The 70,014-nt window shown below is 38.6% G+C and overlaps 1 protein-coding gene across 1 annotated transcript; it reads right to left on the reverse strand.

The window, feature by feature from the left end:
- Positions 1–20,757: 20,757 nt before the first annotated feature.
- On the reverse strand, positions 20,758–60,085 carry LOC118854750 (UPF0462 protein C4orf33 homolog). The gene is given in 7 exon segments (XM_036765015.1): positions 20,758–20,845; positions 22,543–22,738; positions 39,229–39,281; positions 45,513–45,575; positions 55,031–55,200; positions 59,017–59,074; positions 60,063–60,085. Coding segments are annotated over 7 exon segments (651 nt in total).
- Between the last annotated feature and the right edge of the window lie 9,929 nt (positions 60,086–70,014).

Here is a 70,014-nt window from a genome sequence, read left to right on the forward strand (position 1 = left end):
GTGTCAGAGGCAGGATTTAAACCCTGGTCTTTCTGGATAGAAGTCCAGCACTCTATCCACGACAGCACAGTGCCTTAAGCCTACAGCATCCAGTATTCCCAGGAGGTCTCCCAAATAAATATTTACCAAGATGAGCCCCTGAAAATCAAACAAAATAAAATACACTCACTCACCAGTCTATGATGAAGAGGTAGCCCTTCTCCTCTCCAAGGCCAATCCCTCTACAGGTGCCCTTGATCTCATGTTTTCCTGTCTTCTATAGGAAATTACTCCATCATCCTCTATTTTTCATGAGTTTTCAATCCCTCCCTCTTTATTTTCTTTTCTATGAAATGCCAAAATCTTCCTCATTGTTGAAAAAAAACCCTTCACTTCAGCTGCTATATCTCTTCTCCCTTTCAAAGTAAAGTTCCTAGAAAACCTTTCTATACCTTCTGTATCAACTTTCTTCTCAAATAGTTCCAATTGTGCTGATCTGTGTTCTGTGTCAATATAGTGTTTGCTGCCTGACTACTCCAGGAGAAATGCCAAGAGCAGAAGAGAGGTCTGTACACAATGTGTATAGATATGACCCAAGCCTTTGATAGTCAGCCATGAGGGCTTCTGGAAAATTAAGTCAAAATTTGATTGCCCAGAGAAGTTCATCAGTACCGTACATCAATTTCACTCCAGCATGCTTGCCTGGGTTCTGGATAATGGACGATACTCTCATCCTTTCCCAGTTACCACTGCAGTGAAACAAAACCGTACGCTTGCTCCCATGCTTTTTAGCATGATGTTTTCAGCCATATTGTCAAATGCCCTCAATGAAGAAGAACACAAGATCAAGGTCACCTACCACACTAATGGTCAATTTTTCAACTTGAAAAGGCTACAAGCCAGGACCAAAGTCATGATTTTTTGTTTGTGTGCACTCAATGCAGCCTCTGAAACTGAGATGCAACCAAGTATGGATCATTTCTCTGCTGCTTGCGCTAGTTTTGGCCTAACAATTAACACCAAGAATACACAGGTACTCCATCAGCCAGCACGACAACACCCATACATGGAACCATTGGTTACAGCAAATGGAGAAATTTTGAATGCTTTGGATAAGTTCACTTACCTTGGCAGTATACTTTTTGGGATGTACACATTGCTAATGAGGCTGATGCTAGCTTCAGTGTTTGGGAGGCTCTGAAGGAAAGTGCGGGAGAGAATAGCTTTAGACTGACTACCAAACTGAAGGTCTACAGAGCCATTATGCAGTCCTCTTTGTTGTATACCTGTGAAACATTGACAGTATACCAACACCATGCCAGGAAATTGAATCACTTTCATTTGAATTATCTTAGGAAGATTCCAAGGATCACTTGGCAAGATAAGATACCAGACACTGAGGTCCTTTCTCAAACTAAACTGCCAAGCATACAAACTCTACAGCATAAAGATAATAATGAAATCCATATGAACTAGGTTATCCAGGTATATTTTTATATATGAGAAAACTTCGGTGGGTTCCTTATGTTATAACCGCCATTTTACAAATGGGGATATTGAAGATCTTTGTGAGAAGCAAAGTGGTTTACCCAGGGTAACACAACTAGTAAGCATCAAAGTTGGGATCTGAAACCGATCTGCCTGGGTCTAAATCAAATTCTCTATCTATGTCACCATTCTACCCTTGTGAAGACCATCTCCAGTAGTCCTGCTCTATATCTTGCCACTGGACCCAGATGGTTCCAGTGACTTTGCACAGCCCTCCCTCACTTAAATGCAATTCACTTGCATATCATAGCATCCTCTCCCTGATGACATGGTCCTCTTCAAGAATGAAGGACAAACAACAGCTACCACTGTGCTAGTACATTTAGTGCCCAACACCATGTTAAAAATTGACACCCTCTCCCCACAATATCAAATTGATCCCAGATGACATAATCCAAATTGTTTATGTTTGAATAATATCTTTGAGAGTCCCAGCTGACATAATCCAAATTGGTTATGTTTGAATAATATATTTGAGAGTCCCTGCACCTTTGACTGAGTTTTCTTGTAATTGCTTGTGCTAAGCAAGCTTTTAAAATAACTATATTTATTATCTAAAGTAAACCTTTGAAATAAATTCTAAACCTCTCACTAAGAAAGGCAAATAGGCAACAGTGCCTGGTGCAATCATTAAGGGTAGACAGCTCAGTCAGTTTAGTACTAATCACTTTTCTCCTCTCTTGTTAAGAGCAGGTGGAAGAAGAGGTAGTTAAAACCCTGGAAACATAGCAAGTCATTACTATTAGGTCAGACCTAATTAATTCAATTAATTATTTTTCTTTAATTTCCTTCTTCCTTCCCTTCTCCTTTTCTCTTTTCTTCCTTTTTTCTCTCCATACCTTCTTCTTATTTCTTCCTTTTTTCTTTCTTTTCATTCTAATACAAAAGGAGACTTTAACCTCCTCCATTTCTAGCCTGGACCAGTTCATGCCTCCTTAGGCAAACTGATGGCTCCTTCACTCCCCAGGGCTTAACATTTTAATTCAAATTAATTTGGACATCTATTCAACTTAGCCCACTACAACTCAGAACTCCTGAACTCAAGAGAACTGACAACCTCAGTCTCCTCAGCAATAGTCATGTGCCACCACACCCAGCAAGCTTTATCCTTTTAAAATTAGTCAAATGACCATGATTAAGTCTCTTCCTTCTCTGATCCTCACCTTATTCACCTACAAAATAGGAGTGAAAATTCTTGCACTATTTACCTTTACACAGTTGTTGTGATAGGACCAGAAAGTGTTTCATTAACCTCAAGTACTAAAGAAAGGTGAGTTATAAATCTTTCCCTGATTCCATCCTCTCCTGACATGTTAATACATTATCTCTCCTCACATTTAATTATTACTTATCTATGTATAAATTTTATCCCTCAGAAGAATGTGAACTCTTGAGTGTAGGAATTTTTTTTTGTCTTTCTGTCCTCAACACATGACACAGCTACCATACTTATTCAATGGGTTGAGAGGGAGAGAGTGGTTTGGACCTGTGATATAAATGCTCTATAGTACTCCTGGTATGAAAACTCCCTCCATGTGGCTGTATTGATTTGTTTTACAAGACTGTCCATGTTTGCTGCAAAGAAGGGCCTCCTTCTTTGCAGAAGGTAGGGGTAGAGAGGAGAGAAGAAATAGTAGCGGGTAGTCAGAAAGATGCAAAAAAATCAATAAATATTTTAAATGCACAGAAAAGAAAAACAAAATGATTTACAGATGAGGACACAAATAGAGCTAGAGCAATTTCATTACTACCTTGTTAAATTTGATATATAATCCTCTTTCTTGTTCATCTTGGTATATTGAACTGTTTATGTTTGTTGATGATCATTAAGCTTGCAATAAAAAAGAAAAACAAAAAAGAAACACCCTCTATTTGTGCAGATATATGTCCACAACTTGACTACAACTGATAGTCTTAGAATTGCCTGGTTCACTGTGAAGCTAAGTGAGTCATTCAGGATCACACAGTTAAACTGCGCCAGAGGCAGCCTATGAAGGCCAGTCTTCTATTTACTATTCTACACCGCCTTATATATAGGAGGTATTGAATAAACACTCATTGATGAATTGAATTAAATTAAATGATATGATACAGGAGAATCTTTTCTGGATGCTTATGAATATTCATTTATATTCCTTGTACAATGGCACTGCCACATTGTGGAAAGTGGATGTTCTCCCATATATATCCATCTAGCATCGCATCTCCCCAAAATACAAGTTGTTGCTGTTTGTCCTTTGTTTTAGAAGAGGACCAATGACATCAAAAGGATGATGTTTTGATTTGTGAGTGAATCGGATTTAAGCTACGCCGAGTTGTCAGCCTCATTCTCTCCTTGGAATTCAGCGGCAAGACATAAGTCAAGACGACTTCCCCTTCCCCCCCAAACAAAATATTAAGTGCCTCTTGGCCTAGCCCTAAAGTTGAAATAATAATTATTATTCATAATTTTTTTAGCATTTTAAATGCACAGAAAAGAAAAACAAAATGATTTACAGATCATAATAATAATAATAAAGTGCTTTTCTAAAAAATAAATAAAAATAACAACAAGAAAAACCCTGTGATGGAAACAGTATAAGTATTATTAGCTCCATTTTACAGCTGATCACACTGCCCAGGTTCAAACTCAGATCTTGACTTGAAATCCAGCACTCTTTGGACTATAGTAGGTTGCCCTGTGGCTAATTTATGGGAGGGAATACCTGGCAACTACATGTGATCATATCCACATTAATGAAATCATAGATCTATTGGAGTTTCAACAGCTGCATCTCATAGTGGCCAATAAAAAATCAGGTAGGAGGAATGAGTTTAGCCTATGCTTTGTTGAGAAGACAGTGTTATGGATCAATTTCACCATCTACCTTATTAACTGAAATAACTTGAAATGCACAAGAGTTAGGTAAATCACCCTAGCAAATTAGGAATGGAGCCCATTTGCATACCAGCTGCCACTGGTTAACTTGGCCTGATGGTCTCTTCTGCTTTCTCCCGAAGAAGATAACTCTGGGTAGAAAGACTTGGGAAGAAAAGTTTCCTCCAGGCAGTTCCTGGATCACAACCATGAAAGTGATCAACTAGAACAGAGAAAATTAAAAAGTTTAAGGATTAAAGAGTAAGTTAATTTCAGGGAGAATGAATATGGTGAATAATAAAAACTTTAAAATTGAAAATGGTTTTCCAGTGAGGGAGAAGCGTTTGAATGACGATGGAACACTCAGCCCAGTTCCTGTTGTAAGATAAATGATAGTTTCCAGGATTAGCCAATTTCCATATCTGTAGTTATTTTCGGGTTGTCATTGTTAGACAAAGTTGACTTATCCACTCCACAGCCCACTGACTTTTTTCCCCCTTTTTCCTCCAGTCCAGTTTTTTTTTTTTTTTTTGCTACAAAACTATCACTGGAGAGTTACACATTTTATATCATAAGGCTAAGATTATATGAGCTACATAGACCAAAGACTAAATGAAAATATACTGGCCAAGGTTATCAGGGCACTGGAGAGATGAGCAGTTGCTAAACAATGAAACAGTTATTTGGATTCTTATCTCTCCTCAAGGAAAGTCAAACTTCTTCACTAATACCTTGGGAGAATTGGAGAGTTTGTCGATAAACTGGCAAATGCCTCAGCCGAAATGTTTCTTCTCACACCTTAACTAAGTTTCGTGAGTTCAAGTACGATTAAATTTAGGATTATTTGGATCATAGATTTAGAGAAAGAAGAAACCTTAGGCACCACATTCTCACCGAATTTCAGAGCTAGAAGAGGTCTCAGTGGCCTTCAGTTTCAATCCATACCTGAACGAGAATCTCTTCTACAATACACTCACTAGTATGTCGGTCAACTTTAGCTTAAAGACCTGCATTGATAGACAACCTACTACCTCCCAAGGTAACCCTTTTGGATAGCTCCAATTGCTAGGAAGTTTTTCCTTAATGCAAGTCTAAATCTGTCTCTTTGTGGTCTTCATCCAGTGCTCCTAGCTCTGCCCCCTGGAGTGGAGCAGAACAAATCTAGTCCCTATTCCATATAAGAGCTCTTCAGTCCCCTCTTCAGTCTTCTCATCTCCAGGTTAAATATCATCAAAACATCCAACACAACACCCGTGTTTTGAGAGATGCAGAAACTGAGAGGCCCAGAAAGGTTGAGAGACTTACTCCAGGAAGTAAGTAGCAGGGTCAAGATTTGAATCCAGATCTTCTTATTCCAGACACCAGACTTCTTTCCATTATATTATACTGCTTCTTTAACTTGCCCAGTCGCATAACTAATAATTTTCTGAGGCCAGATTTGAACTTAGGAAGATGAGTCTTTCTGACTCTAGGCCTGGTGCTCTTTCAACTGCACCACCTAGCCCCAAGGTCTCCAACTGCATTCAGGGCCATCTCCAGATAGCCTGATCTATGTCTTGCCACTGGACCAGGATGGCTCTGGGGGAGAGAGTGAGGCTGGTGACTTTGCACAGCCCTGCCTCACTTAAATCCAATTCACTTGCAAGTCAAGAAATTACCTTCCTGATGTCATTGGTCCTCTTTGAGAACAAAGGACAAAAAACAACTGCTTTTTTAATAGTCTAGACTTTAAAATATTTCAAGATTTAGAAAGTTCAAAAACTTTCAAATGACCACATACCCGTCCCTCTGAGTCAAAATTGATCAATTCTCCAGCATGAAGTAATAAGAAAGACCCATTTAACTTTAATACCTCTCCGTGGAATGCACTGCTCTATAAGGGCATGAGTTCCCTGCCAATGACGATGATCAAGCCAAGAATAAAAGAGCATTTGTTCAGGGATATTGTAGAAGGAATTCAGGTTTCCAGTCTAGTATTGGACTAGATGACCTCTCAAATCCTTTCTACGTGTCAAGTTCTATTATTCTATGACCTTAGAAATCATTGAGTCCAAGAGGCTATGACGCTACGGGAGGTATGTTTTTTTTGGAGGAGATATAAAATCAACATTCTGTATTTATGAGGAGTAATTTGTTGTTATTCTCTTATTCAAATATAGGCTAAAATTGATCTCTGTCACTCCCCTATCAATCAACTCCAATAGATTCCTATAGTCTCTAGGATAAAAAATAAACGCTGTTTGGATTCTAAAGCCATTTACAGCCTTTCTCTAACCTTACTTTCTAACCTTATTGGACATTACTCCCCCTCCAATCTGGACAAATTGGCTTACTCTCTATTCTCCACACAACACCCCATCTTTTATTTCCCTTTCTTTTTTTGAGGCAATCAGGGTTAAGTGACTTGTCCAGTGTCACACAGCTAGTAAGTGTCAAATGTCTGAGACCAGACTTGAATTCACGTCCTCCTGACTCCAGTTGTACTACAAATTGTTTCACCTTCCTGTCAACCAAGTCTCTTGGATCTATCCAAACTAGGTGATTCCATAACTGAATAACTCCCCCTATACACAATAGGAAAGAATATGAACTAGCATTCTCAGGTTTTATCTCAAGCTTAGGAGGTAGCATGATGGAAAGAGAAAAGCATGCAATTACCAAGCATGGGATAGTCACTGGCTAAGGTAGGTGGATTGCTCGAGTTTGGGAGTTCTGAGCTGAAATAAACCGTCAGATATTTTTACTAATTCTGCCATCAATATGGCAAACCACAAAGAGCTGCTGCAGCAGTGTTGTTCACTAGACTGCCTAAAGAGGGCAAACTCACCCTGGTTGGAAAAATAGAGCATGTGTGGGATCTGGCCTGTGAGTGATGCTGTCCGGGCAAGATAGAGAGAATCAGTTTTCCCAAAACAAAAACAAGATGAAACACAACAAAAAAGCTGGAGTTGGAGTCAAAGGACATGGATTCAGTTCTTGGTTTTGTCACTTCAAATCCATGGACCTTACTTTGTTTCATTTGTAAAATAAGGAGGTTACACTAGATGACCTCTAAGGTCGCTTACAGTTCTTAATACAATCCTAATGTCTGAGCTCCTAGATTCAGTGGTATAATTTGCCTGTGGATGGTGTAATTTCCACTGATTGTATCATTTTGTGAATAGATTCTATTACCTTTTAGAGACAGTCACATAGAACCATGAAATCAGTGTCGTGAAGGAAAGATAAGATCTCAGGGGTCCTCTAGCAAAATCTCTATTTAGTCATGAATCCCTTCCACAATATCCCTAACAAAGCTTCTGCTTTGAACAAGCTCAAGGAATGATAGGGAATTTGCTCCCTCATGAGGCAACTCAAAGATTACACCCCAATTCATTGGCATTACTGATATTGATATAGTAAACAGGTCTCCAGCCCTGCTGTGTGGAGACAATGCTGAGACAGGAATTCACCTCCTTATAGCAACTGATTTTAACAGTTTTCAAAAAACATGATCCAAATTCTGTGTTCCTTTCATGAATTTCTACCACCAATACTCATTCTGACTGGTGGTCACACACTGTCAGCCCTTGCCTTTCCCCTGAATATTCCTTAAATAATACATCCTATAACTCCAGTGAACTGTTTATGTTAGCTTTATTGATGCAATCTCCTTTCTGTGTGCTTGTTGAGGATAACATTAGCAAAGACTTTGTGACAAAGTGATTACCAATGGATAAATGTTGCCCATCTTTAAGTTTAAGAGAAAATAAAAGACTACAAGTTTATCAAGCCAAGTTTACTATTCTTCTTAATTTATGCAAAATAATCACCATCAGTATAATTTTCAAACCAGCTCCTGCCTTTCCTCCCCTTTCAGATAGCATCTTTCCTAACAAGGGAGCATAGTCTGGTGAGGTAGTGAGTTAGACTATGAAATGAAAGCACAAAGTTACTCTTAGAAATCCGCACATCCAACTTTATAGACCTAGACAAAATAATAGTAAAATTCATTTGGAGGAGCAATAGTTCTTGACTCTCAAGGGAAATTTTTTTTAAGTAGGAATGAAGAGGAAATAGATCTCAAATTGTACTAGAAAGAAGTAATCATCAAACTAGTTACCACTGCTTAAAAATGGAAAAATAGGTCAGTGGAACAGATTAGACGAGGAAAAATTAAAAACGAAAACAAGTAAACTCAACAACCTCTCCTGGATCTATTTTCCAGGTCAGTGGTTTTTCCAAGGAGATATTTCACATTGCCTTCCATTTTTTCATTCCTCTGGTTCTGTTTTATAATATCCTGATTTCTCATAAAGTCACTAGCTTCCACTTGCTCCAATCTCATTTTTAAAGTAGTATTTTCTTCAGTGGTCTTTTGGACCTCCTTTTCCATTTGGCTAATTCTGCCTTTCAAGGCATTCTTCTCCTCATTGGCTTTTTGGAGCTCTTTTGCCATTTGAGTTAGTCTGTTTTTTAAGGTGTTGTTTTCTTCAGTGTATTTTTCAGTATTTTGGGGGGTCTCCTTTAGCAAGTCATTGACTTGTTTTTCATGGTTTTCTCGCATCCTTCTCATTTCTCTTCTCAATTTTTCCTCTACTTCTCTAACTTGCTTTTCCAAATCCTTTTTGAGTTCTTCTATGGCCTGGGGCCAGTTCATGTTTTTCTTGGAGGCTTTGGTTGTAGGCTCTATGACTTTGTTGTCTTCTTTAGGCTGTATGTTTTGGTCTTCTTTGTCACCAAAGAAAGAATCCAAAGTCTGAGACTGAATCTGGGCGCGTTTTCGCTGCCTGGCCATATTCCCAACCAACTAACTTGACCCTTGAGTTTTTCAGTGGGGTATGACTGCTTGTAGACTAACGAGTTCTATGTTCTACGTTTGGGGGGGAGGTGCCAGCTCTGTCAGAGCCGCACTCCTCCTTCCCCAAGGACCCCCAGTCCAGACTGGGCTTAGATCTTCAGCAGGCTGTTGCACTCCTGCTCTGATCCGCCACTTAATTCCTCCCACCAGGTGGGCCTGGAGCTGGAAGTAACAACAGCTGTAGCTGCCCCACCTCCGCTGCCCCCGGGGCTGGAAGCGGAACCACAAACTCCTTCCACTCCCGCAGCTTTTCCCACTAACCTTCTCCGCAGTCTTTGGTGTTTGTGGGTCGAGGGGTCTGGTAACTGCTGCAGCTCACATATTCAGGGCGCTAGGGCCCCCTCCGCCCGGCTTCTGGTCTGGATTGTCCACGCCGCTCAGGCTGGGCTCTGCTCCACTCCGTTCCCAGCTCCCAGCTCCCAGCTCCGTGTGGGATAGACCTCACCCAGAGACCATCCAGGCTGTCCTGGGCTGGAGCCCTGCTTCCCTCTGCTGTTCTGTGGGTTCTGCCATTCTAGAATTGGTTCAGAGCCATTTTTATAGGTTTTTGGAGGGACTCGGGTACGGAGCTCACTCTAGTCCGTGCTTACCAGCCGCCATCTTGGCTCCGCCCCCGCTAAACTCAACAACCTAATGTTCCATAAACCTGAGAACACAAGTTATTTGAGAAGAACTCCTAGAAAGCACATTGGCAGAAATTAGATTTAGACCAACAGCTTAAACCATATACCCAAATAAGCTCAAAATACATATATGCCCTAAATATTAAAGGTTCTACCATAATACAATTAGAAGTGAACCAGATCCTTCATGGTTATAATTCTGGAAAACCTTTGATATAATTTTATTTGCACTGTCTCCAAAGAACTAAAATTTTGAAGGGTAGTAAAGACCTGTATATTAGGCATGCATGAGCTGTAATATATTACTAAGAATCCATTAGATTATGAACTCTTTGAGGGCAGGGATTATCTTTTGCCTCTTTTTGCATGTCTAGCACTGAGCATAATGCTTGTATTTAATAAATGTTTACTGACTAATGAAGAACTTCTAGAAGTGGTTCCAAAAAAAATCAACAGTAACATAGATGATTAGCAAAGGAGGTGGTGTTCTTATGTAGTAGGATCAAAGAACAATAAATGTGGACAGCCTATTTGGTACATTAGTATCTTTGTTAAAGAGCTATAAGAAAATTCCCCAGCTTGAGGGGTAGATTCTTGCGGCAAAATTTCAGGAGGATGAAGACAAAATCATACTAAGGAGAAAATGATATCAGAAGAAAAACTTTTTTCTATAGCAATTACAGTAAACATAGTGATACTCCTTAAGAGTTTTCAGGAATTATAAACAATTTATCAAAGAGGGGAAGTATTTCCATTTCAAAAAAGGCAGCATTGGTGGTGGCCCCTATTGACTATGCCAGAGAGATCATGGAGCTCACAGAGGAAGAAAGTGTTTTAACCTTTATTCCAGGAGACAGAAGATGATACAGTAGTACTGCATATGACTGAATAAAGCACTCACATTGATGAAATAACATCCATTAAAAGATCCAATTATTTTTTATTATTCATGTTACTAATTTATCATTATCTTTATTAATAGTAGTAGGATGACCAAAATTACGTTTTAAAAGATTGCTACCTTTGGCGGACTGATGAGATAATATTTGTAAAGTGCTTAGCACAGTGCCTGGCACATAGTAGGCCCTTAACAAATGCTTGTTCCCTTCTTTCCCCCAGACATCAAAATATCCTTGAAGAACTCACCAAATAAACTGCATTAAAATGAGCCACTGTGACAGATTAAAATGTTGCCTACAATTGCCCATTCATAACATTGATTCAAAAAACTTTAAGAACATTTTAAAAAGATTTTGCCATATTAAATACATATAATTTTCATGTGGCATAGAATGAAAAGCTTTCAAAATACAGCAAAGAAATAGAAGGAATCAAAATCATCTAGGAAACCAGATGAGGCACATATCCTACCTATCATCCTCCCTGTTACTAGAGTTGTCCAAAAGATGCTTTCGGTAAGCCTTCAGAAGATACACTTACATCCTAATACTTTTATTCAAACACAAAATATATTTATTTTATCCACCTGCGTAGTAGTCTGCAGAAAATTAAATATGAAAGAATAATAGCAAGATAGTGACTTGTGCCAGGATAATTTCTAGCTGAACTCAAATAATATGAGAACAAAAACTTTTTTCTATAGCAACTATAGTAAACATAGTGATACCCCTTAACAGTTTTCAGGAATTATAAACAATTTATCAAAGAGAGGGGGTATTTCCATTTCAAAAAAGGCAGCAATGATGGCAGCCCCTATTGACTATGCCAGAGAGATCATGGAGCTCACAGAGGAAGAAAGTGTTTTAACCTTTATTCCAGGAGATAGAAGATGATGCAGTATTCTATTATCCCAAATGACAAGTGATTTATTGGAATAGTTTCTTTTCCTCCAAACTGTTTTAAACTATTATTTTTTTTCTGCAATTGCACTGATTCTTCACCTTATTGCACGTACCAGGCTCTGAGTGCTTGAATGCTAATTTTTTTTTAAAAAGTCTTAGCTCTAGAAAGCTTCCTTTTAGTGGCATAGCAAAAAAACTTAGCTTAACCCTAGTATGTGTTCAGGGCAGCTTTTATTTAAGGTACCTTTCTTACCCAGCTTTGTTTGCATTGCCAGTGGTTGGCACACATAAGTGCTTAATAAATGCTAGTTGACTAATTGACTGACCCAGCACTGAACACAAACCAATTAAGAAGACTCAAGGGAGTAATTTCTCCCCTCACCGCCCCTAGCAATTTTCTAAAATCCCTGCTTGAAGAAACCATCGTAAACATGATATCATGGATTTAGAATGAGAAAGGACTTTAAAACTTCATCTAAATCAAACTAATCATGTAATAGATGAGAAAACAAATACTCAAGTTAGAAAAGTCACAAAGGATCTTAAAATTATTGATTTGGAGCGGGAAGGTACCTTTAAAGACCTCATCTAGTTTAATCCCTTCATTTAATAGATAAGGAAACTGAGGTCCCATGGACTAAGTACCATGCTAAGGGTCATTCAAATATAGTTACCCTTTCATTTGGGGGGTGGGTAGGGGTGCCACTGCCATCTGGAAAATCCATGTAAAAAGTGCTGGCCTTCCCTTCATACCAGAAGTCTGATTTTTCTCTTTTTCTTTTATGGGGTATTTACAGTACCTTACTGTAAAATTTGGGCTAAGTATTTGGTCATAGGCTATATATAGGTCAATGTTAAGTAAAAATTTTGTATGAAAAAGAACTTTTCCTGTGTTGTCTGCCGGCCTTCATGTGTCATCTGTGGCTTCTGCAAAACTTCAAGAAAAGTCTCATTTAATTTCTTATGTCAACCCACAATATATCAAAACCACAATGTAGAAAATCTCAATGTCAAGGGGGTAACTATAGAGAAAAAAGAGCCAAGATTTAAACCAAGGCCATTTTTAAATCAAGAGAATAAGATTTCATGGTGGGTAGAACCTAGATTTGGAGTTAAAAAGACCAGAGTTCAAATCTAGCCTTACTAGGTTTATGACCCTGGGCAAGTCACTTAACCTCTGTCCACCTCAGTTTCTTTATATACAAAATGAGGATAATAACAGCACCTACCTCTCCAGCTTGTTGTAAGGATCATGAAATGAAATAATATTTATAAAGTACTTTGCAAACCTTGAAGCTCCATATAATTAGCTAACTTTATTATTAAATCCAGCATTCTTCCCAATATACCATTATGCATCCCTGATTCCCAGCCTCCCAAATGGGAGTCCATGTGGCAAAGATATAACTCAGTATCCCTATTTGTAAAAAAGAAAGTTGGTTGAATAACATGACCTCCAAGGACCCTTCCTGCTCTAAAGCTAAGCTCCTATTCCAGCTTCAAGCTTAAGGGGAAAATTCTTTTATTTGAAAACAACCCTCTGCCTGGAATGGAAGTCAGTTTGGTGGGGCTGTGGTGATTACGGATTTACCATTTTTCAGGCTTATAGATAGAAGCCTGTAAAGTATGTGAGGCTGTTCATTACATCAGAGTCTACCATAAAACCATACAAAGGGTGGCTTTGCTAAAGGTTCGGAGATGAGGATAAAACGTTTCCTCAAAATGTTCTTCTCCACTGGAAAGATGACAGCCTCATACTTTAGGTTACCCTTGGAATGGTAGGTTCTGATTAAACTTTCAGATAGTAGCTCAGTGGGTACAGGGTCCAAAGTGCTGAGTCAGCGCTTTCCAACTTTGATACCTGCTTGGAAAATTGCTCAGATTCCAGTGGCTAATGAGCCATTGTTACCTGTACTCTGGAGATGTACAAATTAAGTTCTGGAAGACAAAAGCTTGCCCCTCTAGGAAGTCTCCCTTGATCAATCCTCCTTTATACTCCTGTTGCAGATTAAAATAAGGGCAATATATGTGGAATGAAGGAGGCCTCCAGGGGACAGCAAGCTGCGAAAGGGAGCAGTGTGGTTACATACCTACCATGTGATGGGGGAAATACAATGTATTGATATCCAAGTTTTATATTAGGAATCAGGAGAGCTAGGTGTTACTAACTCACTGTGTGGTCTGGACTAACTCACTTAACCTATCTCATCTTAAAACATGAGCAGGTTGAAGTAGATAATCTCCAAAATACATTAAGGCTAGAAAATTATGACTCTAAAGTTAGCTAGTTTACAAACATAAGTATCCAGCTATCTGGATTGTAGGTTTTTTTGGTCTAAACCAAATGGATCAAATGAGATTACGTAGATAAAGCATTTTTAAAACTTTGTCACTATATAAATGTTAACTGTTATTAAATTACAGAAAGGATTGCATATGTTATCTCATAATTATGAATATCTCTAGATCCTGTTTGGATAACTCTGTTACTGACTCTAGATAAAATTACTATTAATAGCAATTGTAATAGCTAGCATTTTGATGACATTATGTGCCAAGCACTGTACTAAAAATGTTTTGTAATTATCTTATTTGATCCTCACAACAACCCTGGGAGGTCATTGCTATTATTATTCCTGGTTTATAAATAAGAAAATTGAGGCAAACAGAAGTCAAGTGACTTGTCCAGGGTCACTCAGTTGATAAGTATCTGAAGCTGGATTTGAATTCAGGTCTTCCTAACACCAGGCCTGGTACTCCGGCCTCTTCACTTCACTACCTTGACTAAATACTAAATTCTACTATTATGCCCACTTGAAAATAGTATCTCACAGAATTACTGAGTCAAAAGGGACCTCAGAAGCTACCCAGTCTGAAAATCCCCATATAGCCTTAATCTGATGCATCTTATACCAGATTCTTCTAAGGCATAAGTGACTATATATCACGGTATAAAAATTTACAATATACATCCATTGACCTTAATAATTTGGTTTTTCATTGTATATTTTTTGTTTGTTTGTTTGTTTTTTGTTTTTTTGGCAGGGCAATTGGAGTTAAGTGACTTGCCCAGGGTCACACAGCTAGTAATGTGTCAAGTGTCTGAGGCTGGATTTGAACTCAGGTCCTCCTGACTCCAGGGCCAGTGCTCTACTCACTGCACCACCTAGCTGCCCCTTCATTGTATATTTTGCCCAAGACTCATCACATAAGCCATTTCTCACCAAGAGAAAGCACAGCATCACCAGAGTTTGAGCATGGGCTTCAGTCCATGATGAAAGATAATAAATAGGATAATAAATGCCACCAAAACATCTACTGGCAGTAACAAACAGGAACTCCTATCATATGGCCTGTCTTCAGGGAACCTATAGTTTATGGGGGTTCAAGCATGGGAGAGAATATGACATGTATTCAAATGTGTATAATATAAGGACAAGTGTGACAGAGGAAAGGAGAGCCAGGTAAAGTGCTCTTGGCAAATCTGAAAAGTGAGAGAACACTTTCAACTGGGGAACAGTCATGGAAGGCTTCATAGAGGAAGTGGTTACACATTCTGAATCTTAAAGAAAGACATGGGCCATATGCATTTGATTTATTGCATGTGGCTCCTAGCTAACTCTGTGCTACTGAGAGTGCTTGGACACAGATTGTCCTAAAAGTCTTGGTACAGTTTTATGTTACTGTAATGGTAATATAAATTTTAAGATCTTTCCCACACATTAATAGGCCCATGTGACCTGCTTATGTCACAGGAAGCCTAAGTCACAGGTGGTGGGAAGATCTTGCTGAAGGAGAGGAACAGGAAAGGGTAGAGCAGGAAATTCTCAGAGCAATTGGAACTGAGGGAGAGAGCAGAAGCAAGCATGCTACATGTGCTGTGAGTGTGTTTGTGGGAAGGCCCCAGCAGGGGGGCTGAAAGATATGGGATGGCAAGGCTCCATGCTGTAATATTGTGTTTTAAGTTCCTTCCTGTTATGATAAAGTAGGCTTACTGGTGCGGGGAGCTGGTTGCTACTTTGATGAATTGGACTTATTGGCTTCGGGATTTGGTTCTCTGGTGTCTGAATAAATGTTTTACTTCTTCTACCTTCTATATGGAGAGTCTCTCATATTTTGTGATTTACATAAGCATACTCACAGTTGTCATCTATGTTGTATTTATTGTCTTAATGATGTAGTTGCTAAGGCTAAACTGCACTGAGACTTTTTTGCTACCTTGTATAAACTGTCTGATGACATTATCATGAAGCACTCTACTTTTCCTCAGTCACCATAGCATAGATGCTACAAAAATGGAGCATTATAAAGTGGTTATGCGGCCAGAAAACCTGAGATTCAGTCTTATCGCTCTGAACAAATCACTTAATAATAATAGTTATTTAAATAGTGCTTACTCTGTACCAAGCACTTTATAATTACCATTTCATTTGATCCTCACAATAATCCTATGAGGTAGGTGTTATTATTATCCCCATTTTACAGATGAGGAAACTAAGGCAAACAGTGGTTAAGGAATTCACCCAGAGTCACACAGTCAGTAAATCTCTGAAGCTGGATTTGAATTCAGATCTTCCTAACTCCAAGCCTAGTGCTCTACCCACAGCACCACCTAGATGCTTAAGTGCATCTATACTTTTGTCTTCTATAAAATGGCCTACATGTAAAATACACATAAGGCTGTTGTAAGGAAAATGCTTTGAAAATGATAAATGAGTTATCATTATGAAAAGAGCTGCCATTATGAAATTTGACCAAGATCAGCCCTTCCTAAGTGAACCAGAAATATTCTTGAGGTCTCTTAAAGATGAATCCCCTCCCAGAAACCTGCCAAATTATTATTACTGTTTCAATGCATGGAACCATAGATTTAGAGCTAGAAGATCTAGCCCAACTATCTCCTTTTTTTAGATAAAGAAACTGAGACCTGGGAAGGTAAAGAAATGTGCCCAAGGTCTTGCAGTTAGTACATGTCACAAGTGGATTTTGAACCCAAGTCCTCAGACTCTTCTTTACTCCTCAATGCTCAAAGAATGTTACTGTATAATAATGTCATAATATGTGCACCCGATACACCAAAACAAGCACTAAACTTGAAGTCAGAAACTGTTGTTGTTGTTGAGTCATGTCAGACTCTTCGTGACTCCATTTGAGGTTTTCTTAGCAAGGATACATTTCTTTTGCCAATTCATTTTACAGATGAGGAAACTGAGGCAACAGAGTCAACAGGGTCACAGCTAGTAAGTGTCTGAGGCCAGATTTGAACTCTGGAATATGAGTCTACCACCTAGCTGCCCATGAAGTCAGAAGACCTGAGTTCAAATACCAGCTCTGTCATTTAGTACCAACATGGCCACGGGCTTCAGTTTTGTCATTTGTAAAATGAAGGGCTTAGACTAGACATTCTTCCGAATCTAGAATGTAAGCTCCTGGAAGACAGGGACTTTTTTTACTTTTGTCTTCATACCCCTCTGTCTGGTACGGTGTCCCGGGCACACAATAGTACTTAATAAATGATGATTAACTGATAAATAGTTCTACTTCCCAATTTATCTTCAGAAAACCATCATGAGGACTTGTGAAATTTATCTTTTGGAATGTCTTTCAGTTCTTTCCCCAGCCTTTGGTAGGGATGCCCCCCCCACCATTGGTTGCTTTCAAAGGACAGCCTTGAGTTCAGAAGCAGCTGTGGGGGTAGACAGATGCTGTACCCAGCCTTCTTCCTGCCAAGTTTGGTGTGTTCACCAGTTCCACAAGTCCAATTCACAGCCATCAAATAAAGCGAACATTTGTAGTCTTAACGATCAAGAAAGGAGCAGGCCATTCAAAGTAAAAACCCTGCCTGCATTTAGGCATGTTTAAAAAATCCCAGGAATATTGTAATGAGCCTGTGCTTAGGAGAGAGCATTGTGCAAGTTAATGTAAGTAATGAACCTTTCATGTGAAATGATGTAGTGTCACAACTCATTTGCATCCCACTTAAAGTGTAATTAAGTTTCCCTGACAGCATGGCTTATGGCTGAAAGAACAGACCTGGCTGCTAAATTAATCCAGAGTCCCTCAGTTAATAACTCTCTGCAAAGAAAACTTTACACACACTTTCACTTAAAGTTCCCAAGACCTCGTTTAAGGTGGGCCAGTCATATGGTGAGAGTAAGAGATAACAGATGGCTACCTAGCCTCATTGAAGTACTGGTATTTGCAAATATTAAAAGAACTAAGCAGAGTGGTAACTGAAGGGCATCTGGGGTTTTGCCCCAGGCTCACAAATTTAAAGGGGACTGAATTTAGAAAGTGCTGTATTTAGAGCATAATGAATATAAAATTTTGCCTCAGAAACTGACTAGCTATGTGACTCTGGGCAAATCACACAACCTCGATTTGCCTCAGTTTCCTCATCTGTAAAATGGGGATAATAGGGTTGTTGTAAAGCTCAAATGAGATATTTGTAAAGCACTCTGTAAACCTTAAAGTGCTATAAAAGTGCAAGTTATTATTATAAGGCACACTGACAACACTTACAGACTTTTAGAATCTAACACTTAGCTAACAAGAAAAATTGTCTAAAATTGGAAGCTACCAGATGGCTGAGTTGGATGGTCCCTACTCCAATGCCATCCTGCTCCTAATCTCTGCTACAGCTTCCCCAATAGCAACTTTACACAAGTGTCCTGGGGTCTCGGTCTTTCCCCACACTGCCACACTGGAATATGAAGTTGTGTCCTACCTATCCTCCCCCACCTCAACTGCATGTGTTTCTTGCCGCTAGACACCCCCAGACCAGTCCGTGGTTCTTGCCCCAGGTTAAAAATATCCTAATTATGGCTCTCCCTAGAAAATGGCTTAGGGGGTTATGTATAGGATACGTGAGAACTGAAAAAGATCACGAACGAAGAATCATACTGGATGTGGATAGGGCGTGATCTGCTCTAAGGCTAGGATCACATCAGTGTGCTGACAGATGCATCCAAGTCTTACTGTATGATGAGAAAAATAAAGCTCTCCCAAGTCATCCTCAGTTTCCCAAGATGGCCCCACTCCCTACACCAGGCAGGTTTCCTCCCCTGAAAGTTTCCACATCAACTCTGTGACTGTGGCAAGATAGGTTATAAAAACAAAACAAAATAAATTATATGACCTCAATGCATTTGCATTTTCCTGGGTAGAAACCACAGGTAAACTGGTAAGTAAATAGCAAGAAGTCTGAGGGGGGAAAACACAATAAGGGGATCAGGAAAAGTTAGGGATTAAAGAAGAAGTGAGAAGAGAACATCTTTTTCTTAGTTATATCCCCAGCACTTAGCATAGTTCCTATCACATAGTAGGTACTTAAGAAGTGTTTATCACATCATATCGTATACTTACAGATCTGGAAGTCTTTTGCAAAGAGATGAAAACAGAATCCATGGGAGCTGATAAACTGACTGAGACCAAGGGTAGAGAGAAAAGAGGGCTCGGGGCAGAGCCTCAGGCAACCTCTACACTTAGGAGGGGCAAGGTGATGATCCAGTAAAGGAGATGATAGGAAAAAGTGGTCAGACTGGAAGAAGGAAAACTAAACCTGAGTGAGGAGAAAGCACCCAGGAGGCGGGGACAGTCAGCAACAAAGTCAAAAGCTTGCAAAGAGGTCAAGAAAGTTGAGAACTGAGCGGGGCAAAGATATTCTATTTAATAATCTAGAGATCTTTAATAACCTTGGAGAAAGAAAATATTAAGGATCCCTAAATTGTAAATTCTAAGTTTCAGCTGAGTGGAGAAGTCCAAAGACCAAAGTTTGCAAGTGATTGGGGAGTGTAAAGAAATTAGTAGAGTCAACGAGCACAGATAGCTTTTTCTAGGAATTAGCTGACAGAAAAGAGAGATAAGTTGAGATTTCCTATTTAAAATAGTAGGCACTGCTAACAAGGTGCTAGCTAGGCCATGGATGTCTGGTCCAAGATAGTCTTCACAGGATGAGAAAGGCCTGATAGTCTTCTCTGCATAGTCCTCTGCTCTGTACCTCTCTGTACCATCACCATCCCTGTTGGAATACTGGCAAGACCTTGACACCCAACTCTCCCTTTTCACTCTGATTTTAAGCAAGGCTTGGATCAAGGTGGAGGTGGCAAAGGGTTAGAACCATCTGTCAAAATGTGGAGGCTGAGCAGGAACAAGAGCTAAGGCTTGCCCACCAACCCAATCTGGTAGCCTAACCCAGGCCAAACATAAATTCAGGAACTATATAAACAAAATTATTTAAAAAAAAACCTTTTTATACAAATAAAATCAGATTTAAATGATTGGAGAAATATTAATTGTCCATGGGTAGGTGGGACCCCCCACTGTAATTGTGTAGAATGTCAGAAGGAAGCATCCACAAGTGCCACCTACTATGTCCAAGCATTCATCTTCTGTTCCCTCTTCCCTCTTGCTCTTAAGGACACCCTGATGTAGGAGGAAAGAGTTCAGACTTGAGCAAGAGATAATGTGATGAGTCCAATTCATATAGGATTTCTTTCCTCCTGCCTCCCCCCACCTCAAACTAAAAAGCAGAGTGCTCACCAATTAGAGTCCTCTGATCCAAGTTCTTCATCCTCTATCATAATTACCAACAGTCAAGACTCTGCTAGAATAAGCAGCTCCATACTTCTCCACCCGCCCCCAGCCCCTTCCCTCTAACTAGATTTAAAAATTAGAACTCCCTGCCATTCACTCCCTAGCTCGAACCCTTCCAACTGGGAGGGGTGTACCTAGGTTATTGAAGTCACTAAGGCACAGAGAAAGTGAAGTTCTCTGGCAGAAGGGTGGAGCTATCCTCTCTGGAGTCTGCACTCTAGCAGTCTCCCTATGGCACCCTTTAAAATTTTCTACCCGGCCTAGGGCAAAGCCCGCCTTGGTTAAAATAGTGAGTTTTATTGATGCTCAGTGTTAAGTTTTTTAAGACCCCTTCGTATAGATGTTTTATTTCCCATACATTGTGACATTACTGGCAGCAGTAACAGACTAAGATTTCCCTTTTCCATGATACAACCAAAGGGCAAAGGGATGAGTTGAATTGGGATCTGCTCCATGGCTTTCTCTGGGCTCTTTGAAACAATTGCTGTGAGTCAAAACAGAAGCTGAACAAAGCTAGGGCCACAGCTTTGAACGGGGCTGCTCCCAATTGTCTCCCATCACCCACTTCAGATGGAAGGGTTTGAAATGCTCCAGGAGATGGCTTCAGGGTTTAAAAAAAAAAAGGAGGAAGAAAGAAAGAAAAAGATTTAGTTTTTAAGTATTTGACCCAAGATTCTATGTATTTATTAAAGATGAATAAATTTTGAAGGAACAGACAGTTTTCTGAATGATTTAAGCCTCACCTAGTACTGACTCTATCTTAAACTATGAAATGCACTGGTCAATTCTATTCCATTCCATTCAATCCAACATTTATCAAGCGGCTACTGTGTGCGACATTCTATGTTACACACTGAAGATACAAAGACAAATAAAAGTGCCCCTGCCTTCAAGAAGCTTACTTATTTCCCCAAGAAATGAAGTGTAGTTAGGTTAAAAAAAATAAGGCAATTTGAGGAGGGTAAGAATATTATCCCTGGAAGGGATCAAGGAAGGCTTCATGAAGAAGTTGGCACCTTAATAGAGCAGTGAAGGGAGATAAGAGAAGTGGAGGTAAAGAGAAGCAGCACTCCAGATGCAGCATATAGTCTGTGCTCTAAACCCTGAAGGTTTACATACATAATTATGGAAACAGTTTTTTCTCTTTCAGCAAGGTTTTCTATTGCTTATATAGAAAATACCACCATGCTCTACAAGGAGTGTCATTGAGCCCCTAGGTGCTTCCCTAGATAAGAGTGCCCCACACCCCACTCCTGTCAATCAATAAGTATTTATTAAGCACCTACTACTTGCCAGCCCCTGTACTAGCTAACCATTGAGGACACAAGTACAAATAAAAGGTGGAGTGAGAGAGAGGGCACTAGCATTCGGGGTAATTAGGAAAGGTTTCGTCCTAGTACATCAAATTGCCTCAAGCTAAGGTACCCTGTGAATTTCTCAATTGTTAAGGTAAGTGGTAAAATGTGTGAAAATTTCATTGTGAATTTATTAGGCTGCTTTTTTGGTGTTAAGATTAGGAGATGACAGGATAAGACAAAATATATTTTTAGGGTATCTTAATCCTATTTTCTTAAAAGTTTAAAAAATTGTAAAATAGCCTGTAAAAAAAATAAAAAACTGTAAAATAAAAAATTGTAAAATTAAAATAACAATTAAAAAATTGTAAAATAACCTGTAAAAAAATTTTAAATTGTAAAATTAAGATAACAATTAAAAAATTGTAGAAATAACCTGTAAAATAATATACTCAACATGTTTGCCATAAACTATAATATGAGTTCACGTTTCTGTGCTACTTAATGGAGTGTTCGACACATAACAGGCCCTTAGATGTTTAATTAATTAATATAACTTTTTTCTTTTCAACAGCCTTGTGAAATAATAAGAGTATTCTTATCCAGTTTACAGATGAAGAAACTGGTTCAAAGAGACCAAAGGAGTTTCCCAAGGTCACACAGCTAATTACTCAAAGAGCTGAGACTCAAACTCAGATCTTCTGACTCCAAATCAAGTGTCCATTCCACTACATTTTTGCTTTTATACAAGGGTAAAGACTCTCTAATAGGAGTATGGCTAAAATTACATCTGCATGTTGCTATCATCCATCCACACTAAGAAAGATTTAATTATTTCTTTTCTTAGAATCACAATGAAGCTATTTTAGTTCATTAAACTGTTCAAAAGAATTTCCAATTTTGCTTTATCACAACACAGCCTCACAAATCCTGCTTTCTCTCTCTCCTCCCATGGATTGACAACCCGAAAGAACCCTAAACCAAAAGATCAGTAGATACTCACAAATCGGGCCCTTGTCCAGCTGCAATCTCTTCATGGGGTATTGGATAAAGAGCTTCATAAATTCCTCTATCCCCAGATCCATGGATGGCATTTAAATTCATCTTGTCAATTCCAGGTGGGAAATATTCCCAAGGAAGAAGTGCAGTTCCATTCTACTCATTCCCACCTATGTCAGCTCTAAAATTTAAATCCAACTCTTTCTTACATGTGACTGGCATGGGACAGAGGGGAGAAAAGGGAGAAGAAAGAAAAAAGATTAATACTTAAATCAATATAATCTAAATTGCAATATATTTTACAACTAGGATAAAAAAGGAAGCTGTCAATTGAGTGGAAAATACTTGGTATTTGACACATAGGAAACAAATAAGAATATATAAGACCATGATCCATTTACTGATGAGAATGGTCAAAGAACATGAACAAATAGTTCTCAAAATAAAAAATACAAAATATAAACAACCTTATGAAAGATTGCTCCAAATCACAAATAAGAGAATTAAAAATTAAAACAACTTTGAGCTTTCACTCACACCCAGCAAATTGGCAAAGATGATGGCATTAATGTTGAGACAGCTAAGGTAATAACAGGCACATTAATAACTGTTGGTGAAGCTATGTATTAGTCGATCAATAAGCATTCAGTGTTTACTATATGCCAGGCATGGTGCTAAGCACTGGGGATACAAAAAGAATCAAAAGATAATCCCTACCCTAGAGAAGCTAACAATATAATGGGAGAGAGGGAGAGATAGCAAGTGAACAAATACATATGTGTGTGTGTGTGTGTGTGTGTGTGTGTGTGTGTGTGTGTATGTGTAAGTTATATACAGGATAAATAGGAAATAAGAGAGAAGCCATGAGGTTTAAAAGAAGTAAAGAAAGGGTTCCTGTAGAAGCTGGGATTTTAGCCGGGATTTGAAGGAAACCAGGGAAGCCAGGAGGTAGCAGTGGGGAGGGAAAGCATTCTAAGCATGGAGGACAGCCAGAGAAAATTCCCAGACCCAAGAGATGGAGCTTCTTGTTTGTGGAACAGCAAGGAGGCTGTTCTGATGTTACTGAATGTTAGTAATGTTAGAATGGAGTAATGTTGCTGAATCAAAAAATACATAGCAACAGGGGGAACAAGAAGACTGAAAAGGTTGTAGGGGACAGGGCTAGACTATAAAGAGCTTTGAATGGCAAACAGATGCCATTCTGTAGAATACAACTATAGACAGTCTGGAGTTCATAAGCAGCACTGCTAAGAGAGAATTTCTTCTAATTGCTTCTTAACAATCATGATATATGTCTCAACATTTCAAGATACCACAATACATGGTTCTATATTTCTAAATTCATATTTCTATAGGGCTTTAAGTTTATAAGCACTTTCTTCCAAATACTAAAAAGTAGGAAGTGACACTATTATTACCTCCATTTTACAGATAAAGAAACTGAGTCCCAGAAGGGTTATATTCCCTGCCCATGGTTATATTCTATGCCCATTATAACCAAAATTTTTTAAAATCTGACATATTAGTGCCAAAGCCAAGATTGCAAACAAGGATCCCTATCCTTAACTATAGCATTCTCATACCCCAATGTCTCCAAAACATGAAACTTAAAATACAAAAACACAAGGTCCTATCCCTGAGATCAAATTTCACACGCAATCATTTAGCTCCTAAAAGAATCTTGAAAACAAATCAGTACAATTAATTCAAAAGTAACTAAATGTGACAAGCGCACAGTAATCACATGGTAAATGCTTGTTCCTGGAATTAAGTACACACTAATCACACGCTAAATGGATGACATTAATTGAATTACAGAGAAAGGAACTACATGAACCTTGCTCTAGTTCTATGAGGGTGAGAATTTTGTTTCAAATATCAGTTCAGAAAATGTGACCTTCCTGCTTCCTCCAGGGGATGCCTAAACAGGGAAATACTTGAAGGATTGGCATATGGAAGAGAAATGGACTTGTGCTACCTGGTCTGAGAACACAGAACTAGACCCAAATTTAGATTTAATATAAAAGGGAAGTGACCTAACAATGAGAACTATTCTAAAACAAAACAACTGGCCTCAGAAGGCAATGGCTTCCCAACGACAAGATGACAAGAAGTCATCAAACTTTTTGTTGCGGATAGTGTAGAAAGGACTCTTGTTCTCATGGGGGTTGGAGTGGCTCCTGAGGTCCCAACTCTGAGATTCTATGATCCTGACAAATACACTTGACATTAACTGAATTAATAAAGGTGGCATAATAGCCTTTATCAAGTTTCTTGATTGATAAGCATATATTTTTGTTGCAAATACATTTCTAGAAAATGTGTTCTTCTTTCCCTATTCACTGATTTATCACTTATCTTTCCCCAGAAACTGCACCCCTCTTCCTAACTCATCTATTTCTGTTGAGGATATCACTATCCAGTTGTTAGTACTGCTCTCTTTCCCCCCCCCAAAAAAAATTGTGTTAACTCTGTATTTACATTTTATATATGTTGCATTCATCCCTCTCTCAAATTAGATAATATTTGTAAAAAGTGTGTAGCACAGTGCTTAGCACCTAGTAGGCACTATGTAAATATATAAATAAATATTGAATGAATGACAATCTTTATATCTAAATTAATCCCCTCAAACTCTATAACATTTTTACTGGCGAAAGACTTAAAATCCAGAACACGAGCAATCATCTGTCAGGAAAAAAAAATTGACATCGATTACCTAGGCTCATTTTTAACAGGCTGCCTATTCTCTTTCTTCAAGTCATAATATCAACGATGCACTTGGGAAAGAATGTAACGCCTTCAATATGGAGATCAAAATTCCTCTCATCTAAACCTGCAACTGTGGCATCAATCCCTACAGGACTAGGTGCCTTTTTTCTTGAAGGATACAGACAGCTGAAAATGAAGGGTTTATTAGCACTTTAATATTGAAGCAGACCTCCCAGTTGGCAGGAACAGTTCAGTAAACTTTTAATAGAGGAGTCACATTAAAAGAGGAGGCCCCAAGGTATAGTTCTTAATTTAAAGGGCATGAGCTAAGGAAGATGCCTTATATAGGGAGTTCATAGGATAGGGGACTTCATTTTGTTTGTAATAGATGTGGTGGGGCAGGGGGTGGCACATGCATGTAGTCAGCCTGCACAACTACCCCACCCCACTTAAAGTGGCTGACAAGATGCTAAACTCTGATAATTTTGTCAAGTATAGGCACAAATCACTGAATCAAGGTGTGAATAAGGTCTATAAATCAGTCAAAAGGCGTTCCAACTAGGTGGAACAGAAAATCTGTTCAGATGAGTTGAAGGACTTGGTCATGATCTATGGGTCTTCAAAAAAAATAATAATAACAGACCAATTCAGAACCCTAGCGATTCAAGTGTCTGGCAACTAAGAAGAGAGAGCATCTCTGAGAGGAAAACCCTTGGCAGAAGGCAGGAGGAATGCTTTGGCCCTGGTCTTGGTCTTGACTTCATCCTCACTCTCCTTCCACACCCTCCTTGATCAGAAAAGGACCTTGTGAACTTCAGAGGAACAGAGGATTTGGACTTTTCATAAGTTATCTTGCAGTATCTCCCAGATAGCAGTTGTGAATACCAAAATCTGAAGAATTAAAATGGACTATTCACCCAAAGACAAGGAGAGATGCATGGAAGAAATGAGTAAATACTGTCTAAGGCCATATTGTGGTTGTTTTGATTCCGTCATATTCACATAACTAGTGTTCAATGAAATATAGAATTGCAAAGGAAATGTGATGTGAAATATATCTTACCACCAGAGAATGATACTCTTGACTTTCTCAGTGATGAGTATCTTGGAGGAACAAGGAGGTCAGTGTCGATATATTACAGAATACATGGAAGAGGGTAGAGATAGCTGGTGACTCAGTGGATAGAGCACTGGGCCTTGAGTTAGGAAGATGTGAGTTCAAATCCAGCCTTAGACTCTTTCTAGTTGTATGACCCCGACAAGTCACTCAAGCTCTGATTGCCTGACAGAAGCATCCACTGGAGAAAGAAATGATAAACCACTCCAGTATCTTAGCCAAAAAAATCCCATGGACGTGGTCCACAGGATCACAGAGTCAGACAAGACTGAACAACAAGGAAAGGAGTAAGCTTGAAAGTAAGTTTAGTTAAGGCTAACAAGGTAGGAAGAGGCTGGTTATAAAGGGCTTTAACAGTCAAACAAGGTTTTGTATTTGATCCTAGGAGTACTAGAGAGCTACGAGAGTTTGTCAAATAATGAATTCAACTATAAGGCCTCATTGTCTGACTTACAACTGAAACTACATTATCTAATATGTGTCCCCTTATTATCCACTGACTTCACAAGGTTGTTGTAAGATAACATATGTACAGAACTTTGTAAACTTTAAACTACTATATAAATGCTAGCTATTATTATCATTAGAATATGAAATGCTTGAGATAAGAGATTTTTCTATGGGTTTCCCTAGTAAGCTTTTAATAAATGGTTTTTCATTCATCTATTCATTCATTTATATTGTGCCATATTATCATCCTCATTTTAAAGATTAGGAAACAAGCTTTAGGGAGGTTAAGGTACTTACTTGTTTATGGTTTCATGGCCAGGAAATACCAAAGCCAAGATTCAAACCTAGGTGTTCCTGATTCCAAATCCGGTGCTCTATTCGTTATGTTATACTATTTCTCAGGGCATAAATAGGTTAATGAGGAAGAGAATACTAATTTGTATGACACTTTAAGGTTCACAAAATGCTTTACATATATTTTTGATCCTCAAAATATTCCCTGAAGGTGGGTGATATAATAGAGGGAAACTGAGGCTCAGAGGAGTCAAATTAATCGCCCAGATTCATACAGCTAGTGTCAGAGGCAGATTTCAAACCTAGGTCCAACTCACTCCAAGCAGAGCATGCTATCCACAAGAAGAAAGTGTACTTTTTGGATACATTCCAGACAGATATAATAGACTATTTCCTCGCTTAAGATTACCAGCTGGCTTCAGCTGAGATTTTCCTTTGGCTCTAAAAATTGCCCTTCTGCTTTTGTATGCAAAGGGGCCTCAGATCAATTTCTTCCTGGAATAGATTCCTCCAGGAAAAGGAAAATCCTTTACTTGTGGTTAGTCGCTTGAATACCTCTCCATATTCTTCCCTGTCAAGCTTTAGAGATTTTATTTATTCTTGATAGAATGCACTTACCACTGTGGTCATGGCCTTTTTCATTCCAAGCCCCTTTTTGCTGTGCCTTAAAGAATGAAAGGTCTTTAGCTGGAAATTTCTCATGCTGGCTGTTGGGCCAGAAATGATCAATTGGGTGAGATAATGGTTAGGAAGGGGATAGGTAAGAGGGTCATGTACTTCATCTTTAAGAAGTTGGTTTTTCAGTTCATCCTTATTACATTTCTAAGTGAAATGTGACAGCTTTCAAAGTTTAGTTTGAATTATTTAATCTCTACTTAAGAAGTCACTGTGAGTAATATAATGTCAAAGAAACCAAGACTGAGAGACACTGGAATTCTGATTAATAAGGCAACCAATCTTGACTTAAAATGTGCCTCGCTCCTATCCACAGAAAAGTATCAGACTGCAGATACGTAATGGAGCATGTATCATCATACATTTACCAAGTTATGTGGTAGTTTGTTTTGCTTAACTATATTTTCTTTGTTGCAAGGGAGAAACGGTCAGTTTGTTTTTTGTTTGTTTGGGTTGGATTTTTTTTTGGGAGCGTGCTGATCATTGGACATGTAATAGCAATTTTTTAAAATAAAGAAATAAAATTTTAAGAAAGAATAATAGAACAAAAAGCCTTAAGTCATGTGACTACCATCAAGTCAAGTTACACACTAGGCAGAAACCTGAGAGCTAAAGTTCTTCCCTTACAAACTCATTTTTTGTCTTTCATTTCTCATATAACCAGAGCAACAACTAGACTGTATGGCATTCGGCAATAGGAGACATCCTTTAGCAAAACAAAGAAATGGGAATGTTCCTTCCTATGCTCTTTAACAACTAACTTCTACACAAGAAGAATGTACTTGATTATCAGAATTCTTACACACACACCCAACACACCCAAATAAAATTTGAAATGTCAACATATCCATGCTTTAATGCCCTCGGGTGAAATTCTTTCTCTAGCAGAATCATTATCTCTATTGCATAATTTGTGAAGGCTCTGTGATTTCATCAGCATGAGGAACTCCTAGTGCGGGCACCTTCTACAGTAATGTAGATTGCAACTGGCATATGACTTGATAGGTACATTCTAGGGAATTGTCTAAGGCCCAAAGAGGTGTACTAACCAGCCCAGGTTCACAGGCTAGGAACTAAATGTGAACCCAGGGCTACCTGACTCTAAGCCCAGAACCACAGCCACTACTTCCCACCTGGTATCATGGGAATATAGTAGTTACTAAGACAATTCTATTACAGGCGTTTTAGGTTAACACAAGAGTAGAGACAATTTTTTCCCCTACGATCTCTGGCTCTGTGGTGCAGAAATGAAGCATTTCCATTAATTCCTTTAGAACACATAAAAGTAAAGAGCAAGGCAATCTACTGCTCTGAAATCTCTCTCTCTCCCTCTCCCTCTCCCTCTCTTTCTCTCTCTCTCTCTCTCTGTATGTGTGCTTGTATCTGTCCATCTGTCTCCCCCTCCCCCCATACTTAGCCCATTAGCCTAGAGCTATAATTAAAGGAGGATGGGATTTTATATTTGGCATGACAATAGCACAGAGGATAATCTGACCTTGGGTCACTGACTCTAGAATTTGGGGCAACAGAACCCTTTCTACCCTTTTCCCCCCAAGAACAGTGACCCATTAGGTAAAAGTAGGCCTTTCTGCCTCAGCAATATAACAGAAGAGTAGTGTCCTGAAGCACAGGCAGTGGAGAACCATGAGGGAGTTCAATGTTTAGTAGCTGCCTTGGGGAGGAAGAAAGGCCTGCTTCCCTCAAGTTTCAAAACCCTTGGACAAAGTCTTCATTTTTGGTTCTGAGATAGCCTTAATTACAATGAGTAAATTCATCCAGTGCCACACACACACACACACACACACACACACACACACACACACAGCATTTTATTGAAAGTGACTTCCTGTGTGTAAATTTTTTTTCATTTTGGGGGGTCCCCCTCCCAAGGGCAATTCTGTACAGAGGATGAAATTAGATTTGACTGTAGAGGATTTATTGTTATACCAGAAGCGAGTGAGACACACGACAAGAGTTTAAGTTTTAAATGGAGAAGTTTATTAGCCAGCGACCGTTCGGGGAAATAGAGTCTCCCAAATCAAAACGGCCACGATGCCAGTGAAGAAGCAGTATTTATACAAAAATCTAAGTACAGATGTTAGTTATCTCTTGAAACTTACATGTTATTTTAGCAGGCTCAATAAGCCTTTGTTAACTTTACAGAAAGAAAGGAACCCCCTAAATAGATTGTAAATACAATATATCAGATAGCTGACTTAAGTGTTGACTGAATTACAACCCAGTATCTCTTCGTCCAATCTGCCATACATCCCACGGGAGCATGAGATAAGAGCTAGGAGCAATCACATAAGAAAAGGGAAGTCAACTTAGTAAGAAAAGGAAGATCGTTAGGCTTTCCTGGTAACTAGCTTACATTCCATGGGAATATCTCAGGGGCCGTGGGAACTCGCCAAAAGGCAGGAACTCAGCCTGTTCTTTTATAGCACTCTGGAGTTTGCGATTAGGGGCTGGGGGCAGGGTTCTTAGCAATAGCTGGCTACTCAGGTATCACATTATAATCAACCTAATATTATCATTCCAATTAGATACAGGAGCAAATCTGTTACAGAAGTTATCTTTCAATCAATTCAATTTTTTTTTTACATTTTCAACAAGTGTTTATTTCTATTATACTCACCTTGATTTCCCATTGGCAACTTTAAATACTAGGAATAGAAATAGGAAAATTACATTTTTAAAGCTATCCCTTTTTCAAATTAGGGGTACATTTTCTCTTAAGTTGAGGTTCATTAATTCTAAATGTTGAATCAAAACAAATGGCCAATACTCTCCCAATGCCTGGCTAAAAAGAGCAATTGGTTTGGAATTGGCAGGAGTGGGGTTGAATCCTGGTTCTGTCATTTATTAGCTATGTGACCTTGGATGTATCATTTAACTTCCCTATGTATGCCCCCGATTCATCATTTATAAGATGAAAGTAATATTATCTACATTATCTCTATCAATGGATTGTTGCTTTTTTTAAAAAAAAAAAAAGGAATTTTTAGGTCATATAGCCATATAGAAATGTCAGTTATTGCTGATGTATCTGATATAATATTTTACAATTACTAAAATTCTAAATATAATTTTCATCCATGTAGAAAGATTCTTAATCTAGGGTTTGAACTTATTTTTCTAAATATGTAGATAACTATATTCTTTAATAATTAGTCTATTTTGTAATTTTATTTATTTTATTTTACATGCTAAAAAATATCATTCTAAGAAGGGGTTCAGAGACTTCACCAGATCGCCACAGGCCATGACACACAAATGTGTTTAAGATCACCTGATACATAGTTCACATTTCTCTAGACTTTATTATGGAACTGGCATGGAAATGAAGATGACCCTGGGTTCTCAAAGGCTATGTCAGAAGGGCACAAGTATTGGTAAGTCATAGCAAGCTGGAAAGTGTTTGAAGAAGAGCTTAGTGATGCCTGCCATCCAGGGACTCATCTAGGTCAGTTTGGAGCTGCCCACCTCAAGGTCAGGTTGATGAATTTTTCAGCTATAGCAACTCTAGAAGACCATCTGTTAAACATCTTGGAGTGTTTTCTGTAGTGGTGAAAGGGGAACCCCCAAAAATGAAATCACAAGCTGGGAGCACTATCCTTGGTGGGAAGAAGGGCAAAAATCGCCCGCCCAATTCAGGATCCTATACCTAGGGACAGCTAGGTGGCACAATGGATAGAACACTGGGCCTGGAGTCAGGAGGACCTGAATTCAAATCCCACACAGACATTTGACACTTATTTGCTGTGTGACCCTGGGCAAATCACTTAACCCTGAGTGCCTCACCAAAAATACATAAATAAAAAGGATTCTATACCTAGCCCAACCCCTATGATTTATATGGAGCATAAGGAGGGACTGAGATTCAAAAGAAAATTATAAATATAGAGGTTAAAGAAACTTTAGAAGGCATTTAGTTCAACCCTCTTGTTTCACAAATGAGGAAACTGGGGCCCAAAAAGTGACTTGCCCAAAATCATACAGATAGAAAATAGCAGAGTTAGGTCTTGTGACCCCAAGTTCAACACTGTACCATAAGAGAGAGAGAAATATAGTGCCCCTCACTCCAACTTCACTGAGCTCCTTTATGTTACAAGAATTAAAAAGATTTTTCTGTTTATTACTCAGATAAGAGGGGCAGTGCAGTAGAAAGCATATATTGCTGACCTCTGAGTCAAAGAGATCAGAATTCAAGTCCTACTCCACGTCCTCAGACAACACTACCCCACATAAATTGTAAAGTAGGTACCACCCTACTTTGACTGAGGGGATTTCCTGATCAGAGTTCCCTGTAACTATGAAATTGCAGGTCTAGTCCAAACTCCCTCCTCAAAACAAAAACAACAAACAAAACCACCAACAACAAAACCTTAAATAAGAGTCCAATAAAGCCCAAAAAGGACTTTTCTCCCTAACTTGCTGATCAATCACAATCCCATTTGGGGTTTTCTTGGCAAAGATACTGGAGTGGTTTGCCATTTCCTTCTCCAGCTCATTTTATAGATGAACAAACTGGGTTAAGTGACTGATCCAGGGTCACACAGCTAGTACACCTCAGATTATCTTCAGGACTCCAGGCCACAGCTCTCAATCCACAGCGTCACCTAGCTGTCCATCTACATCATGAAAGAGATGTAGCACCTGAGGCTATCGAGCTAAAGAGCTGACCAACTCCCTCCCCTCCCACCCTTCTAGGCACCATAGTAGCCAAAGACTAACAGATGGTATCAGAGAGCAGCACCCAGCTGTCAAGATATCCAGTTGCAAAAATATCCCATGGCAGAGAGATCGGGCAGTAAATAGAGCCATTTTCTCTCAGCAGAGGTATGTCAGAGAACAAACAGCATCAGTCTCTTAGCAAAATAAGAAACTTTCCCTATGACACCTCCTGAGGATCTTGATTGGTAGCTCTGAAGTACTGGAAGCATGAATTAACCAAGACACATTTGTGTGCCTTCTGTATACAAATCCCCACAGTTTGTCCTGTTTCTTTTCACCTTCTTTCCTCAGCTAAATGATCTGTTTATGTAAAACCCTGATGACATTTCTCATATTCCTACCTACAAATACTTCTCCCAGATGTTCAAAAGGTACAGAATCCAGTTGTTAAAGCACATATTACTTTTGCTCACTATGAGCCACACTAGATCCACCTGATGTTTTCTTGGGTATAAATCCTGGCCTACAGAGCTGAAATGGAAAGCTCAGTTAGCTTTATGCCAGGGCCCACCATGAACACATCCCCATGAGATGTGGCAGGGCTCTAAAGCCGTTAAGTCCTTACCAATGATAAATAAAAACGGAGAAAGGTCAGTAACAGCTTTTTTTTACTTACTATAACGAAGGCTTTGACAGAAGCCCAGGAAATGTATGCCCATGGGTTTCTGATTAATTGGAGAGCAGTACACCCATGGAACCAATTTACAAGTGATTTGCAGGCATGCTGGCATTACTGAAATAAACGTGCCATTACAATGATTTATGCTACTCGTCCCAACACAAATGATAAAGTGAAATTTACAATCCTTAATTACCACCATGAAAAATGGGGAGGGGAGAAAGAAAGCAAAGATTGGCAATTTGCAAATGTGTCAGGCTTGATACGCACATCCATTGGCTTTATTTTTTTACAAGTATGACCATAAGATCTATAAGGAGAAATACAGGTGTCTGGAGAAAGCATCAAATCCCAGAACTGTTTGAGGCAAAACTGTTTGGTGGTGGGGAAGATCTCAGAGATAGACTGACCTTGCAGCTCGGGATCCATGTTCCAATATCTGAAGTAACCCAGGGAATTTCTCTATGACTTCCTCTTAGCAAAAAGACTGTGACTTTTTAACTCCACAAAGCTATTACTGGGGGGAAGGAGCAGGGTGGGGCCAGGTCAAGGAGGAATTCATTTGTTTTAACTCTTCATTCTTGATAACTAGGTGCTAGGGTCAGTTATTTTTACCTGCTGAAGCAATATAAGAGCTGTCAGTGGACTCTTTGCAAACTTGGGGCAAAACCCTAATTGCTCTACTCTAATTATGACTTCAGGTATGACACATTGTTTTCATTTGAGGGTTAGAGTGAAAGTGGGGAAAGAGGGGTTAATAATCTTTCCAAAATACCACACCCTACATTTAAATGTTAAGTGTTTGTATATGTGACTCTTAAAACACAATTGATAGAAATTTAGGAAAATGTATAAAAGGAAATGACAGGATGACTCATGGCTTGGTTTCAAATCCTGAAATATCTTAACCATCCTGAGTCTATTTCATGATCCATAAAATGGGGATAATAATACCTGAAATGCCTGTCTCCAAGGTACATTGTGAAGCTCAGATATGCTAACAGAGGGTGTCCCCAAAATCTTAGTGCAGTTTAGCCTAATAAAACTTAAACTGTACATGCAAAATCTTCTGATGGCCTTAAAGTACTATATAAATGTCCATTTTTATGATGATTATGTCATTATGCTTTGATCTGATTCCTATATTACATTCAAAAAGTCACATATGTGTATACTTTTTAAATATTAAAGCTCTATACGAATTCCTATCATCATCATCACTATTGGGTATGGTTTCGATAGGTAGAGGGGTTGAATAGGAACTCATTGAATGACTAGAGCCAAAGAATGGTGATGGATCAATATCAACCTTGAGGGAAGGCTTCAGCAGAATACCCCAGGGCTCTGTGCTAGGCCCTGTTCTATTTGAAATTTTTGTCAATAACTTGAATAAAAGCTTACATGGCATGCTTTTCAAATGCGTAAATGGCACAAACCTTGGAGGGAAAACTAATACTTTGGATGAGAAGATTAAAATTCCAAAAGATTTTGACAGGCTAGCACGTTGGGCCAAATTTAATAAGATAAAATGTAATAGGGAAAAAATATAAAGCCCTCTACTCAGGCTCAAGGTACGGGAGATATGACTAAACAGCTTATGTGAAAAGGACCTGGAGAAGCCATTCCAGGAAGCAATTTAGAAATATAATCAAAAAAGTCACTTGAAACAGTAATACCACTAATAGGTCTATACTCCAAAGAAATCAAAGAAGGGGGGAAATGTGTGTGTGTATATGTGTGTGTATATATATATATATATATATATATATATATATATATATATATATATATATATATATATACACACATATATACATATATATATATTATATATAAATATATATATGCATATACACACATACATACACACACACATATATATATGTATATCTACACATACACATATACATATATATATATATATATATACATGTTAAAGCTCTTTTATTGTCCAAAAAAACTGGAAACAAAGACGGTACCCATCCATTAGAGAATGACTAGACAGGTTGTAGCATGGGACTATAATGGAATATTGTTACACTGTAAGAAATGACAGAAGTGGAATAGGCTACCCCTTTCCCTGCTTGAAATAATAATCATAGCTTCTATTTACATAGTACCTTAAAGTCTGCATGTTTTACATATCGTTCTCTTTCATTTGAACCATGAATGAGGTACTACAGGTTTTATTATCTCCATTTTACAGATGTAAAACTGAGTCTCAGAGAGGTTAAATGATTTGCTAATGGTTACACACTACTAACTGTCAGAAATAGTATTTGAACCTATGCTTTATTAACTCCAGGTACAAAATGCCCTCTTTTCTACCAAGCTGCCTTTATAGCATGCTACTTCTAAAGAAATGCATGAAAGCATGCTACTTTTCTGAAGAAAATGGCATCAAAGATTATGGAAAAAAGTATTTTAAAATCTTTGGAAAGAAAATATAGCAAATCTAGACTCTAAAAACATACTAGCTATGTAACTGCGAGTAAGTCACTGTATTTCTTTTAAGCCTCAGTTTCCAATTCTGTAAAATAGGTATGATAATGCCTGTAGAAAGTACCTCACATTCTTTCTGTGATAATATAATGAGATAGTCGACATATATGATGCTTTTCAAACTTTAAAACAGAGGCAGAATGAATAGAATGCTGAACTTGAAACAAAGGAACACTTTAAAATTTATTGCAAGTCACAGCCTCTCTGAACTTCAGTTTTTCATATATGTAAAATGACAAAAATATATGTAACTCCCACTGCACAAGGATTTTGTTAAAATCAAGATTTCAGATCACCCAAAAGTCAATAGAAGGACACAAGATACATCCATCAGTTATAGTACATTACAAATGATTGATTACAAACAGAAAGAAAAGGCATAAAAGATATCAAATGGATGGACAATAGAGAAGGAAGTAGGGGCTGACCTTCACATAATGTTGGGAAATAGAGGAGGGGTCCCAGCCCATAAGGTGTCCCTCTAGCCCCTGCTATGGAATATTTATTATTGTGGGAAATGGACAAGAGTTACCTCAAATGGGCAGGAGCTGCACTATTGAAGGGAATAGCCACATGGATAAGATCACAAATCTATTGACATTTTGAAATATTAAGTATGAAGAGACTCACATTCCATGTGCCACTTGTACTTTTAAGTCAGTTGTCTTTTTGTAGCCAGGGAATTGGCCTGATTTATCAGGTGACTTTCTTTTCATTTCTACCTATTCACTTTGAGAATCCTAGTTACATTGGGCTATGATATCCTTACACCTTCATAAATTTAAATGACAAATGTAATTATTTAAAGCAGCTCACCTCACCCCATTGTATCACAAGCCTTTTCTTCGTTCAGGTTTGTTAGGTAAGTCAATGAAAGATCTAGCCCCATTAATGTGTTTCACTATTTCTCTTAAGGTTACTGATAGTCTGCTATCTTTCTCCTTTTGATTGCCTAGTTTGGGGTCCTCTGAAGCATCCTGGCAGCTACCTTGCAATCAAGTGCCTACGAATACTTTAAAGCCTGAGTTCAATAGTGTTAAGAGCCCATGATTCTTAGAGTCCCTATTTTCTACCTCCTTAAACAAAATAGTCAATAGCCCTCCTGTCATGTACTTTATCATTCTCCTTTCCCCAGTACTTCACAGAAAAGGTCTGCCAAAGACTTACTTAAGGCTCCTGTGAATCACTTATACAATCACTGATGAATCTAGCTTTTCCTTCCATTCCTATTCTAAATTCAGTTATTCTCCATTTGCCAGAGAGTTACTTTTGCTTCAAAAATCCTTTTCTCAGAATCTTTATTTCCCCTGCTATCAACTAGTTGCCAGATCCTCTCACTTTGACTTCTTTCATCCATCCTATCTTTTACATTCCCACTGCCTCTACATTATGACTGTCCTCAGAAGGAATAATAATCTTTCCTGGTTTAGTATCATAGCCTTCTCTCCTCTGCCGCTCCCCAGCCTCTTACTCACTCCAATCCACATCCCATACAATGGGGATAGAAACTGGACCTGTAATTTCATTGATACAGACAAGTCTTAGAGGGTTGCCTAGTGTTGCCTAGTACACTGAGTGGCTAACAACTTGTCCAAGGTCATATAAACATGAATGGACAAGTCGAGTCGAGGGCTTGCTGTTGTGTTTGTCCTTCATTTTCAAAGAGGACCATGGTGTCAAGGGAATGATGACATGACTTGTGGTTGACTTTGATTTGAGTGAGGGAGGGCTGTGCAAGGTCACCAGCCTCACTTTCTCTTCCAGAGCCACCTGGGTCTAGTGACCAGATATTCATCATGATAACTAGAGATGACTCAGAATGCAAGGGGAGACCTTGACCCTTTTAGGCTAGGGCCTTTTCATGTACTCACTCAGAGTGAGGTAATACCCATTCAGTGAATAGGCCTCTTTAAGAAGTGAGTCAAGGGATGGCCCCTTTAATTAGAAAAAAAGAAAAAAAAATCAAGCTAGGAGGGAAATTCTCTCAGCATTGCTGTTCCAAAGAGAAACAGTTACCATTGACATTGACTCTAAGTCAAAAGAGCCCAAAATACAGCCATTAAGTGGAGCTTGGGCAGGGACTTATTCTGGTCCAATCTATGAGCTTCAGAGTGAACTGGATTTAAGGTTTTATGAAAGAAGAAAGAAAGGAAGGAAGGAGGGAAGGAAGGAGGGAAGGAAGGAAGGAAGGAAGGAAGGAAGGAAGGAAGGAAGGAAGGAAGGAAGGAAGGAAGAAGTCAAGGGCTAGACACTGTTCTAAGTGCTGGGGATACAATGACAAAAACAGTCCCTGCCCATAAGAAGCTCACAATCTAATGGAGGAGACAATATGCTAACAACTATACATCAATAAAATATAGGCAGGATAAACCAAAGATAATCACAGAGGGAAGGTGCTAGCATTAAGAAGAACCAGGAAAGTCTTTCTACAGAAGGTGAGATTTTATCTGAGAAGCCAGGCAACTCATAAAGTAGAAACAGGGAGGCTGAGAATTCCAAGCATGGGAACTAGCTTAGTGAAAGCTCAGGTCTGAAACTACCTTGATTTGCTTATTATCTCCAAAGACAGAGTTGTGTTCGACTCTTTGTTACCCCATTTGGGGTTTTCTTGGCAAAGATACTGGAGCTGTTTGCCATCTCCTTCTCCAGCTCATTTTACAGATGAGGCAAGCAGAGTTAAGTGACCTGCCCAAGTGTCACACACAGCTAGTAGGTGTCTGAGGCCAGTTTTGAATTCATGAAGATGAGTCTTCTTGACTCCAGGCTGGGCCCTCTATCCCTCCATCTGTGTCACCTAGAAGAGACTTTGCAGTGTCCCAAGGATTCTGCTATATCATCCCTTGCCCGAGGGAACTGAGAGAATATTTTATGCCACTTGTTCCAAGCATAGATATTACCAGTTATCTTTCTAACCTGAAGTAAAGTGGAGGTAGTGGGGATGAAAAGGAGGATATAAATTTGAGAAATACTAAAGAGGTAAGCTCTATAGGATTTGGTGAGTGATTGGATTTGAAAGATATGGGAGAAAGAGGCACCAAAAATGTCTCCAAGATAGTCTGGGTGACATAGTGGAATTAAAAGAAACAAAGAGGCTGTAGAAGTTAGTTTGAATGGAAAGTAAATAAGTTTTAAACATATTGGAAAATATTAGAAGGTCCCATTTTCTTTCACTGAATGAGAGTCAATTTGTATTTTAAAAGAGCCTTTGCTTCTTGATGGAAATATCCATGATTCATGGTGTTCAGGACAATTTCAGATAGCTTTCTCAGGAGAGTCTGATCTTTCTCGTATTAAGTACAAAATGTATCCCCCTCAACCAGAATAGCTATCATTGCTGCTCATTGACAAATTCACCTTTGGAAGAAGAAACTCACCTTTATTTATTCTTTTGACAAAAAAGGAAATGAAAGTAAGACACAAATACTTGAATACATAGATTTTCTTTTCTTGGAGAAAAGTAAAACATTTCCAAAATCCGAAAAGAGCGAAGCTAAATTTTCAAAAGGACAGTAATCGCAAAATACCCTTACATGGTAACAATCAAATCAAAGCATTAATAGGTGATATTACTTTTCAAATAGGACTTCCTGTGAAAGCATCGCCACCAGAGAGGAAGAGGACTAGATGTTGTCCTAGCCTAGGCAAACCAAAAGAGAAAACAAAGTGAGAGAATAAGGCGAGGCGCTGTCATTTTTATTTGTATTTGCATCTCCAGCACTTAGCACAGACCTGGCACGTGATAAATGTTTATTGACTTTTGACTATTGATTATACTAGCCAAATGGGATGCCTTGAATGATATATAAGAGTAATGGTCAATCTTGACTTTAGAGAGGCGAGGAAAGGCACCTCCCTGCTTTCCTTGGCTAAGTAGGGGATTAAAGGGTGCAAAATGTAGAATATATCATTGGACAAGATCACTGTCAGTTGGTTTTCTTAAATAATTTTTCTTTGTTACAAGGGAATGCTCACTGTGTGGAGGGCCAGAAGACAGCTAGAAAAGATGTGGCAAAAACAAAAAGGACATCAGTAAGCATTTAAAAATAAAAATAAATGAGATGAGTAACACAGATTGCTTCCTTTAAAGGTTTATAGAACTTAAATTTCTATCTGGTATCATTCATGGTTTGCCAATAGCTCATTCTGGAAAGACTACCACGTTGATTGGTCCTAGTCATTGTTAATAGTTGAAGACAGATGGAAAAGTTATTTACATGTAACTAAAAGAATGTTCTGGCTTATTCCCATTGGCCTCAACTCAAATTAAGAGGCCTTAAATTAAAGAGAAGTTTAGATAAACTTCATCAAAACTTTTCAGCTCTGTCAGAAGTTAATTATAATGTAGGAAGAATCAATTTAAGGACCAGCTGTTTGGATTTGTTTTAATAATGCTCAGCCCACTGTACAGAATATGCTAATAAGTCTGCTTACAGAGCACTCAGAAGGACAGGAGTGAATCAACATGTACCCAGCCCACAATTTCCCTGATTTCTACAACAGAATGTATGTTCATTTTAGCCAGTGTCAGCATCAAGTATGCTCTTTCAACTTGTCCAATAGCTATTCGCAAAAGCAGCAATAAAACTTCCTCAGTTAAAATCATGGAGAAGTGAGTATCTTAGCAGCAATAACACACCATACATACGATGTGGCATTACATTCCCCAGAATGAAGCTATTGGTGTTTTGGTTTGTTTTGTTTTGTTTAGGGGAGGAAAAATTCACATATCAGATCCTGAGTTCACTTATGAAATGATGTAGGTAGAATTAGGTTTGAATCCTGCCTCTGACACTTACGAGCTATTTGACTATGGGCAAGTCATTTAACAGCAGTTAGTCAAAATAAGCATTTATTAAGTTTCTTACTATATGCCAGGTGCTACGCTAAGTGCCGAGTCTCTGAATCTTAGTTTCTCCATCTGTAAAATGGAGTTCATAATGCTATAACAATACCACATAATAATACGATAGGGTTATTGCAAGACTTGAATGATATCAGGTATATAAAATGCCATTCGAACTTTAAAGCACTATGTAAATGTCAGATGTTAGGATCCAGTAATTTGTTCAAAAGACAATGGCACTTATAATGTCAAATATCAGCAATATAAACTAACTTAATTTCTAATAAGAGTATGGAAATGCTTATATTCCATTTCTTCCCCTTTGTTGCTGCTATTCAGTCTTTTCAGTCATGTCTGATGCTTCATGATACCATTTGGGGTTTTTTTTTGGCAAAGTTATTGGAATGGTTTGCCATTTCCTTCCTCCAGCTCATTTGACAGATGAGGAACTGAGGTAAACAGGGATGAATGACTTGCTAGGGTCACACAGCTAGTAAGTGTCTGAGGCCAGATTTGAACTCAGGAAGATGAGTCTTCCTGACTCCAGGACCAGCACCACCTAGATGCCCCATTTCATCCCCACCGACTATGATTTTAGATTTCTTCAATTGATTTATTTGTTGTTTTATTTTCCTATTTCCCATGCCAGGAACCATAATTAGTAGGCAGAAATCTAAGCCAAAAAGCATGGTACAGTGAAAAGAGCACCAGATTTGGAATCAGACTATTTAGGTTTGAATCCTGGCTCTGCCAATTACTACCTGGGAGACCCTCAACAAGTCCCTACACATCTCTACAACTCAATTCCTTCATCTTTAATATGAATGAGTTGGATTAGACAACATCTGAAGTCCCTTTTGGCTCTAAATCTATGACCCTTTGAAAACATCTGTCAGGATCCTCCAATGTAGACTTAGCCCCATAATGGAATATATATATATATATATATATATACTTAAAAATATGAAATGTATAATTGATGCCATCATTAATACATTTTCATTCCTATTTATGAGGGGAAAAGTTTCCCCACATCTATTACTAAGCCTAAAACTGTATCAATTAGACTGATAAAAAAATTAAATTTACGATGGAGTATTCATTAATTGCTGTATGTAACATGCATATAAAAAGTATAATAGTGCTAGTATTTATGAGAATTGCTGTGTAATTTTACACAAACCTGATTCTGCATTTTCTATCATTTAGATGACTTATTCCATGAAGTAGGAGGCACATCAAACAATATCTATATAGTTCCAAAAAGAAAAGGGCTTTTTTTCTAATGTATAAAGATAAACTTTGTAAAAAAAAATACTGTAGCATCATAGATAAGGTTAAACTTTAGATCTTTGCCTTAGGAAGATAAATTTTATTAAAAGTACTAATGCCTCATATTTGGAAATCTATTGCCTTTATACAAAATATAAATAAGACATTTAAGTTGGCAGTAGATGTTGTACAGTCTTTTGAGTAAAGTGTACCTTTAGAATTAGATGCCCAAAGTCTAATAAAGTCAATATAGTAGGACAGTCAGGTGGTACAATAGATAGAGCACCAGCCCCGGAGTCAGGAGGACCTGAGTTCAAATCCAGCCTCAGACACTTGACATATGTACTAGCTATATGAATCTGGGCAAGTCACTTAATTCCAAATGCCTCACAGAAAGAAAGAAAGGAAGGGAGGAAGGGAGAGAAAGAAAGAAAGAAAGAAAGAAAGAAAGAAAGAAAGAAAGAAAGAAAGAAAGAAAGAAAAAGCCAATATAGCAAATTCTTGTTTCCCTGTTTTCATAAACAAAATGAATGTTCTTAATCCAGAAATCATTAAAGCATGGCACACTAACACAAAGTTTAAGCTTCTATCCTCCATCACTGACCAGTGCCAAAATGGAACATGTAAATTTTACTCCCATTCTCTCCCAAAAATAAGAAAGGCAGATGTAAAAGAAATGAGGAGACATAAAGATAATTAACAGACGCAATAATCAGTCTTCAATAATTTATAATAATACAGTTGGAGACAGGAAGGCCCTCAGTTTCACCTTGTCTTGGAGCTTCCAGATTTTCAACGGGTATTTTATGAGCCAAAATTAGACAAACTTTTATTTAATCTTCCACAGGCTCTAGAAAGAACTTTGGTTCTAGAGTCAGAGGACCATCTCTGAATACCGCCCATATAACTGAAATCAAATCAACAGACGCCTTAGGCTTTGATTTCTTCATCTGAAAAGTGAGAGGATTTGTCTACTGGTCCCTGAATTTCCTTCTAGCTCTAAATCTGTGATACCACAATAACTCTCCAGATTTGAATCTAAAATCCAATACAGATTTGGGAAATAAATGATGGATGCTTCTGGCTTCATATATTTAAAGAACTATCTTAGCAAATGGAAGTTTGGTTTAAGCATTAATGTCCAAAATAACTGCTTTGAGATCAGCAGAGTGCTGTTTGTTTGCTTCCCCTCAATGGTACTTGGAGGCAACCGCAAAGCACTTACATAATCCTATTGCTTACTTCATCTTTCTTTTTTCAAAATTTGTTTAAGTAAGATACCAGGAATTGTGTCATAGGATATTTGTGAAAGAGTTAAATTATCTATATTTCAAATGATAAAATATTTCTATAAATTTAAAATGATGATGTGAAAAATTGCATGGTGCTTCCCCTTGCCATTTTTTCCACTTGGTGGACAGTAAAACAAAAGAAATCAAGGAACCTAGTAGTGAGCTAAGGATTTAGAGCAGGAAGGAGGGCTATGCTGGGGTAACTTTCAAGAAAGATTACTTCTACTCTAGTTAACTGTACCTAGTACATATTGTCTCGCATTTTGCCTGGTATAGAGTAGGAACTTAAATCCTTGCAAAATTGAAAACAAATGTTTGTTGAAGAGGCATTTACAATAATATGCTTTAGTGAATTATCACTAAGTGATTGGCTTATCCCACTGAATTGCTGGTTCTAAGAAAAACACAGGGAACACTGAAAAGAGTGAAGAAATGAGAGTGGCGCAAGAAAGAGAAAATAAACAAGTGAGTGGTGGAGTTATCTGCAGATAACTTTGCACCTCAAAAAAAAAAAAAGAATCCATCACTGAATCTTCCACAAGTTGTTTGCAATAGTTCCAGCTGACCAACCTGGAAAAGTGTCCTTTGAAATAGCAATATTACATTTAACAATCTAAGATTGGCATCCAAAAAAGACCCATTTCACTAAAACCTTATATTCATCATTCAATCAGTAATCATTTATTAAGTGCCTACCATGTAGGGACTGTGGTAGAAGCTGCAGATATGAAAACTAAGACCAAAAATAATCCCTCCCATCAAGGAGCTGACAAAATTGGGAGACAAAATATGGACATTAATAAATAATTATTGAGTATATATTCTATTAATGCATGGTGATTTTGAAGAGGTGGGCACTAGGAACAAGGAATGTCAAGATTTTATGTCGAAGATGGTGCTTAAGCTATATCTTAGAAGAAAAGGACTCTATGAGGAAGAAGTAAAGGGGGAAGCCTGTGGGACATCTAGTACAAAAGGCACAGAGATGGGAAATGGGGAGTAGCGGGTGAAGAACAGAGAGAAGGTAAGTTTAACTGGATGGTGAAATGTGGGAGGAGGAGGCACGTCCAATGGGGCAAGAGAGATGGGTTAGGGTTACGTTTTGTAGGTTTTTAAAATTAAATAGAGGAATTTGTATTTTATCCTAGAGGTAACAAGAAGCTACTAGATTTGACTGAGTCAGGAAATCATTCAGTCAATAAATATTTATTAAGCATTTACTTTGTGTCAGACACTGTGATCTCTGATCTCAAGGAGGTCACAGTCTAATGAACAGACCTATAGTTAAGGAAAATTACCTTGGAAGCAAAGTGAAAGATGGACTAGAGTAGGGAAACATGACTCGGTGAGATCAATCAGGAGGCTATTGTCAATAATCTATACAAGAACTGATCATGGTCTGAACTGACACTATAGGAGAAAAGGGCATTTTCATGCTTGATGTGTTCAATTTGACTTCCATTTCAAGGCATAAATTACATTGAATGATCTAAAATTAGCATTCAAAGAAATATCCATTTCACTAACTTTCTAGATCTCTCTGAAACATTTCTGTATATTACTTGTTAGCTCAGCACTTTGTTGCACTGTTCATAGTGTTTGCCTATAAAAGATTAAGCTCAAGATGGATCAAGAAGAGAACTGACTAGCTTGTGGCCCACTGACAATGGATCATAAGGCTTTCCTTCTTGCAAGAATCACTTTGAAATACAAGTTTTCTCGGTCAGAGCTGGTCCACTCATTAAGAAATTTTTATGCCTGAATTAATCGCCCCAAAACTTTGTTGCTTCCTCAAACAAAAACTTCATCATCATAAAACCACATCTGTAGAGTTATATGGAAACTTGGAGGTCATTTTGTCCAATGCTATCATTTCACAGAAGAAGAAAATGAAACCCAGATAAGTGAAGTGATTTATCCAAGGTCACAAAGCTAGCAAGTAGCAGAGCTAGGTTTTGAACCCAGGTCCTCTGATTCCAAAATCAGAACTCTTTCCCATAAAACAGGAGTCCTGTTGAGAATTATTTGGTTTCTCTTTTATTTTAGTTCCTGAGTCCCTTTAACTAAATTTGTCAGTGTGATAGCTGTATTATAGCTATAGACCTGGCATCATAAAAAGGGGTATTTAGATACCAATGTAGGAGGAGTCTAATGAAATCAACCCAGAGCTAATAAAAATCATACTAATTAAGCCCTAAAGAAATTCAATATTCCCTTACCCATTTGTCTAATTTCCATGCCAATCAGCATTTCAAAGTTAACATCATCTGACTTACTACAAGCAAATGCATTGGTTTGTTACCTCACTAGAGGGTTTAGATAATATTATTAAATATAGATATTACTGATGCAAATTTTGTACAAGTAGAAATTTTTGGAGTCTGATGATTTTTGAAACTACCTGCAAAGCTTGCCTAGAAGAGCCAAAGTACAATGAAAACATGGCAGAAAGGGAACTTACGGGCAAAGTTCTACTTTCAAATATTCTTTGGTTGTGCTGTTCAGAAAAAAAATGCTTCCACAACTGCAAGTAAAGAACAGCAATCATGTTAAATGAAGTTTAATCCTATTAGAACCAAGAAAGTAAACATGTGGTCCTCTCTTGCTCCAGAAGCTTTCCTGGCTCCCTATTGGTTTACTAATAAATAAAACTCCTTCGTTTGGCATTTAAAGCTCTTCACAATATGGCTCCAGGTCTACCTTATCAGACGTTTCCAACTGCAACTCCTCATATACTCCACGTTCCCCTCAAACAGACCTACTGACAGGGCCCACATTTGGCATTCTACCTCCTGCTTCTGTTTCTTTTTACCAGTTGTCCCACTTTCCCAGCATGCTCTCTTTCCTCACTTCTTCCCCTTGGAATCTGCAGGTCAGGTCCTTTCAAGGCTTGGGTCAGGTATTGCCTCCAACATAAGGCATTTCCTGATATTCTCAGGTGTTAGCAACCCCCAAAATTACTCTGCATGCTTTTTTGTTGTTCAGTCATCTTCAGTTATGTCTGACTCTTTGTGACCCCCTTTGGAGTTTCTCACAAAGATACTGCAATAGTTTGCATTTCCTTCTCCATCTCATTTTACATATGAGGAAATTGAGGCAAACAGGATTAAGTGACTTACCCAGGATTCAACTCAAGAAGATAAGTCTCCCTGACTCCAGTCCTGGTACTCTATCTGCTGCACTATCTAGCTACCCCATTTACTTTGTATAAATGCTATATTTACTGATCTTTTTATATATTATTATCTTCCCAAGAGAATATAAGCTCCTCAGGGGCAGGAAACATTCTGCTCTTGTCTTTGTATCGAAAATATCTAAGGAGCATTTACTAAATGGGACACATTGCCTTCCATACTATTTAGAATATAGCAAAATGCAAATTATAGTCCCTTCCATTAAGGAGCTGGCTATACTCTACTAATTCAAATACTCAAGTGGTTCTGTGACCTCATCAGTTTGTGAATGTGTAAGACTCTTTATTTCCTTCCATGAGTTAACCATAAGTAGTACACTCTAGGCTCTGAAGACTTTACTTGCTTTCTCCTGACGTTAGGAAGATACACATATGACCAGCTCATCTTCTTTTTCAACTTTATAACTTTCAACTTTTCAACTTTATTTTAATGATAGTATTTACTACACTTTTTATAAAAAAAACTAGAAGCGGCTAGGTGATATAATGGGATAGCGCTCAAGGACTCAAGCCAGGAAGACCTGAGTTCAAATCATACCTCAGACACTTACTAGCTGGATGACCATCAGCAAGTTGCTTATCCTCTGATAAGCCTCAGTTTCTCAACTGTACATACATATATAAAATGAGTATATGTATATACACATACAGATACATACACACACGTAGTGTTTGGCTAAACTCTTTTGACCAGCTAAGTATCTGGTTGAGGAGGCTCTAGATAGATAGTCCTCTGGTTTTATGCAACAAACTTATGCAAATAGGAACTTCTAAAAGAGCTCACATCCTCTACAATCAAACCTTTTTAAAAAAAATTAATAATTTATTTTTCCTCAATTACATGTAAAAACAATTTTTAACATTCATTTTTAAAATTTTTGAGTTCTAAATTCTCTCCATCCTTCTTTTCTCTTCCTCCTCCATGAGATGGCAAGCAATTTGATATAAGATATACATGTGGAATCATGCAAAACATATTTCCATATTAGTCATGTTGTGAAAGAAAACAGACCACAAAAATAAGAAAATAAAGAAAGTTTTTAAAAAGTATGCTTTGGATGTGGGAAAACTGGGATACTAGTAATACAGTGTCCCAATTTTCCCACACCCCCTCCGACACTTGCCATTTTCCCTTTCTATCATGTTAGCCAATCTGATAGATGTGAGATGGTACTTCAATGCTGCCTTAATTTGTATTTGTCTAATCAATAGTGATTTAGAGCACTTTTTCATATGATTTATACTCTATTTGAATTGCTTCTTTCTGGCTGCTTGCAATATTTTCTCCTTGACCTGGGAGCTCTGTAATCTTCTTCTGACAAATTGTCTGACCCCCTTACTTTCTATGAGCTGAGAGCTCCAGAAGCCACAACTGATTCAGTAGCCCCCTCCCTGCCCCACCCCCCATCAAGGCCTGTTGTTGGTTTGTGTGAAATGGCCTGTGCAACAGATCTTTCCTACAAACCTTCTAAGTTGTCTTGGGCTGGAAAATTGGTTCGCTTCATCCTTTTGTGGAGTCTACAACACCAGAATTCATTTTGAGGTGTCGTTTAAAGTTGTTTGGAGGGGGACTTGGAAGAGCTCAGGTGATTCCCTGCATTTTCTCCACCATCTTGACTCTACCCCTCATCCCAGTCAAACCTTTTTAAACTTGAACTCAGAACTCAATCTTCCTTCTTCTCCTCCTTCTTCCTTATCCACTCCACCCCCCTCTTCCTCTCCTTCTCCATCTTCATCTCCACTCTCTATTCCCCTCCCTCCTTCTCTCTCTCTCTCCTTTCCATTCTCCCTCCCCCCTTGCCCTTCTCTTCTCCCTCTTCTTCTCCATTTCCTTCTCCCTGCTGCTTTCCTTTTCCTCTTCCTCTCTATCCCTGTTCTCTTTCCCTCCCCCTCTTCTTCTCTTTCTATTTGACTGGGTCTCTCTATCTTTCCCAGGCAGGAAGTGCAATAGCCATTCATAGGCTTAATCTCATTCCTGATCAGAACAGAAGTTTTGGCCTGTTCCATTTCTCACCTGGGCCGGTTTACCATCCTTAGGTATCCTGCTGACCTTTCTCTATTCCCACTCCCAGGGGCTCCCCATATTGGTGCTGGACTTTATGCAGATACCCAATCTGTTTGGCTCTCAAGTGATCCTTTCCAATAGCAGTGATTACAGGTATGGACCACTATAACTAGCCAATAAATCTATCACTGATGAATACTTTCAAGAAGTCTGCGTATCTTTGCTTTATGCCTTGCCTTCTATTAATGTTCCAAAGTTCATCAAGCAAGGTGATCTCTGTTTTAATATCTTTCAAAAAATCTCAAATAAGTTTGAAGTAGGGGAGGAAGGCACTTTTCAGGGGGATACCTTGTTGAAAGAAAGTCTTTAAGGCATGTTTTGCTCCAGTGAATCAAATGTCTTTCTTTGAAATAATCGAGAAATAATATGCACAATGGGATCTTGTATCTTGTACATTTTTCAGTCAATTGTGTGAAAATAAAGGTATGATTAACCATAGGCAAAAGCCTACTCATTTTCAACTAATATCCTCATCAGTGATGCTTTTGATTTGTGTATAAATTATTCTCATTTTTAAAAAATGCTAGAGAAAGGAAAGTAGGCAGACAGCTCAGTAATTGTTTATGTTCTCTCAGCCATCTTTTACAGCATTAATAGGATCCAAATCTTTCTCCCTTCCCTTTGGCATCTTGGTTTTTTCCAGATATCTTATAAATCAATCCCTATAAGCACAGATTTCTTCCACAGATACATGATCTATCCCAAGCCAACAAGTATTTATTAAGTACCTACTTTGCCAATAATCAGTATCTATGTTCCAGGCACTGTGCTGCATGCTGGGGATACAAAAAAATAGCAAAAATCACAGTCCATGCCTTCAAGGTGTATACATTCTAATGATAATGACTGTATAGATATGAGATATGTACAGATGGAAAATAATCTGAAAGGGAAGGCAGAAAAAGACCTTCAGAAGGTTTGCTTTGAGCTGTCTTGAAGGGATCCAGAGAAACCAAGAGACGGAACAAAACATTAAAGGCATGGGGAACAATAGGCAAAGTCACAAAGTCAGGAGATGGAGTGTTGTGTTTAAAGAACTGTAAGTAGGTGCATATCACTAAGTCATAGAGTACATGGTGGGTAGCAACAGATAAGAAGTCTGGAAAGTAAGAAGGGGACAGATTATAAAGAATTTTAAATGCCTAACAGAAGAGCTTCTATTTGATCCTGAGAGTAAAAAGGGGCCATTAAAACTCATGAGCAAGGTGATATGGTCAGACTTGCACTTTTGGCAGCTGAATGGAAGATGGATTGGAGTGGGGAAAGACTTGAGGCAGGGAAACCATTTAGAAGCCTCTTGCAATAGTCTAGGTGAGAAGTGATGAGTGCCTGGTTATACAAGTAGAGAGAAGGTAATGAGCAAAATATATGAAAGTAGAAATCAAAAGGTTTAGCAAAGTATTCACTATGTGGGGTGAGTGAGAAGGAGGAATCAAAGATGACAGGAAGGTTGTGAGTCTCAGTAACTGGGAGAATAATTGTGCCATCAATAGCAATAGAAAAGTTTGGAAGAGGGGAGAGTTTCAGAAAAAAGATAATAAATTCTGTTTTGAACAGGTTGAATTTAAGACGCCTGTGGGATATGCAGTTCATGTCCAAAAGGCAAATGGAGATCTGTAACTGTAGTTCAGGAAAGAAACGGGCTGGATAAGTAGATCTGGAAATCATCTGATATAATAATTGATCCCACAGGAGCTGATGAGATCACCAAGTGAGATAATCTAGAGCAAAAAGGAGTCTCAGGACAGAGCTTTGGAGAACACCCACAGTTAGTAGGAATGACTACCTGGAAAGGAGGGGACCTTCCTAGCCTCCTGGCCCTCTACAATTCCACAGACAGTGAAGGAGGGGAACTTTCTAACAACACATAGCTGTCTGCCTTTTTGGGACAATCATAACCTACCTGAATTCATTCCTCAATGACTAACATAGCCCCCCCACCACCACCCATACTCTTCCCATCCCAGTAATTCTGAACCTCTGAATGCTACTCTTCAAACCCTATTCTCCACTCCCAACTGACTACTCTATTACTCCTATCCCCTTCAAATCAACCCCACAATGACCCATGCTAAAGCTGCCTCCCCATTCCAATGCATTCTCTGGAGTGCCTGCTCCATTGCTAACAAACTAGCTTTCACCTTAAACCTTTCCCTTCTTCTTTCCCTCCATTTTCATGCAGTTTCCAAGATCTGGCTCCCTCTTGACGACACAGATTACCAAACCAGCCTTTTTAGCACTGATCATACTTTTACTCATACCCCACTTACCAAATTCACTGGTCATGGTAAGAGAACTGGAATATTTCTGGCTCCATGTCACCACTTTGAGACTCTCCCCGACCACCTACATTCAGTAACTTCCTTTGAAGTTCTTTCAATATGTATGTATGTATGTATCACCCAAACAAGATTCTGGCAGCTACTTCTACCAATCTCTAAGACATTCCTATACCCTCTTCAACAAGTTCAGCGCCTCAATATACGTACTGACACTCCCTCAAACAATCTAACACCCAAATTGCTCAGCTTAATCATTTACCATTATTTACTTCCCCACTCTACTTCAGCTACACACAGAAATAGTCATACTCTTGACCTTGTCATCACTCACAAATGTTCCACTTTATGAATGCTAAAACTCCTTTTTCTGATCATAATCTGTTGTCAGTCCAACTCGAACTCAGGGACTGATGGCGGTTTGGGGTTTTGGTTTGTTTCTTTTGTCTTTCTTTATATCCTCAGAGTTTAGCACAGTGCCTGGTGCATAATAGAAGGTCAATAAATGCTTTTTGGCTTGAATTGATTTGACATCAGTTTTAGTTGAATGATTGCAGAGGGTTTAAGAGAGAATGAGAGGAGAGGAAGTGAAAACCACTGGTTGTAGATTGCCTTTCTAGGTAAGAAGTGATGAGTGTCGAGCTATATGAGTAGAAAGAAGGTAATGAACAAAAAATGTGAAAGTAGAAATTATAAGGTTTGGCAAAGTATTAGCTACGTGGAATGAATGAGAAGAAGAAATCAAACATGACAGAAAGGTTGTGGGTCTCAGTAACTGAAGAACAACTGTGACCTGAACAGTAATAGAAAACTTTGGAAGAGGGGAGAGTTTCAAGGAAAAGATAATATTAGGATTTTAGCCAATATAGGATGACAGTGATCACTAATGGTAGGATCAAATAAGGGTTGTTTTTTTGTTTGTTTGTTTTAAAGGTGGTAGAAGGTATTGGTATGTTTGTAGGCAGAAAAGTAGAAGCCAATAGATAGGAAGAGAGAGAAAACTCTCTCTAGGGAAAACTAGAGAGCAGGGATGATAAAGGGAGTAATCTGTTGGAGCAGGTGGAAGAGAATAGAAAGGAAAATGGATGCTTCTTGATTTGAAATGGGTGAAGGAGAATATTATGGGGGAGAGGGGTTGTCTAAATGATGTGAATAAAGGAAGGTGTTGGAGATAAAAGACAAAAAATGAACCAATCCTTATTCTCAAGGTGTTTTCATTCTATCCGCAGATTTTTCAATATTTATTCTCTTTGGTGCCATTCCTCACTCTTACACCCCTTACAACACAATCTAGTAGTAGATGTGCGTGAACCATGAAATAATGCTGCAAGAGATGACAAATGCAGCAAATGGTTAACGGGCAAATAAATGGTATAGGAGAAGTCCATATAGAAAAAAAGGAAGAAAAAGATTGTGATGGGTTGGAGGGGATCATAGATCTAAAGCTGGAAAGAAACTCATTTTGCAGATGAGGGACCTAGGCCCAAGGTAGAACAAGTGACTGTCACACAGATAGTAAGAATCGGTGCTAAAATTTGAATCCAGGTTTTTTACTACAAAAGCAATGCTTTGGCCTCCTTCCACAGTTCACTATCTTTTCTTTCCATGGTTTGGATTATAAAACATGATGAAAACTATGTTTAAGGAAAATAGTTTGGTAAAAGTACATAGATGTAATGGTGATATAAATTTGAAGATCTTCCCATCCATTAATAGGCCCATATGACTTGCTTAAGTCACATGCAAGCCTGTGGGAGGAGGAGCTTGGTGAACAGGTGGAACAGGAAGGGGTGAAGGAGGAAAGGTGGAGCAGAGCCAAGAGAAAGTTGGTCAGAGTGAAGGGAGAGAGAGGAAGCAGGCAATTAGCTGGGAGTGTTCATTTGTGAGAAGGCCCAAGCAGGGGGAAGGCTTTGGGATGGTGGTGCTCCCTGCGTTGTTATTGTGTTTGGACTTCTTTGTTGCTATGACGAATTTGGTTTTCTGGTGTTGGGGTTTGGCTTTCTGGTGCTTAAATAAATGTTTTGGTTCTGTCTTCCATATAGAGAGTCTGTTGTATTTTGCAATTCAGAAATATGCTAGCATATTCATAGCTGCCATAGATGCTGTGAGTATTGTGTTGGCAATACAATAGATAAGATTTTTTTTGGTGGGGAGCATTAAATTGGTTTCAAATAAGCTAGCTAAGAAGCTGATTGCATATGTAAAGTAAGGAAGACTTGAACTTAAGTAATTCAGGAAATAGGTATATCTCAGAGACATTTTTGAAATGAGAAAAAATGGGACTTGGTGACAAGTTTGATAAAGGAGATGAAGAGTCAAATATAAGGTTTTAAGACAATAAGGGGTCCTCTGAAGCTGTGCTAATACAGACCATATGACATTGAGAAGGCATCAAAAAATGGTTTCAGCTAAACGTTGGGTCTGCTTTCCTAGGATTAGCCTAGCTAAGCACAGAGAGACTCATCATCAAAAGGCTAGCCACCTATTCATGGATTCCTTGGCCATGGCAACCCATGACTTGTACATAGAAAGGGTAATGCAAGGTTACTCTTGGACAATTTGGAGTTGGAGAGATCATACACAACCGGGGAAATAAGGAAGAAGGTGATATTTGAACTGATCATTTAAAGAATAGAATCTGAAACACAAAAATAAAGAGAGAAAGTCTTCTAGGCATAGACAACAGCTAGTGTGAACACAATAGTCTGGAGGAACAATAGTCCAGGGAACAACTCAGTAATCATCCATTTTGCCTGGAATACAGACCATGTAAAAATGCTTCCCATTCACTGTAAAAGAGCATTATGTGAAATAAGACTGGAAAGGGAGATTGTAGCCAACTTGTGAAAGGCCTCCATTTGGGAACAACTGAGTTTCAAGTGATATCAAGCCATTCAAGCGAAAACATGAACCTCTCTATGAATCTCTATTGATACCCTTCCTAACCCATCTATTCTTGATTATTTAAGTCAAGTTTTTTATGACAATCATAGGAAGTTAATCACTCCTAATTTCAACATGTACTCCTTGTATTATTTTTTTTAAAAGACTGAGTCTCACTATCTTGTCCAAGTTCGAAGTCTAAGAAATACTTACAGGCCTAGTCCCCTATTCAAGTTGCATAATAAGGGCCAAACTAGTCCAGGTTAAAAAATGGAACAGTTCAAAACTCCTGCACTGATCACAGTGGAACCCTATCAATGCCGCATAGTGCAGACACCTTAATCAGATTAGCCCAGTACAGCTCAGAACTTCCAACCTTAAGAGATCCACTAGCCTCACCCTCTCTGGTCTCTAGAATTATAGGAATGCCCTACTATGCTGGGCTGGTCCCTGTTTTAAAACAGACTAAAAAGAGCAAAGAAATGAGAGGTTACCTACTATTCTCTCCAAGATGTGTATATATATATATATATGTGTGTGTGTGTGTGTGTATAATATATACGTATATATGTATACATATGTATGTGTGTATATATATATATATATATTTAACACTATTTCTAGAAATAACATGTTTTAAGCTCCTATGGTGACAATAAAGCTTATCTATTTCTTAATTTATCTTTCAGAGAACTCAGGGAACATTGTAGATTTCCTGGATTATGCCTGGATTGCAATCATCACTCAGAAATTGAACTAAAAAATGTCAGAGGCTACTATTTCATCAGAAACTGCTAACACTACTCCTAAAAAGAATAAGGTATAGGTGTTACTAATATAGTATATTGCACATAGCTGAGTTTTCAAGTGCACAGGCCATGGCAAGGACTCAAATCTTTAGATGGCATCCTAACATATCATTCTTTTTCCAGAGATTCCATTGGAAGAGAATGAAGGATATTTTGAAAGTTTTCAGTCTAGGAGATCTTAGGAGGGCATGTTGGTTTGAGTCTTTACTCACTCTTAGGATGATTGACTTGCAGCTATAAGGAGACTTAGAGGTCATCTAGCCCAACTCCTTCGTAGGACCACAGGATCTTAGATTTATAGCTGGAAAGCATCTCAGAGATCATCTAGTCCAGGGGTGGGGAACCTGCAGCCTCGAAGCCACACGTGGCCCTATAGGTCTTCAAGTGCAGCCCTTTGACTGAATTCAAACTTCACATTCCCTTAATAAAAGAATTGGACTAGATTCTAACCCAATACTCTCATTTTGTAGAAGAGAGAAGTAGGGCCCAGAGAGGTTGTGGAATTTTCCCAAGGTCACACAACTACTAAGTGGCGGAGCTAAGACTTGTACATAAGTCCTGTTGATTCCAAAGCCAGTACGCTGTCTCCATACAACACTGCCTGCATCTTAGACAGGAAGAAACTGAGCCCTATGGGGAGAAGTGACTTGCTCAAGGTCACCCAGGTAGTAAACATTGCCCAGCTTTGATTTGCTGTGCTCTGGTTACAAACCCAGCTCTCTTTCTGCAGGCATGCTATTCCCTTCCTACTCCCAGAGTCCATTAAAAGCTTGGCCTGGGGCACCAGGCGGTGTTGCAGGATCAAAGAAGGGGGCACTCACTTCCACCAGTAATCCTTGATCCCCTGGTTTGAAGTGGAAAGTAATAGGTCTGTGTGTCACTGGTAGATTGTCCCAGGTGGTGACAATGCTGTATTCCAACTTTCGGCATTAGACAGAAGAACAAATACCAAAGCACTGGTAAATGCAGTGTATTTTTTGCTTCCCTAGTCTTATTCAAATTAAGTGCAAATCAACATTTTCCCTAACCTCCCTAGAGCCATGATCACTCCATTAGTTTCTAAAGGATTCAGTTAATTGCAGGAAAGCATCTTTTTTTTTTTTTGGTGCTACTCCTTCATGGCAAGAGTTGTATAAAACTATTTTTAGCCATTGTCTTTTCCTGGCTCTTCATTTGGCAGCAGCATTAGGTATATTGCAGTTATATCTAGTTTTTACCCCAATATCTTACGTTTTCATTCATTCCACAAGGGTCCTAGTGAACATTTAAGAAATGCCTAGTACTGTGTAGAAGATAAAAACCATAGCAGACACAGTCTAAGGAAGTCAGAACAATAAGACACGAAACATCACCCATGAAATTATAAAGTAACAGAGCAAGTAAGCGTAGGATTGAGTAAAAAAAGTGGTAAAATAAATAATTGCCTTTTATTAAGCACTAGTTCTGGGCTAGGTTCTGAAAATGTAGAAATGAAATCACTGTCCTCAAGAAACTTACATTCTTAGAATTTGCAATAGGTAAATAGGTAAGAAAATATAAGATAACTGGGTGAAAGAGAGCATTGTCAACTTGATCAAGAAAGACTGCGTAGAAGAAAGAACAGATGAAGGAAGCCTTGAAGGACATAATTCTTTCAGCTCTGGAACTCCCAACCTGGAAATTCCACACTATGGAGTTCTCAGAAATAGTCGATCAATAAATACTTGTTAAGCACCAATGTGGCAAGCACGTCCTTTGTGCTAAGGGCTGAGGAAATAAGGAAAGACAAAAAACAGTGTCTGTGGTCAAGGAGCTTATAGTCTAATGACACAACAACATGTGAATGACGATGTACAAACAGGATGTACATAGGATAAATTGGAAATAATTAACAGGGAGAAGGTGCTAGCATTAAGAGGATTGAGGGAAAAGTTCTGTGAAGGATTGTAAAGGAAGGCAGAAAGCAGAAATGAGGAGAGAGAAAGAGTTCTAGGCATGGTGAGCAGTCAGTGAAAATGCTGAGAGTTGAAAAATGGTGTATCTTCTGCAAGGAACAGCAAAGAGGCCAGTGTCATCAGATCAAAGACTGTGTGGTGTGTGCGCACACATGTGTAGAGATGAGTGCATGGTATAAGAAAACTAGAAACACATTTTGAAGGCCTTTGAACACCAGAGAATTTTATATTTGATTCTGGACTTGATAGGGAGCCACAGGAATTTATTGAATTGGGCGGGTTGGGGTTCATGGTTAGATCTGTGCTTAGAAAGATTTCTTTGATAGCTGAATGGAGGATAAACTGGCATAGGGAGACACTTGAGGCAAGAAGTTGTTGTTCAATTGTTTTGGAGTTTTCTTGGCAAAGACACTGGAGCGATTTGCCATTTCCTTCTCTAGTTCATTTTACAGATGAGGAAACTGAGGCAAATGGGGTTAAGTGACTTGCCCAGAGTTACATAGCTAGTAAGTGTCTGAGGTCAGATCTGAACTCAGGAAGATGAGTCTTCCCGACTTAGGGCCTGGCATGCTGTCCAGCTATTGCAATAGTCCAAGGATGAGGTGACAAGGGCCAGAACCATGGTGATGGCAGTATTAAGGGAGAGAAGGAAGTGTATATATGTTATGACATGTTTGAAGGCAAAATTGTCAGGAGTTGGCAAAAGATTGAATGGAGGGAGCAACTGACGAGAAACAGTGAGGAGTCTGGGATGACACCAAAGTTGTTAGCCTAGGTGACTAAGAGGAGTGTGATATCCTCAACATTAATAAAGAAGAGGGTTTGGGAAGTTAACATTATTTTTTGACATCCAGCTTGAGCTGCCCGATAGGCAAAAACAGTTGGAGATGTGAGATTGATAGTCAAGAGAGAGCTTAGGATTCAATAGGTAGGTTTGAGAATCATCAGCACAGAGTTAATTGAATCTATGGGAGTGAATGGATGAAGATCCAGCAAGGGAAACTAAGAAGGAATAGCCAGATAGGTAAGAGGAGAATCAGGATAGAGTAGGGTCATGAAAACCCAGAAAAAAGAAAGTATCAAGAAGAGACTCTGTTCTAGGCTCTCTTCTCTTGTCTCCTCTATCCCCAGGTGAAATAATCAGTTTATATCAGTTCAATTTTTATGTTTAAACAGGTAATATATAAACTACATATCATTTTGTATGATTTTCCTTCATCAATGATCCACCCAATTTTCTTAGACCTTCCTTTAGTTCTTTTGATATCATATAGTCAATCATTTTAGAGATATAAGACATAATAATGGGAGACTAGGGGATGAGCAATTTCAAAAAATCCCATGGGTTACTTAACAGGAAAAAGAAAAATGTCTCGATCTAGTAGACAAGTTCTTAAAAATTACAATGACTAGGAAACTCACCCTCCCATAGAAAAAACAATTCTTGAACGATGCTATCATGACCATGAAGAGGAAATAGTACTTCATAACCTTTAGTTAACCTGTAGCAGGTACTTCCATGGAAAGTCATACAATCACCTTCTGTGGTTGGATTTAAAAGCTGAATAGTTTTATGGTCATTATTAACACCAGAGTTCAAGCTCATTGGCTTAAGAAGAGAATCCCCATCTCATGCACAGGAGTGGACAACTACTGGATATCATCTGGTTAGACAGTATCCTACCACAAATAAGAAAATGTTCACCAATGTTTTTGCAAACTTTAAGGTGCTATATAAAAGTTAATTAGGGGTCAGTGTGGTTTAGTGTATAAAACACAGGACTGGATACCGGGAAGACTTCCTTTCAAATACCACCTCAGATATTAGCCCTGTGAACCTCTCTCAGCCTGTTTATACCTATGTAAATGAGGATAATGATAGCATTGTAAAGATCAAACTAGATAATAGAGTTTACCTCTTGCTTTACAAACCTTAAGTACTATATAAACTTTAGCTATTATTATTCTAACAATTGGTCCAATAACCAGCTCTCTTCAGTATCACTTATTATAGTTCAGAATATATAGACGATTAAAAGTGATTGACTGGCAGAGGAATGGGAGAAACTAACCAAATCAGATCATTCAATTAACTGCAACTTAATTCCTTCAATTTACCAAGCAAAGTTTCTCAAGATAGTTTCCTATATACAGGCACACAACAGCAATAAATATTTTGTATTCATGAGTCTTCATGGCCATTTCCTAAATCTCTATGGGGACATTCCCCTGTCCCTGAACAATTATCTCTGAGCTCAGTTCTGTTCTCCCTGGATATACATTTTATTCTGCTGTGCTTAGTTTTTATAACTATATATGTCAGAAGAAGTGTGGTATAGTGGAAATTATGCTGAACTTGGTACCAGGAAGCCTTTTATTCAAACCCTGCCTCTCACATTTACTAGCTGCATGACACTGTGGGCAAGTTACTCTGCCCCTTAGACACCTCCTTGAGACATCTACAAAAGTGTAGCAAAGTTATTTCATAGATATATTATACGTGGTGTCAGATATGCCTTAAAAGCTAATGAGACGGATGAATATTTGCAATTTTAATTTGTTAAAAGGCTTCTTTTCCACCTTCATTCATTTTTAAAACTTTACACAATTGTTGTGCTATATATATGTATATATATGATATATATATAGTGTATATATATCATATATATATGTGTATATATGGCATATATACACATATATACATATTCTGATTGTATGTGTTTTCCTTGGGGGCAATAAGTTTTTCTGGGAAACTACAAGTTGAAAATGTTTCTTATTTACCTCTTAAATAATCATTTGTACCTCCCTTCTTCCACCCAATAATGATTTCTTTCCATGGCTAATTTTGAAAATTCTTGCACTATAAAATAAGATGGAAAAAGTGAAATCTTACAAATGATATATTTCAATACATTTGTACAGGTTTCACATGGAGTATTCTCAAAGATAGCAACCACAAAAGCTTTCTGATAAAAAAAAATTCATATAGTTACTATGTATGATTTTCTAAAAAAAAATAATGAAAGCAATTTAAATTCCAAAAACAAAGAAATGGCTAAATATTTTTAATTAACATAATAGAACAGTATAATTTAATGAAGATGGGCAAGTATAAGGTCAGGAGAGAAAGAGATTTAGAAAATAATTCTATGAAATAATGAAAGAAACAGAACCAGAAGAATGGAATATATACTATGATCATGTGAGGGAAGTGAATGAAAATGAATAGACAAAGAATTCTGATCACTATTATAGAGGGAGGGACAGAAAATGTGTTATAACAGCCTTATGTTTTAAAATTAATTCTTTTAAATATAAGCATCTCTTAGGCAAGTTTCATTGTTTCTACTGAAACCTGTCAATAATAAAATCATTTAACATTTTAAAATATTAGATTTTAATTTTAAATAAGTAAAAAATAGATGACTAGAAGCAGGACTACAGATATTAGCATAATTTTCAACCTACTTTAGTAGCTATTCCTAGGTAAAGTGAATTCAGTTGATCTTATAACACCAAAAAAAATCATTTTGTTAACCTACTTCTTCCATCTAGTGGCAAGAAGCAGGAAGAGACAATGCCACAGAAAAACACAAAAGAAAAAAAATAGGAGTGCCATTTTAGAAAATCCCTAATTTGGGGGGTAGGGGAAAAGTCTGAGGTTTAAATGATGAGCTTCAAATGATGATAATAAAATAATCACAATGAGTCATTCATGTTCAATCAGAAATGTACTTAGCACTTCAGTAAGTCACACGTGTCTTTATTCTAGGTGCATAATATACCTTCTACCATTTTGCCACCTGTACCCAACTGCTAGCTTCTGATGAATTTACTGTGATATATACCTTTTCTCATTCTGTAAAATCATCCTGGACCCTGCTGTGGGCTAACTGTTTAGAATTCTGTTCCTTTCTCAGAGACATTGGACTGAAGTGCTAGGCTATTCATGCTTCCTGGCAATTGACATGAAAGCTACTAAAATTAAACTCTCACCTTAAAAATCACCATTTAAGCTACTGTGGCAATGAACAGACACTCATATTTTGACTTGATGTGCTGGGAGGAGACAGGAGTTTAAATGAGGAAGGAGTAGCTCTCCTGGACTGGAGCCCTTACCCAAGGTGCTGTTCTAGTGTCTTATCTGTAGCAGCTACAGAGAAATTAAATGAAAAACCTGAAATTCACAGCACAATTAGGCCCTCACTTGACTCTAAAGGGCACCGGCTTATCCCTAAAACATGAGGCTGGAGTGCCCTCTAAACACTATCTTTCTTTGCATCTTGAAAATGTAATTAATGTTTCAGAAACTCAGTGTGGGTTACACAGAAAAAGAAAGAAATTTGCTTAAGGACAAGTTTTCCTTTCTTTCATCCAAGTGAATCTCTTAACACAGTGTAATTAATGATTTATGTAGGGTGGTGGATATCAAAACTGGTACAGGATGAAGGTCGCAACTATGGGGAGGGTGAGGATCAGCAAAAACTCTTGGTATTTGAACTTTCTGACCTTTAAAAACAAAACACAATTGAAGGCAAAAAAACATCTGCATGTTTTGTAAATCTTTTCCATGTGTTATTTTATATCTGGAAGGGAAAAAAATCATAATCGCAGGAATAGAGCTGGAAAGGACCTAAGAGGTCATATAGTCCAAATCCATCATTTTACAGATGAGGAAACTAAAGCCAAGAGAGATGGACCAACTTGTCTGAGGTCACTAAGGTAGTTAGTGAAAAAGTCATAGCTAACACATAGGTCTCTTGACACAATTCAATTCATCTGCTAGTGCCTGTCTTGGCAGAGGATGCCCTTTTCTCACGAGAACTGAATAAAATTTATTTCTGTTCCCACCCCAAGATGGCTCTTTATTAAAAATTAATTTTTTTAATTGGTGAGGGTCTTTCACCCCACACAGGTATAACTCAACGTGTATGTGTGTGTGAGTGTATTCTTCTCTCCTTGAACTAGTTCAGATAAGAGTGAGATTCACATACTGCCTGTGCCTAAACTTCTATTTTCTCTTCTATTATATAAACATTTCCTTGTGAGACTCATTTATATGAGATAATTTTCCCCATTCTTCCTCTCTCATCCTCCTTCACCCAGTGCAACCCTTTCTCATTCTTCCATTATTCTTTCTGAGATCATCCCAACATGGTAGACTCATATTGATACCATATGGCTAAGTAGTCTCCTTCTAACTGCCCTAGTGATGATAAAGTTCTTAGGGGTTACGTATATCATCTTCCCATATAGGAATGTAAACAGCTTAATCTTGTTAAGTCCTTTATTATTTCTCACTCAGGTTTTATCTTATTATACTTCTCTTGAGTAGCGTGTTGGTATATCAAATCACCTATTCAGCTCCATTCTTTTCATCAGGAATCTTTGAAAGTCCTCTATTTCATTAAATATTTATTTTTACCCCTGTAGGATTATACTGAGTTTTGCTGGGTTGATTATTCTTGGTTGTAATCCCAATCCTTTGCCTTCATGAAAATCATATTCCAAGCCCTCCAATTCTTTATCATGATAGTTTCTAAATCTTGTGAGATCCTAACTGGTTACATGATATTTTAATTCTTTCTTTCTGGTTGCTTACAATATTATCTCCATGACCTGAAAACTCTAAATTTTGGCTATAATATTCCTGGAAATTTTTTTAAAATTTCTTTTATTAGGTGATTGACGGATTCTTCAAATTTCTCCTTTGTCCTCTTGTTCTAAAATAGCTGGGCAGTTTTCCTTTATAATTTCTTGAAATATGATGTGTAGGCTCTTTTTTATGACTTTCAGGTAGTACAACAATTCTTGAATTATTTCTCCTCAATCTATTTTCTAGATCAGTTATATTTTCTATGAGATATTTCACAATTTCTTCCTTTTTCCAGAGTTTTACTTTCTTTTTATTGTTTCTTAATGTTTCATGGAACCATTAGCTTCTACTTGAACAATTTTGATTTTTAAGGAGTTATTTTCTTTAGTATTTTTGTACCTCTATTGCCAAGATGTTAATCTTATTTTCATAATTTTCTTGCATACTTCTCATTTCTTTCTTAAATTTTCCCACCTCTTTTATTTAATTTTTAAAATCTTTTTTGCTCTTTTTATTCTCTTTTTTTTAGTTCTTCTAGGAATTCTTGTTGGACTTCTATCTGATCTGGATTTTTCTTTGAGGCTTTTGCTTATAGATGTTTTCAAGTCATTGTCTTCTTCTGAGTTTGTGTCTTGAGCTTCCCTATTTCCATAGTAGCTTTTTTATGGTCAGGTTCCTTTTTTGTCATTTGCTTATTTTTCAAACCTATTTCTTGACTTTAGACTTTATATTAGAGTTGGGTTCTGCTTACCTCTAAGGATGACAGAGAGGATGTCTGGCCTGAGCCATCTTTCATGTCCTTCTGATGCTTTCACATCTCAGTCTGGTGACCTATGAGTTTTGTGTTTCCTACATGTTATGACCCAGGAAGAGGTCTATTCATTGCCCTCCTGAGCTGAGGTCTGGTCCTTACCCAGGTAGGACCCTTACTCCCTCACAAAATCACCCACTCCTCTCAGCCCTATTTCCCAGAACTAGGCAACGGGTGACAGAACTGCAAGATAGCACTTGACGCTGGATAGTGCTCCTAGTGCTAGGACAAGGGTCCTTTGGGATCTATTTATGACCAAGTGATCAGTCCGTTTACTATCCCTGGTTGTTGGGTTGCTCCCCACTGCTACTGCTACTACTGCTGCTACTGCTGCTTCCACTCTACCACATTTCTGGCCAGCCCCCACCCCAGTGTTCACAGACCTTTCTTTTTGTCTTCTAACTTGCTCTGGGCTGGAAAAAAAATGATTGCTACTTTTTCTTGGTTTTCCTACCAGAATTCAGTTTGGAACATTTTTTAGATTATTGTAGACAGGGTGCTTTGGGAGTACTTAGAAAAAAATGTTCTGCCATCTTGACTCTGCCCTCTTAAGCACCTACTAAGTACATGGTACTATGCTGGGTACTGAGAGTACAAAACTCTTAATAGGTAATAGCTATTAATAGCTAGCACTTATTAAGTACCAGGCTTAATAGTGTTAAGGACATTATGTACCAGGCACCATGATAAGTAAGCACTTCACAAATTTAATCTCATGTTTTCTTCACAACAACCCTAGGAGGAGGTACCATTATTATCCTCATTTTATAGAGGAAACTGAGGCGAACAGAAGTTAGGTGACTTGCCCGAGGTCACACAACTAGTATTTGAAGCTGGATTTTAACTCAGGTCTTCATCAGCCAAGTATTATCTGCTGTGCCACTTATGTACACAAAGATAGTGGAGTGATTTATACACGTGTAGTGTCAGCAGTGGGATCTAAACACAGGTCCTCTCACTCCAGAGGCAGTGAATTTCAATTGTACTATTCTTTCCCCTAAGCCAAAAAACAAAACAGTTGCCCTCAAGGAACTTGCATGCTACATGTACACAAATAAATTCAAAGTACATACAAAGTCACTTCAGGAAGTAAAGAATATAATAAACATTTCAACACAACCACCTAGTAAAGCTGCTGTCATACGTAATGCAATGTCCCTCCATGTTAACTAGTGAAGATTTAAAGAGCCAAATACTTCAAATCCCCACCCCCAAGGGAACAAGGCCAAGACAGTACAAAGAACGGACCACATTATGAACACAATAAATTTACTCTCACACAGTTTAGCCACTAAGTATCTCATTGCAGTGAAAAGGCTTTGAGAGTGACCTCTTTCTTTTTTTCTGTCAGAGGAAGCTGTTCTTAAAGTTGTCATTTTTCCCACCCAAGTTATAGCTTCATTGAAAGGGAGACCATAGGAAGTAAATACAGTGTATTCTACCTTGTTTCTCTGCCCCAAACCCAGTGTGACACCAGTATAATCAAAACTCTGTGGTCAGAGAATCACTTCCCTGATACAAAGGAAAGAATGCATTCTGAAATCCAGCAAAACTGGCCTTCTTGTTGTTTCTCATTCACAGTGATCTATCTCCCATCACTCTGCCTGGAATGTACTCCCTACTCATCTCTCCATTTTAGAATCCCGCATTTTCTTTCTAGCTCAAGCATCGTTGTTTTCTTAACACACCTAATAATCCCCCACAGCTGCAAGTGCCTCCTCTTTACAAAATCATCTCGTATTTATATATTTATTTTGTATATACTTAATATAGGTTTGAGTTTTCTCCCCAAAATTGGGTTACTTTATAAGTGGCGTTTAAGAACTATTTGAGTACTTTATGTTTTCTTCATGTACTTATGAGTTCCTATGAATCTTCTATATATTCTGCATTTTCTGCAGGGCACAAAAAAAGACTGTCCCACACCAGATTTGCATTTACTGTATTCAGTATTTCTGCAGGAGCTTTTATCCACAGTTGTGAAAACCAGTAAATGAGCTTTACCTATGCTATATCTGGGGGTTTCCTGTAGTAAAAGCTAGATGGAGGTGTGACAAACTAAAGAAAGAGAAATTATCCTCTTGGCATCGACCCCCCAACTTCCCAAGATCAAGCTTCTTCTAATGAGCTCAGAGTCTTTACAGGGGAAGTAGGTCATTTGTAACAACTATAGTATCTACTTCACAAGATTGTTGTGAGATTCAAATGATCTGATGTAGGTAAGGTACAAGGCAAATGTCAGCTATTATTAGTAACCTGTCCAAGGTCAGCCAGCTAGAAATCATAAAGCTGGAAATCGTCATCCAAGTCTTTTGGCTCTAAACCTAGCACTGTGTCCACCAGGCCTCTTGAAAAGCAAGAGAAAATGGGAATTTTAAAAATAAAGTGGAGAAAACATAAGAGAAAGGACAAGTAGTACAAATGACACATTCAGACTCCAACAAATGAAAATGAGTTTGAGAATCTGGCATTATTGCAGCCAATGTTTTGTCAGAAGTCAGGAGCCCACTAGGCAAAAAGCAGGTGGTATCATTCCATCAGCTTCCCCTGAGAGGCACTGATTCCATCATGCTGGAGTTCAGTGAAGCAGTTTTATATAAAAACTAGAGAACATTCCTAGTCATCAGCAGCACATTCCCAAACTACAAATAGAATAAATACGATATTGAATTTCAGCTCAGTGCTGGCAAATATAGCCTTACCAACTACTTGTAGGGCATAGAGGGATAAAAAGGGGAAGGAACTGTGTCACATTTTGTGCACAAATATTTATCTTCTTCCCTCTTCTTTCCTGTGGGGTAAGATTCCCAATTGGGTATGTATAGTATTCCCTCCTTAGGCCAAATCTGATGAGAGCAATGTTCACTCATTCCCTCCTCATCCGCCCTCTCCCCTCCTCCCACAGAACTACTTCCTCTTGCCACCTTTATGGGAGATAATTCATCCCATTCTATCTCTCCTTATCTCCCTCTCTCAGTATGTTCCTCTCTCATCCCTTAATTTGATTTTATTTCTTTTAGATATCTTCCCTTCATCTTCAACTCACCCTGTGTCCTCTCTCTCTCTCTCTCTCTCTCTCTCTCTCTCTCTCTATATATATATATATATATATATATACATACACACATAGATATATACATACATACACATTCACCCATATATATACATAAACATATATGTATGCATATTCCCTTCAGCTACTCTAATACTGAGGTCTTATGAATCATACACATCATCTTTCCATGTAGGAATGTAAACAAAACAGTTCACCTTTAGTAAGTCCCTTGCCATTTCTTTTTCTTGTTCTTTTTCTTGATTACCTTTTCATGCTTCTCTTGATTCTTGTGTTTGAAAGTCAAATTTTCTATTCAGTTCTGGTCTTTTCACTGAGAAAGCCTGAAAGTCCTCTATTTTATTGAAAATCCATATTTTACCTTGGAGCATGATACTCAGTTTTGCTGGGTAGGTGATTCTAGGTTTTAATCCTAGCTCCATTGACCTCCGGAATATCGTATTCCATGCCCTTCGATCTCTTAATGTAGAGGCTGCCAGATCTTGGGTTATTCTGATTGGGTTTCCACAATACTCAAATTGTTTCTTTCTGGCTGCTTGCAGGATTTTCTCCTTGATCTGGGAGCTCTGGAATTTGGCAACAATATTCCTGGGAGATTTCTTTTTGGGATCTATTTGAGGAGGTGATCAATGGATTCTTTCAATTTCTATTTTGCCCTGTGGCTCTAGAATATCAGGGCAGTTCTCCTTGACAATTTCTTGAAAGATGATATCTAGGCTCTTTCTTTGATCATGGCTTTCAGGTAGTCCAATAATTTTTAAATTATCTCTCCTGGATCTATTTTCCAGGTCAGTGGTTTTTCCAAGGAGATATTTCACATTATCTTCCATTTTTTCATTCCTTTGGTTCTGTTTTATAATATCTGGATTTCTCATAAAATCACTAGCTTCCACTTGCTACAATCTAATTTTTAAAGTAGTATTTTCTTCAGTGGTCTTTTGGACCTCCTTTTCCATTTGGCTAATTCTGGCTTTCAAGGCATTCTTCTCCTCATTGGCTTTTTGGAGCTCTTTTGCCATTTGAGTTAGTCTGTTTTTTAAGGTGTTGTTTTCTTCAGTGTATTTTTCGGTATTTTTTGGGTCTCCTTTAGCAAGTCATTGACTTGTTTTTCATGGTTTTCTTGCATCCTTCTCATTTCTCTTCCCAATTTTTCCTCTACTTCTCTAACTTGCTTTTCCAAATCCTTTTTGAGCTCTTCCATGGCCTGGGACCAGTTCATGTTTTTCTTGGAGGCTGTTGGTGTAGGCTCTTGCACTTTATTGACTTCTTTAGGCTGTATGTTTTGGTCTTCTTTGTCAGCAAAGAAAGAATGCAAAGTCTGAGACTGAATCTCGGTGTGTTTTCGCTGCCTGGCCATATTCCCAGCCAACTAACTTCACCTTTGAGTTTTTCAGTGGGGTATGACTGCTTGTAGACTAGAGAGTTCTATGTTCCACGTTTGGGGGGGAGGTGCCAGCTCTGCCACACAAGCACTGCTCCTTCCCCAACCCCCAACCCAGACTGGGCTTAGATCTTCAGCAGGCTGAGCACTCCTGCTCTGATCCGCCACTTAATTCCTCCCACCAGGTGGGCCTGGAACGGGAAGTAACAACAGCTGTAGCTGCCCCACCTCCGCTGCCCCCGGGGCTGGAAGCCGAACCTCGAACTCCTTCTACTCCCACAGCTTTTCCTACTAACCTTCTCCGCAGTCTTTGGTGTTTGTGGGTTAAGGAGTCTGGTAACTGCCGCAGCTCACTGATCCAGGGCGCTAGGGCCCCCTCTGCCCGGCTTCTGGTCTGGATGGTCCACGCCGTTCAGGCTGGGTTCTGCTCCACTCCGTTCCCAGCTCCCAGCTCCCAGCTCCCAGCTCCCAGCTCCAGCTCCGTGTGGGATAGACCTCACCCAGAGACCATCCAGGCTGTCCTGGGCTGGAGCCCTGCTTCCCTCTGCTGTTTTGTGGGTTCTGCCATTCTAGAATTGGTTTAGAGCCATTTTTTATAGGTTTTTGGAGGGGCTCGGCAGGGAGCTCACACTAGTTCCTACTTACCAGTCGCCATCTTGGCTCCGCCCCCCCTTGTGCACAAATATTTATATTTTAAATTGGCTACTTTCAAAAAGCACTGGATTTAGAGTCAGAGGACCTGGGTTTAAGTACCCTCTCTGCAGCTTGCTACTTTTGTGAACCTAGCTGTCACTTCTCTCTGGGCCTTATTTTCCTCATCTATAAAAGGAGGAGTTCTTCCAGCTCTAAATCTCTGACACTATGCTCTTGTGACTCACTCCCCTAAACCTACAGTGTGCTATCCTAAATATATGAGTGGGGCTCAGTGGAATTACTTCAGAAGCACTCTCTTCTATCCACTGAAAAATCACAAGATACTGTACTATCAAACATTTCTAGCTTCCTAACAGGAAGACTCCTTTTTATATTTCACTTTATTCCCCTTTCTCATAGGGTCATAGAGTTGAAAGAAACTTCAGAGGCCATCTAGTTCAAGAAACCTCCATTTTGCCTAGGAGGAAACCAAAGATCAGGAAAAGTAAGTTACCTGCTTAAGGTCACACAGAAAGGAAGTAGCAGAGTCTAGGATTTTTTCCCCAGTTCTAATTTTCAAGGTGATGGAATCCTAACAAACCCGACTCCAGCCCTAATATTCTCACTTCCTTATATGCCCCACTGAACAGCAGACCCACTACACTGACCTAGCCACTCATCCCACCCCCCCCCACTCAATATCCTAATTTCTTCATATATGCCTCATTGCTCACTAGAACAACAGATGTGTTCATGAGCTCATATTTCTCACAGAAACAGCAGGTATGTCCATGTGATGGGATCTCAGCCACTGCCTCTAGCCAACCACTGCCCCCAGGCCATTCTTCATATTTCCCACAGAAACAGCAGGTATGTTCATGAACTTGACCACAACCACATTCATCTAGTCTCAGACAGGACCACAACAGTCAACCAATCAGAAAGCAGCACCACCAGGATGCCCAAGCAGGATATGGACCCTAAAACAATAGAAGGGACTTTCCCCAAGTAGGCACTTGCACAGGAGTAGTAAAGAACTGACCTAGAGTGAACTTATGTAATAGAGAGGTTTATTATAATATCATTATCATACATACATGCTCCCCAAATGGATTTTTCTATATGAGTTGTGGGTAATCACACACGCAGTTCCACTATGGCTGAGTATAGCATTAAAGCAGAATTCACGACTTCGAAGAAAATCATGAGCATGCCTGAATGGTTCAGAATCGTAGGATATAAGGAATTCTCTAAGTAGAAGGCAGAGGAATTCAAGCTCCAAAGGAGCAGGCCCATAGACTGTTTCAACAATCCAGCTGGCAGCTGCTGTGAGGGTGTGTAAAATCAACAACCAGCTCACAGAACGCTGCAAAAGCCCAGGTTCTTTTGATCTGCTTTACTAAGGAAAGCAAAGTTAAGGGGTTGACAAGTTTACTTTAATCCAGCATACAAATATCACTCACTTAGTTCAGGGGGAAAAGCCAGCACCCTGAACTTCAGAGCAAATGCACATCAAAGATACATTAGAAACAGACCAAATCACAATTCATAGTTACCAAAAAGCATCAACATCTGAGTTCACAAGCTGGGGAGCTCAGCAAAGGCTGACCCAGAGTCACTCCTCCTGTGGCTCAGAGCTCTGAGAAATAGAAAACCAACCCCTGGTTTTATATCTTTTTCATGGTCAAGGGTGAGTCACACATGCGACTCACCCTTGTGACCTAAAATTGTCACAAAGAAGTGACTTAAACCCACGTGGTCTAAAAGCCTCTGATGTCCCAAACATACCACTCAAACCCATGTAAACTAAGCCCTCCCCTGAGGCAAGGAGGTCACCAAGGACTCCCAGTCTAATCAAGGAAACAAAGGCCGAACTGTTCAAGGGCACTTGGTTGAACTGAGTGCTAAGAGCCCATTTTGATTGCCAACACATGGACCAATGTCCCCAATTCGATATTGTGGCCAAAACTTCCAGATCCAATAAGCTGCCTCACAATAGTAACCAGGAGGTTACAGAAAAATATTATGGCAGTAAGTCAAACCATACTTGTGCTTCCCCCCAATGCTAGGGCCCTGCTATAAGAAGATTACCCACTGGTCTCAAGCCCTTGCTCAGCACTCTCCAGTCTGCACACTCCAGAAGCTGGTTCTCAGGTCAGTCCTGCTCTCAGTAGCGCCTGCTGCTTCAGCTTCTTCTGCTCCTCAGTTTCTACTGCTCCGGTTTATGCTGGTTCTGCTGTTGCTGCTCCTCCTTCTCCTGCTTCCACCATGTCTGCCTCTCCAAGCTCTGTTCTCTCTTTTTATAC

Source organism: Trichosurus vulpecula, chromosome 6 (assembly GCF_011100635.1).
Source record: "Trichosurus vulpecula isolate mTriVul1 chromosome 6, mTriVul1.pri, whole genome shotgun sequence".
In the NCBI taxonomy this organism is placed as follows: domain Eukaryota; kingdom Metazoa; phylum Chordata; class Mammalia; order Diprotodontia; family Phalangeridae; genus Trichosurus; species Trichosurus vulpecula.